The sequence below is a fragment of the Mobula hypostoma genome, chromosome 6 (assembly GCF_963921235.1).
Source record: "Mobula hypostoma chromosome 6, sMobHyp1.1, whole genome shotgun sequence".
NCBI classification, from domain to species: domain Eukaryota; kingdom Metazoa; phylum Chordata; class Chondrichthyes; order Myliobatiformes; family Myliobatidae; genus Mobula; species Mobula hypostoma.
Genome location: NC_086102.1, coordinates 141,978,031 through 142,048,242, shown reverse-complemented (window position 1 = coordinate 142,048,242; position 70,212 = coordinate 141,978,031). Strand labels below are relative to the sequence as shown.

Here is a 70,212-nt window from a genome sequence, read left to right as displayed (position 1 = left end):
AATCACGATGGAGCCATGCATCCCGGCCCGTCACCGCAAACTGCCAAGGCTCCTCCACTCCCACAAGAGGATGGCAGGGAGGGAGAGCATCACGCTAATACAACTATTGTCAGAAGTTTGTAGTCCAGGTCAGTCGAGCCATTCGTGCTCAAAGATCTGCCTCACTAAGGTATACCCTAAGGGAGCCAAAGGCAAGGCCATCAAACCCTAGGTAATTCTGGAGGACCAGAGCAACCGCTCACTAGTGAGACCAGAGTTCTTCGAGTTGTTCAGCGTAAAGGGTAATCCATTCCCATACTACCTCAGAACTTGCTCTTGCATCGCAGAAATATATGGCAGGAAGGCAGAAGGCTTCCAGCTCGAGTCGCTGGATGGCAAAGTCGTCATCAGTCTCCCTCCACTCTTAGTGTGCAATGAGATCTTGAACAACCGATCCGAGATTCCGACGCCAAGAGCAGTGCTACACCAGCCCCACCTCCACCACATTGCCAAGCACATCCCAGAACTGGATCCGGAAGCAGAAATACTCCTGCTACTCGGAAGAGACGTTCTTAGGGTGAACAAAGTCAGGCAGCAGGTCAATGTACCACACAACACCCCCTTCGTCCAACGTCTGGATCTGGGCTGGGTGGTGATAGAAGAAGTGTGCCCTGGCAACATACACAAACCGACAGTTAACACGCTCAAGACTAATGTGCTAGAAAGAGGCTGCCATTCAACTTCTCAGCCCTCCACAAGTGTTATGTGTATCAAGGAAGCACAACAAACACACGAGCATAGTACAGTAACTGAGAAGACACTGGGACAGTCAGTCTTTGCTCAAACTAAGCACGATAATAAACTTGCTCCATCGGTGGAAGATGTCATCTTCTTAAAAATAATGAACACAAAGGTCTTTAGAGACGAAGCAAACAACTGGGTCACCCCACTACCGTTCAGAGAACCATGCCAGCACTTGCCAAACACGAACGAGCAGGCAGTCAACCTGTTCACATCTTTGCAACGTACCCTGGAAAGGAAACCTGAGACCAGTTATAGAGGTTGTTCTACTTCTACCTAAAGACTGATCTGGAGACTAAAGTTCTATACCGTGTTTATAGTGACCTTACAAAGGTCAGGCGGGGAGTGTGCTGCCCTTAAGGCATTTATTTGACTTCGTTGGGTCTACGTTTTAAATGATTTGTTTGTAACTATTTTCTAGTTAAAGTTAAAAGTTGATAACTATGTTGCAGTTTAACAAAGGTAAATTCATTGTCTATGGTACATCACGGCATGTGATGACGTCACCTCTGGTTTCACCGCGTCTTGTGTGTAACTTCGCTTTGAAGAAGGTGTGAAGGTGGGTATCATGCGTGCAGCATGATCGTGAAGCGCTCCGTTTCTACCCACAAAGAAACATTATAGAAGCAACGCCGTAAGTTCAAAAGAATGTATTTGAAGTAAAAATATTAACGTGGTTTCTGTTAAGGAAGCAGCAGTTGGGGCAGTGCATGTGCCGGCTTTTCAATTTCAAACGCGGGGTCAGCTCGAGCTCGAGGGCAGTTTGACGCGACCCCCCTCGCCCGCTACTCGGGGCGGCTGAGACACTCGCTAAAAGAAGAGAGCGCGGGTGGTCTCCAGAATGAAACAGACGCTGTATATGTTTGTATTTTTTATCAACAGTTTTCACCATACGATGTTAATGTGGAAGAGTGAACAGTAAATGTTTAACCTTACTACGACTTTGTCATCATTGGATCCAGTTTAACTTGGTGTTTAGTCAGAGTTTCAACACACTGCACGAGAACACTACAGATATAGATTTGGAAAGGTAGGAAGAACAGTATTTAAAAATTTTCTAATCTGTAAATATCTAAAGAAATGTGATCTAGGCAAATTATATTTATTACTACTGCTGTTCGTCCATCGACGTCGATGGGGACCTCGACGCCATTATGATGGTGTGGAGACTAACGTGTGACTTGGATTTAAGTGAAGGAGAGTTGCGCAGCATCAGCCTCACTCTCTCTTCCCAATTCCCATCTGGATCCAGTGGCAAGACAGAGTCGAGACGGCTGGAAATGGGACTAGGCGCAGTGGATGACCAGGACGTCTTCTGTGTCTTGTCCTGCTCTACACGTTCCACGACGCTTGCAGAGACTGCCTTCTTGACCGTTGGACCTTCCATTGGTCTCGTCCGCTCAATCTACCGGAGTCTGTCTTCACATGCTGGGATAGACAACTCCCTATCGCACCGAGGGTTTGAGACCCGTCGGCTACCCTCACCTGGTTTAGCCGGCTTGTCGAAGCCGTTGCCCAGGGTGTGGCTGCTGTCGCATGCAAACAGCTACGGGGAGCCACAGGTGAGCTATATTTATTAGATAATTGTTCAATGGACATGAAACAGTTATCCAAAAGTAGATCACAAAATCGTAATTTACCTTTGGTTTTCTAAACCAAATAGGCTTGATCCGTAATAGAGGGTTGAAAAAAAATTAGATGTAATAAGACTTACTAAAATCAATTGATTCAACCCAAACATTTTTTGAAATTGAAACCATATTCGTAAAGTATATTTAACTATTGGATTATCCAGTTGTTTATGCAATTTAGAAAGAGCAAAGGGAAACAAAGTCCCTGAAATAGAACCCAGTGAGAACCTTTGTACGGATTTACATTCAAGTTTTACCCAATGTGGACTTGAAATTATGTCCAAGCAGAAGTGTTTACTGCTGTTGTTGTAGTTTTACTATTGAGCTCTGTCTGGCAAATTTTCTTCAGCTTTGAAGAAAATTCTGTTGCAAGTTTTCCCTTTATTGTACTATGATTTATTTGGTCTGCGGTTGATATCCCAAATACTTAAATGTTTCATATTCATCCTTTTGTTTCCTGCTGCTCTGTTTTGTATTCTATGACCTTTATTGCAGTTTTCTTTATATTTTGTGTTAATCCAGTCTGAAGTTCAAGTTCATATCATTCAAAAATACTTCTACTATTTGATTTAATTGCTTTAGCTTTACGGATGATGGAGCGTATAATTTCAAATCATCCATGAATAGAAGGTGTGTCAAGGTGTAATTCGTTTGGTTATTTCAGATTGGATACACTATTTTCATCCGAATCAGTAAATTAGAGAGCTAGACAAAACCAATGGGCTTAGGGAGTTGCCCTAATAAATGCATTGGTTTATTTTGATAATGATTGCTGTTCTTTTTTAATTGTCAATAGATAGAGTGCACCAATGCTTCATCTGATGTAGGAATTTCACAAGTATTGAGTGTAGTTTATATATACTGTATTAGAAAGTTCAGTTAACTATGAATGTGGGACAGAATCAAATGCTTTTTACTTGTCAATATAGCAACATGAAAGATTTCTGCTGTTGATCCAGGCTTGATTTGGAATTACAGCATCTATTATCAGTTGTTCTTTACATCCTTTCATGACCTTAAGGCATCCTTGCTGTTCTTCTGTAGGTATATAGTGGATATCTAAGTGAGTGGTGATTGGTTATGAGATGCATGAAGTTACAATTTTACTTATAGTTTGTAAACAAGTAATAGGACAATATTTTAATGAGTCATTTGTGATTTCTCTTTTTGGTAAGAGATATGTTTTACCTTCTGTCAAAAATTCGGGTACTCTTTCAAGGTTTTTGAAAAAATTATTGATATGTGTTAATAGGTACAAATGAAGGCAAGTAAATTTTTATACCAATAATTATGACTATTATCACTGTCGGTACTTTTCCAGTTGTTAGTTTTTTTTTATAACAGCTTTAAAAATATCCAATGTAACTTCAGCTGTTTTCATATCTTCAATTGTGTGAGTGTGGCTTGGAAGAAATTTCCAGGTGGAGATGTTTCCATGTGGTTGCTGACCTTATCCATGCTGACCGATTTGTTCACCTCTTCAGGACCAACTTGCCTGCATTGGTTCATATTTACTATCCATGTACCTGTCTAAATACCTTTTAAACAGTGAAATTGTACCCACCATTACAAGTTCCACCGGTAGCTTGTTCCATATACCCACCACACTCTGTGGGAAAAATGTGCCCTCAGGTCCCCTCTTTTCCCTCACATCCTAAATCTATGTCCTCTCATTTTAGTCTCCTCTACCCTGTGAAAAATACTTTATCTTCCACGGGCTTCTCATAATTTTAAAAACCTCTCTAATGTCATCCATCGGTTTCCTTCACTCTGGGGAAATCTTATTGTTAAGGAGGTTACATCTGAGATTATTATTTCAGGCAGTTCTATGAGATGACACATACACGACAGATAAATTAGCTGCAACTTTACTGGGTTGTTGGTTTGCCAGTTTGAGTGAGAATAAATTTCTCAATACCTCAACTTTAAATAATTGTAGCTATGACAACTTTTTCAAAGCCCATAGTGATGGAAAGATCTCAACATCAAACTGGATATGTGGTTTAGGCAGTCATTTGTTTCAATAAGATCATCTTTCATTCTACTCCAAAGAACACAGAAAAGTAACTTTAATGTAAAAAAGGTTCTTCTATCTTTACATTAGCATCCCTCAACAAGCCATGAGGAAAGCTTCTCAAAGTAATGGTAATCGCTGCTCATTGCCAAAGCAAAAAACCTTGCTCTAATATCTATTAACTCTACCTTCAGAATTAAAACCCTAAACAACACTCTGCTTTGATTTAATTCCATCTTAAGTGAAAACGGCCAAAAATGTGTGGATTTGATGAGCTTCAATTATAACTCAGATTGTGCATCTATGCTAAACTACTACACACTTTCCATATTTCTTTCAGACAAATATAGTCTTAATTTGTAAGAAGTTATTGCCACACCACCAGAATCTGCTGCTAAACTGGGCCATTTCCCTATATCTTGACTTTCTAAAAGTGCTTCCACTTCTCTTTCAATATCCCAAATGAGCCACCTCTTCAACATTCTGGGATAGACAATCTCAGAGATTCACCATCCTCTCCAAAACTTACTTTTTAGTCTTATTATATTCTTTTAATCTGTGTTTACTAAGGATTAAATAATGCTTGCTTATTTCTTTTTCAGTTAACTTTCCTTAGAAGATTCTACAGCTTCAAGTCATTCCACGTCAAATTCCATCCTTCACAATGCGGACTCACAGAGAATCATAGATATGTTCCAACTATCCAGCAGATTTCTGTCCATGTGTTCTTGTTGTTTACACTGGTCTCAACTTTGGTAGAATTCATCATGTTTTGTAAAACAAAAAGGTGACTTTTGGTGAAGTCATTTCACAAACCATCAGAATCATGAATTTCATAAAGATAGATATTTGTATTCATTAAATTCAGGGGAAATAAATTCAGAAATGGAGCTCAATACCACACAATGGATACAATAACACAAGAGGCAAAGAACAACTTTCTGTTCAGTGTACATTTTTCAGCCTCCTATGAGTCATCATAATGTTATCTGTTAACTGAAACCAACTGTGGTAAAACAAGTTAATGTGGTCCTCAGATTATGATTACTGTCCTACTGGGATTTCCAGTGGGATCAAGGTAAATGAACCAAGTGAGCTGATAGTGTCATCAAAGGTATTTTACTACCTCCATAAATATTACAACAAGATAAAATTAGCTTCTCAAGAGTAACTTTTAGAAGTCCCTCATGTGCCTGAAGGACCCGATCATTGAGTTGTAGCCACCCCAGTCACTGTATCTCCTGTATTCCCCAGGTGTCAGGAAGTACTGTCGGCCTCTGTAGTTAGGGTGTTCATAGAAGATCCAGTAACCATCCATCACCTGACAGGAGTGGATGTCACGGTAACGGAAACGATCGTAGACTGAGGGACAGTCTTCCATGAATTCCATCATCTGCCCTGCAAAGTCAGGCCTCTCGTAAATCCTAATCCTGTAGTTTCCACCTCGGTGCTGGAATAGGAAACACTGTTTTAGTTATGTTTTATAGACTATTCTCCGACTATACACTACATCTGAACACTAATTCACAGACTGGACATTGACATCAATGGGAAATAAAGTCAGATGCAATTTGATCATTTCACTAACTATCTGCCTCAGCAATGTCTCCAACTGGCATTACTACTGGTTCAAATATGTTAAAGAAAAACCCAGGAGAAAATATGAGAAATTCTGCATTTAGATCTTAAAACATATTCATGTCCTCTGGTATTATATTTTTTAACTGTGGGCCAAAGATACTGTCTGTCTACTCTATCGATACCTCTGATAAGCTTAGAAACTTCTCTCAGATCTCCCCCTCAACCTTCGCTGCTGCAGAGAAAACCACACAAGATTGTCCACCCTTTCGTTATAGCACGTCTTCTCATTCTGACAGCATTATTGACAATCCTCCTCTGCACCCTCTCCAAAGCCTCGACGACCAAAACTGTTGCGAAACTCCAAATAGCTAAAAAAGATCCAAAGATGTTGGTCAAGGTCCCAGCAATCTCAGTTCTTGCCTCTCTCAATAACCTGGGCTATATCCCATCAAGGACTGGGGATTTATCCAACTTAATTCTCTTTACGAGACCCAACACTACTGCCTCCTATGCCTTGAAATGCCCTTCATATTAATACACTCAGGCATATTTGATACCCAGTAGATGCTTGTGAGGCAAATTCTCCATCAGCAAAGCCAAACTGCAAAAGATCAAATTCCCTGAAAAAGAAATTGCTACTTACATATGGGTAACTGCGACAGGACCTGACACAGTCATTGAATCCCATCCAGCGCTGGTAGTCAGGATACTCTCCCCTGCTCAGGACATACTGGTATCCCATGTAGTTGGGTCTCTCGTACAACACCCACCAGTCACTGTCAACACGGATGGAGTTACAGCGGCTGAAGTAAGGGGAGAGGTCGGCACAGTCGGAGCTGCACTCATAGTGCCGACCCTGGAAGTTCCTGTCCTCGTAGAAGATGACCTGTGGGAAGAAACATATCTGTGTTAATAGTTTCTCAGGTGTTCATGAAGAATTCTCATTTAGTTCATTTACTGAGTAGCCCTTGCCTTTCCCATTTTGAACACAGTGAGTCTGGTAACCAGCTGAATGTTTCACAGTCTAACACGAGTTGGTATTTATATGCAGGGTAGAAAGGTCTCACTAGGCAGTTTCTTGTTGTTCTGATGACACAACATTAAACATCAGCAAAATGCAGCAAAATCCTCTTTTTCATTTATTGTCAAAAAGCAACAGAAAGCCATTTGTTGCATTGTAGATTCTTTCAGTTGTGCTTTCTTATCATTTTAATTGTTGTCTAAACCAAATAGTTTAGGAACATTCACAGCTACATATCACCCAGGTCCATTCACAAAGGTCAAAGTAGCATTTTGGTTCTTTTTCCCAAACTGCCTAAATTGAGGAGATACCTTATTCAACTGATAAACGTCTTGCAACAATCTATCTGTACAGTTTCTGCTGCACAACACTGATCAGCCACCTCTATTCTTTACCAGCAAGTTCAGCCAGATGAGTCAAACGTGATTTGTCTTCAATATGCTCTGCTCCCTCTCCCTTCATGAACCCCTTGACCCTCCAAGTGTGAGTTAATATTGTCTTTCACAGTGGTTCCTTGTAGTTTTCCCACCTCCCGCATTCATTATGTTTGCTCCACTTCTCTTGTTGAACACGTTGAACAGTCAAAGCCTTCCACTCTCCTGTCATTGAAGAACTGTACACATACACTCAGCATTTCAATCACCTCCACATTCTGGATTTCCTCAACATCCTTCTAATACTCCATTCCTTTTAATTCATTTTTCTGATATGAGAAAGGCCAATATCTCAATGAATTACTCAGATTACAATAACTAACCATAGTTTATACAAACAATCATCTACCAGTGGATGCTCTCACTCCATCCTCCCGCCACCCCACTAGGAATAGGGTTCCGCTTGTCCTCATCTACCACCCCACCAGCCTCCGGGTCCAACATATTATTCTCCGTAACTTCTGCTACCTCCAACGGGATCCTACCACTAAACACATCTTTCCCTCCCCCCCTCTACTTTCCGCAGGGATCGCACACTACGCGACTCCCTTGTCCATTCGTGTCCCCCCCCGCCATCCCTCCCCACCGATCTTCCTCCTGGCACTTATCCTTGTAAGCGGAACAAGTGCTACACATGCCCTTACACTTACTCCCTCACTACCATTCAGGGCCCCAGACAGTCCTTCCAGGTGAGGCGACACTTCACCTGTGGGTCGGCAGGAGTGATAAACTGCGTCCAGTGTTCCCAATGTGGCCTTCTATATATTGGCGAGACTTCACGCAGACTGGGAGATAGTTTCGCTGAATGCCTACGCTCTGTCCGCCAGAGAAAGCAGGATCTCCCAGTGGCCACACATTTTATTTCCACATTCCATTCCTATTCTGATAAGTCTATTCACGGCCTCCTCTACTGTAAAGATGAAGCCACACTCAGGTTGGAGGAACAACACCTTATATTCTGTCTGAGTAGCCTCCAACCTGATGGCATGAACATTGACTTCTCAAACTTCTGCTAATGCCCTACCTCCCAGTCGTACCCCATCCGATATTTATTTATATACACGCGTTCTTTTTCTCTATCTCCTTTTTCTCCCTCTGTCCCTCTGACTATACCCCTTGCCCATCCTCTGGTTTCCCCCCCTCCCCGTTTTCTTTCCCCCTAGGCCTCCTGTCCCATGATCCTCTCATATCCCTTTTGCCAATCAACTGTCCAGCTCTTGGCTCCATCCCTCCCCCTCCTGTCTTCTCCTATCATTTCAGATCTCCTCCTCCCCCTCCCACTTTCAAATCTCTTACTATCTCTGCTTTCAGTTAGTCCTGATGAAGGGTCTCGGCCCGAAACGTCAACTGTACCTCTTCCTAGAGATGCTGCCTGGCCTGCTGCGTTCACCAGCAACTTTGATGTGTGTTATCTACCAGTATATCCCCAGTGTCTTTCCCAAACAGGAGCCTGGATGAATCAAGAAATCCAACCATCTGCTGATGCCCAGATCAGAGGCATTCCAGTCTGGTGGCTAAGAGAGTTACCAGAGGTCCGGGTATGATCTCCGCAATGCATTTCATGAGTGAAGTGACGTTTCAGGGGTGGCCTTGAATCACTGAAGAATGATCATCAAGTTGTGGCAGAGCTTGAGTGCTACCACTTCTTACAAAGTAAGATGAGGCGACATAGGTGACAACAGGTTGTGAGGAATCAGCATGTTGAAATGAGACTGAAAATTCAGCTGAGTGGTGTCACAATGACAACCTCTTACTCCCTGTCAGCAAGACCAAGGAGCTGATTATTGATTTCAGGAGGAGGAAACTAAGGGCTATAAGCCAGTCCTCATTGGAGGATTAAGAGGTGGAGAGGATCAGCAATTTTAAGTTCCATCATGTGACAATTTCATAAGACTCGTACTCTGCCCAGCTGAGAATATTGAAGGTAAGTCACATCTGAATTTGCTGATGAAAGAATAGAGGTGGCGGCTCAGTGCTGTGCAATTATGAAGAAAGCGCTGCAGCGCCTTTACTTACTTAGAGTATTACAAAGATTCGGCTTGACGTCTAAATTATTGACAAACTTCTGTAAATGGGTAATGGAGAGTGTATTGCCCGGCTGCATCATGGCCAGGTATGGAAACACCAAAGCCCTTGAATGGAAAGCACTGCAAAACATAATGGATATTGCCCAGTCCATTATGGGTAAGGACCTCTCCACCATTCAGCACATCTACATGGAGCGTTATCGCAGAAAAGCAGCATCCGTCATCAGGAAACCCTCGACTCAGGTCACGCTCTCTCCTCACTGCTGCTCTCTACAGGAGCCTCAGGACTCACAGCACCAGGTTTGGGAACAGTATTACTCCTCCACCATCAAGCTCTTGAACCAGATGGAATCACTTCACTCAACTTCACTTGTCCCAAGACTGAACTCTTCTTATGAACTTTACACTCACCTTCAATGACTCTTCAGCTCATGTCTTGATATTTATTGCTTATTCATTAATTATTATTATTGGTATGTTTTTATCTCAGCATTAGCCGGTAAACCTGAGGGACAGGCATTGCCAAACACATTCATTTCTCAATTGCGAGGAACGTTTGGACTATTCAAGCAGTGTTTCGTATTGTAGCTTTCTGAAGATTTACATAAGTATTGCTGGGTAGGTCTAATTGCTTTATTCTATTGTGTCGTGACTTTGGGTTGAGATGATACCAGTTGTAAAGATTACTATTGGGACGATGTATAACCTGTTTATGTTTCATAATCTTGCAATTTTTTCTTTTAATTCTGCATATTTCTAGTGTTTTTTATTTTTTGATTTCTGTATTTTATGTGTGTTTTGAATGGCTCCATCTATTTGTAGCCATTTCACTGGGTTTGAATTCAACCTTGGCTCGTTAGCCCCTCTGCTAACAGTCACATTACTCAGTAGTTCGAAGGCCACCTTTCATAGACAATATACGTCTTGATTTGGAATAATATGGTAGTCAACTAAACAGGAAAGTTGGGATGTTTTGATTAACGGAACACCAATTAGAGCGAATGCTGTGTAAATACTGCCCATACACAATTAACAGTCAGCAAGAAATAACAGATCATACAACACATTCAATGATAAGGAAAGTGTATTTGCTAATTTTAGTTTTATCAAACAGTTATTAAAGGAAAGAAAAGAAAGAAAAGCAAAAATATGGCCTATTACAGTTTTACCAGTTGAAATCTCAATTTGACATTAGAGTTCATGTTATCCAAAAGCTGAGGATGACCATTACTCATGATGCTAAATTCTCATCACCAATCACCAGTAGAGCATCCCATCTTGGACTCCTTCAGCTCACAAAGCACTCCTTGCAATTGCATCTTCCCATCAGATTGAATCCTACGGCTGTCCCTCCCAATATTCTCTTCTCTGCCTCTCCCTCCAACAAGATCACGAACCCCACCAGTGTGCATCACAAATCTCTCTAGCACCTTCTCTCAATTTCACCATCCTGATTGGCTGACACGCCATTCGTAAGCTGAACATCATGGTCCCTTATCTTTAGCTGAAAGCAAACCGTTCTACCAGCAAAACACACTGCTTTTACAGAAGGCTCCCAAATGAAATACCCCACAGCATTAGCAGTAGAATTCTTAAACAGGGCATTACATGTTACAGACTAAACAAGGAACGACAACATATTTAACAGGGTATTACATATTAAATATGTTGTTCTTCCTTGTTTAGCCTGTAATATTATATCTGGACAGTTATTATAGATTGTCTTATCTGTAACAATAGATTGGATGTAACATAATTTCTAGAACTGACTCTAATAGTGGATTAGGCTACTATTTATAGTAAGGGTATGGTGTCATTTCTGAAGTTGTATTTTAAAACAAGATTTTGGTGAATGATATTTGCCACTGATTGTGCCTGTGTAAGTAATCAGAAGGAGTTAAACTCCTGCAGGATGTGCTGAACTGTTCTGGTTTCTCTTGGCATTTTCTGCATTTATCATCTTGAATTTTTTTGGTGTTTTATAATGTATTTTGATAATTTTTTTGTGTTAACAACCTGGTCCTGTATTGCCACATGGAGCCCGTCTGTGTCTGGGAAGAAGTCTCAAACTCTAGCCAGGGGTTCGACGTTTCCTTGCCAACACCTGATGTGTTCGAGTGTACATTGTGTTTTCTAAAATTTGACATTTCAGCTCGTAGTTTTCTTTGTAAATTCTCCAGATTGGGTTCAAATCAAAAACTTTTGCCAAAAGGGTATGTAAATATGGGGACAGTGAAAGTGTTTATTGTCTTTTTGTATTTTTACTATGGAGCTCTTTTTTGGCAAACCTTGAAGCAAATTCTGATGAACGTTTACCCTTTATCACACTATGATCTAATTTCTATGCTTCTTGATATCGGAAGTACATAATTACATTTCTGACTCATCTTCAGTTGTATTGTGTCGTGCTGCTCTGTTTTATATTCTACTAGCTCTATTGCACCTTCCTTTATGTTTAACACCTTGCAGTTATCTAATCCAAAGCTCATGTTTATATCTTTTGAAAATAGCTGTACTCTTTAAATTAATTGCTTTAGCTTTACTGATGAAGGAAGGAGCATATAATTTCAAATCATCTATGTATTGAAGGTGTGTCAATGTATAATTCATTTGGTTGTTTCCAGTTTGATACACTATTTTCTGCTCCTCAGTTCCTCTTTTTCCTCTTTCATCCAAAATCTAAGCTGTCTCATTTTAGACAACTCTACTCTCTTAAAAATTCTGCGGCCCTCAACCTTATACACAATTCATGTTTTTAAAAACCTCGATAATGTCACACATCAGTTTCTTCTGCTCTGGGGTATTTTTTATGTTTAAGGAAATTACATCTGAGATGTTTATTTCAGGCAGTTCATTCAGTTGATACATACTCTACAGTTAATTAGCTCCTACATTACCGGGTCACTGGTTTGCCAATTTCGGTGAGAAGGTATTTCTCAACACCTCAACTTTAAGTATTTGCCGCTTTATCTGATAGCTGTGACAACTGTCCAAGGCCTCTAGTGGTAGAAATATCTCAACGTCAACCCATTGGTGTGGTTCAGGATGTGTTCTTTTTCAATGAGATCATCCGTCACTCCAAATAACCACAGAAATATGTCTTTAATCTGGAAAAGTTCATCTGTCCTTACATTAGCATCCCTCAACAAGACATGAGGCAGTCTTCCCAAAGTAAAGGTATTACTGCTCCTCGTTACAGCAAAAAGCCTTGCTGTAATATCTACGGTGCCCACTTTCAAAATTAAATCCCTTCACAGTACCCTACTCTGACTTAATTTCAGGTGAACTGAAAGCCACCAAAAATATGTGGAAATATTAAGATTCAATTTCAACTCAGATTTTGCTCAATGTTAAACTGCTACACACTTTCCCGATTTCTGTCATACTGTTGTAGTGTTAAGTGGTACGAAGTTAAGAGGTTCCAGCAGAACCTGCTACTGTCCTTTTCTGGGCCATTTCCCCATATTCCAATTTCCTTAGACTGCTTCCACTTCCTCGTTCTGCCTCTACAATCTCCGGGTAGACAATTCCAGAGATTCCTCATCCTTTCAAACACATACATTTCAGTCTGATTACATTCTTTCGGATCTGTGTTTACTAAGGTTTAAATAATTCTTTCTGATTTGTTAAACTTCCTTAGAAGCTTCTGCAGCTTTAAATCATTCAACATCAATTTTGACTCAACTTCCATCCTTCACTATCTAGTTCCACACAGAATCACAAATATGTTTAAACTAGCCAGCAGATTTCTGTCCATTTCACCTTGTTGTTTATGCTGGTCTCAACTTTGGTAGAGTTTATCATGATTTGTAAAAGTGCCACTTCCTCTGCTGTTTAACTCCACATCTCTCTATACATTATTTCTACTTTTGTGAAGTCATTTCAAAAAACCATCAGAATTATGGAAATCATAAAAATATGTATTAGTACTCATTAAATTCACTGGAAATATATTCAGAAATGGAACTTAATGCCTCTCAATAGACACAATAACACAAGAGGCAAAGAACAACTTTCAATTTAGTTTACATTTTTCAGCTTCCTATGAATCATCATAATGTTATCTGTTAACTGGAACCAACTGTGGTAAAACAACTTAATGTTTAATAATAGGATTAAGGTCTTGTCTACCAATCTTAGAGAGCAGAAAAGGAAGAGGAGCTCCCAGTAAAGAAGCCAAGGAATACTCCTTCACCGAGTTTTTTTCTAAATCCACCCATAAAGGACAGTCATATATGTTTGAATAATGAATCCAAAAGGTAATATATTGTATATTAATTGCCCAGTAGTACATTCTAAGATTTGGCAAAGCGATACCACCATTCTTTTTTAATTTCTGCAATAAAGGTTTACTCAATCTAGGATTTTTATTGTTCCAGACACAGGATAAAATTTTAGAGTCTATTCTGTTAAAAACTGTTTAGGAACAAATGAAGGAACTGCTTGAAATATATATAAGAATTTCGGTAGAACTATCATTTTAATAGCAGTAATTCGATCAATTAATGACAGCATCATAGGAGACCATTTAGAAAGTATTTGTTAGGTATGATCAATTAATGGGAGAAAATTATATTTATACAGATCTTTAAAATATAATATATTAAACGTACATTAAGAATTTGGTTTCAGTTTCGCAGATTTTTTGAATTAAATAATTTTGTTCTTTCTAGTAAAATATATCATATTTATTTTTTTAAACCATCAATTTTAGATCAGGCCTTTTTAATTTGGAAAACCAAAGGAATAATAACTTTTTCAGATTTGGTTATAAGGAATTGTTTAATGTCTTTTACTCAGTTGGCGGATAAATTTGATTTATCCAATTTACACTTTTTTAGATATTTACAAATAAGGAATTTTTTAATACTTTGCTTCCAAATTATCCTTCCGCTTATCCATCTAATATAATAGATACCCTCTTCCAGGTTAAACCACTCCAAAAAGGATTAATAGCTACAATTTATAAATGGTTATTGAATTTACGAATGATATCTAACGATAAAATTAAAACTGCCTGGGAATTGGAATTTCAAGCATTACTTTCAGATAATCAAAGGAGTAAAATTATTCATCTGGTAAATACTTCATCTATTTGTGCTCGTCATTCCGTGATACAGTTCAGGATAGTGCATCGGGCACATATGTCAAAGGATAAATTAGCCCATATTTTTCCCAATATTAATGCTATTTGTGATAGATGAAATACTCAGGTGGCCACTTTAACTCACATGTTTTGGTCTTGCATAAAGTTGGAGAATTTTTGGAAAGATGTCTTTAAAACCTTATCAAAAGTGCTGGAATTGGATTTACAACCAAACTTATTTACAGCTATTTTTGGGATTATTCCATCGGAAGCAGGATATACTCCTGCTTCCGCTCAGCGGATGATAGCCTTTTCAACCTTATTGGCTAGGAAAGCCAGTTTACTTAAATGGAAGGACCCTAACCCTCCTACCGCCTTTTATTGGCTTTCCTCTATCATGTCCTGTTTAAGTTTAGAGAAAATAAGAAGTCGCACATTGGATACATTCTTTAAATTTGAAGAAACCTGGTGACCTTTTATCCAATATTTTCATATGATCTGATTTTTGAACTAACTCTCTTCCAGCTATTTTTTCAGAACCTTGGATTTGATCAGAGAGTCTCTCTTGTCTTGGTTTTCTGTCAGGATGGAATGCCCAGTCCTTTTTTTCTGTTTAGAACAGTGTTTTTTTTTCTTTTTTTATATAAAAATTTCTAATAGTCCTTCCATTCTTCATAAATTTATTAGAGGAGAATGAATTACATTTTCTTCTGTATTATACATTCTATATCAAATTTATACTTTGTAGATCAATACTAGTGTGATTCTGATATTGTTTATTTTACCTTCTGTATGTACTGTTATTGACATATATACCAGACATATTCTCCTCCTGTTTGTATACACACTTTTTAAAAAAAATCAATAAAAAGATTGAAAAAAGAAAGAAAGAACAATTTAATGTGGTATTCAGATTATGATTACTGTTCTAATGTGATTTCCGGTGGATCAGGGTAAATGAATCAAATAAACTGATCATGTCATCAAAGGTAAATTTTATTAACTCCATAAATATTTCAACAAGTTAAAATCAGATTTTCAAGAGCCACTTTTAGAAGTCTCTCATGCGCCTGAAGGACCCGGTCTTTGAGTTGTAGCCGCCCCAGTCACTGTATCTCCTGTATTCCCCGGGTCTCAGGAAGTACTGTCGGCCTCTGTAGTTGGGATGTTCATAGAAGATCCAGTAACCATCCATCACCTGACAGGAGTGGATGTCACGATAACGGAAACGATCGTAGACAGAGGGACAGTCATCCATGAATTCCATCATCTGCCCTGCAAAGTCAGGCCTCTCGTAAATACTCATCCTGTAGTTTCCACCTCGGTACTAGAATAGAAAACACAGAGTTTTAATAATGATGTTTTGTTTAGTATTCTCCTATTATACACGACGTCTGAACACTAATTCACAGACTGGACATTGACGTCAACGGGAAATAAAGTCAGGTGCAATTTGATCATTTCACTAACTACCTGCCTCAACAACGTCTCCAACTAGCATTGCTACTGGTTCAAGTATGTTGAAGAAAAACACAGGAGAAAATATGAGAAATTCTGCCTTTAAAACTTAGTACATAAAACAGCAACAGGCTCTTTGGACCACAATGATCTGCTGAACCAATTAAGTTAGTAAATTGTAATTTATTTGGTCATTATATTTAAATGGTGAAATAAACTATCCCTTCTGCTTAAATAATGTCCATTTCCTTCCACTTCCCTCACATTCATGTGCCTAATGAAACATCTTGCAGAAGTTCCCATCTCTCTCCTAATAACACACAGGCTGTGCATTCCAGGCTCCCACAACTCTCTGTAAGAAACATGCCTTTCACAACACCTTTGAACTTACACCCTCGCACTTCAAGTGCATGTGTTCTGGTTTTATATCTTTTAACTGTGGGAAAAAGACACTGTCTGTCTATTCTATTGATAACTGTCATAACCTATGAAACCTCTGTCAGATCTCTTCCTCAGCGTTAGCTGCTCCAGAGAAAACAACACAAAATTGTCCACCCTCTCGTTATACCGCATGCCTTCAAAATCTGGCAGAATTCTGACAAGCCTTCTCTGCACCCTCTCCAAAGCCTCGACGACCTTCCTATCATGGTGCGACCAAAACTGTTGCAAAATTCCAGATAGCTAGAAAAGATCTCAAGATGTTGGTTAAAGTCGCAGCAATCTCATCTGTTGCCTCTCTCTATAACATGGTGTATATCCCATCAGCCCCTGGGGACTTAGGCAATTTAATGCTCTTTATGAGACCCAACACTCACTCCTCTTTTGCGTCAAAATGTCCTTCCATATTAATACACTTGGGCATATTAAATACCCAGTGGCCACTTGTGAGGCAAGTTCTCCAGCAGCAAAGTCAAACTGCAAAAGATCAAATTCTGTGAAAAAGAAATTGCAACTTACATACGGGTAACTGCGACAGGACCTGATTGTGTCATTGAATCCCATCCAGCGCTGGTAGTCAGGATACTCTCCCCTGCTCAGGACATACTGGTATCCCATGTAGTTGGGTCTTTCGTACAACACCCACCAGTCACTCTCGACACGGATGGAGTTACAGCGGCTGAAGTAAGGGGAGAGGTCGGCACAGTCGGAGCTGCACTCATAGTGTCGACCCTGGAAGTTCCTGTCCTCGTAGAAGATGATCTGTGGAAAGGAGCATATCTGTGTTAATAGTTCCTCGAGTATTCATGAAGGCTACTAATTTACCTCATATACAGAAGAGTCCTTGCCTTTCCCATTTTAAATGCACTTAGTCTGGTAACCAGCTGAATGTTTCACTGCCTAACACAAGTTGGTATTTATATGCAGGGTAGAAAGGCCTCACTAGGCAGTTTCTTGTTGTTCTGATGACACAACATTAAACATCAGCAAAATGCAGCAAAATCCTTTTTTCATTTATTGTAGAAAAACAACAGAAAGACATTTGTTGCATCGTGGATTCTTTCAGTTGTGCTTTCTTATCATTTTGATTGTTGTTTCAACCAAACAGTTTAGGAACATTCACAGCTACATATCACCTAGGTCATGTAACAATCTGAATCACTTTCCCAAACAGCCTACATTGAGGAGACACCTTATTAAATTGACAGATGTTCTTTTAAAAATCCATCTGTACAGTTTCTGCTACACAACACTGATCAGCTACGTCTGTTTTTTCATCAGTGAGTTCAACCAGATGAGTCAAACTTGACTTGTGTCTTCAATAATATTTGCTACCTCCCTTCAGAACCCACTTGATCCTCCAAGTGAGAGTTAATATTGCCTTTCGCAGTGGTTCCTTGTAGTTTTCCCATTTCCCACATTCATGATGTTTGCTCCACTTGTTGAACGCATTGAATAGTCAAAGCCTTCCACTCTCCTGTCAGTGAAGAACTGTACACATACACTCAGCATTTCAATCGCCTCCACATTCTAGATTTCTTCACCAAACTTGTGATATCACATTCCTTTTAATTCATTTATTTGATATGAAAAAGGCCAATAACTCAATAATTTACTCTGATTACAATATGTGACAAGTTAAAGGATGATACACTAAAGATCTGTTAAGTCTAAAAAGGCAGTAAATTCAATGCTGTGATAAGGTTAAAAGGATCATACGGTCATGAGCAACAATTTATAAGGTCTTTAAAAACAGTAAAAACGTATGTTAAAAAGGGCTAAAATGCTAAAAGGGATTTAATGCATTTCTTTGTTTATTTCATTCTTTATTGTTAAAAGTTAAACTCTAATAGTATTATCAGTGATCTGCAGAGTAGCCTTGATCTACTAGCCTGAAGTCGATTGCTTTTGTCTCTACCCACATACCCAGGAGAAAGCGTGGCATTTTTCTCACTTTAGTAAATGCTCTCAATGAGGAAACATATCACTGTTGTGATTATTTCTCCCTGTTTTCAGGAGCTTAAGATGGCGGGAGGAGAAGATGGCGGCGTGATACCGCCGCGTGGCCTCTCCGGTGAAATGATATCGTATTTGTTAAATAGGGGGCCGTGCACAATTCTGATTTGATGGAGACAGATGTGAGAAGCACAGAGGAACATCTGGAGAAATTTCTGAAATGCCCAGCTCGCTGCTGATGCTACTGTGTGATCGAGAATCTCCGGAGGGTTGGCCACAAATCCTCGGCTTTGCCTGTTGCTGGCGGCCGGGGCTGGGGTCGAAGCGTTCGGCAGAGATGGTGCTCAGTGCTCGGTGTCAGAGGGCTGGTTGGAGGCTCGAAGTTTCCGGACGACTCAGAGTTGGACTGTGGTCGGGTGCTTCCAGGATGCTGCATCAGCAAGTTTGCGGCGCTGGAAGCATGGCAGGGAGAGTTTTCTTCCTTCTCCGGTCTGCGTGAGATCATGGGACTTTCGTGAGACTTTGAACTTTTTTTACTGTGCCCATGGCCTGTTCTTCATCAAGTTACAGTATTGCTTGCACTGTTGTAACTATCTGTTATAATTATGCGGTTTTTGTCAGTTTTTCAGTCTTGGTCTGTCTTGTGTTTCTGTGATATCACACTGGAGGAGCATTGTATCATTTCTTAATGCATGCATTACTAAATGACGATAAAAGAGGACTGCGTGTCTTCATAATCTAATCTAATCTAACTAATCCTGGTTTATGAAAACAATTATCGAACAAGGTGCCACTCAAAATCATTCAGTGTCTTTCCCAACCAGGAGCCTGGATGAACCATGTGATCTGAAATCTGTTGAGGACCAGAGCAGAGGCACTCCAGTCTAATGGCCAAGAATGTTACAGGAGGTCCAGGTACAATCTTTGGGTGCATTTCATGAATGAAGTGACAATTCAGGGAAAAATTTGCATCAATGAAGTCAGGTTGTGACAGAGGTTGAGTGCTACCACTTCTTACAAAATGAAATCAGGTGACATAGGTGACAACAGGTAGTGAGGAATCAGCATGTAGAAATGAGATTGAAAATTCAGCTGAGTGGTATCACAGGGGCAACCTCTTACTCCCTGTCACCAAGACCAAGGAGCTGATTATTGATTTCAGGAGGAGGAAACTGAGGGCCATAAGCCAGTCCTCCTTGGAGGATTAAGAGGTGGAGAGGATCAGCACTTTAAGTTCCTTCATGTGACAATTTCATAGGACCAGTACTCTGCCCAGCTGAGATTATTGAAGGTAAGTCACAGCTGAATTTGTTGCTGAAAGAACAAAAGTGGCTGATCAGTGCTGTGTAATTATGAAAAAAGCGGTGCAGTGCCTCTATTTTCTCAGAGGATTAGGAAGATTCAGCTTGACATCTAAAACATTGACAAATTTATGTAGATGTGTTATGGAGATTATATTACCTGGCTGCATCATGGCCAGGTATGGAAACACCAATGCCCTTGAATGGAAAGCACTGCAAAACATAATGGATATTGCCCAGTCCGTTCTGGGTAAAGACTTTTCTGCCAATCAGCACATCTACATGGAGCGTTATCGCAGAAAAGCAGCATCTGTCATTAAGAAACCCACGACTTAGGTCACACTCTCTTCTCACTGCTACTCTCTGCAAGTAGGTACAGGAGCCTCAGGAATCACAGCACCAGGTTTGGGAACAGTATTACTCCTCCACCATCAAGCTCTTGAACCAGATGGAATCACTTCACTCAACTTCACTTGTCCCAAGACTGAACTCTTCTTATAAACATTACACTCACTTTCAACGACTCTTCAGCTCATGTTCTCAATATTTATTGCTTATTTATTAATTATTGTTATTGGTATGTTTTTATCTCAGCTTTAGCTGTTAAAACCAAAGGGACGGACATAGCCAAGCACATTCATTTCTCAATTGTGAGGAACTATTCAACTGTTCAAGTTGTGTTAGTATTGTGGCTTTCTGAAGATTTACCTAAATATTGCTGGGTAGGCCTAATTGTTTCATTCTATTGTGTATTGACATTAGGTTGGGATGATGCCAGTTGTAGAGATTACTTTTGGGACAATGTATAACCTGTTCACATTTCATAATCTTGCAATTTCCTCTTTTAATTCTGCATACTTCTGGTGTTCTTTATTTTTTTGATTTCTGTATTTTATGTGTTTTGAATGGCTCTATTTATTTGCAGCCATTTCACTGGGTTTGAGGCTCTTCCCATCCCGCCACATGCAAAAATGCCATTCCCTATTCCCAGTTCCTCCGTCTCCGCCGCATCTGCTCTGAGGATGACGTTTTCCATTCCAGGACGCCTCAAATGTTCTCTTTCTTTAAGGATCGTGGTTTCCCTTCTGCTGTCATCAATGATGCCCTCACCCGCATCTCCTCCATTTCCCACACTTCGGCTCTCACCCCATCCTCCCGCCACCACAACAGGGACAGAGTTCCCCTTGTCCTCACCTACCACCCCACCAGCCTCCGGAACCAACATATTATCCTCTGCAACTTCCGCCACCTTCAACAGGACCCCACAACTAAGCACATCTTTCCCTCTCCACCCCTCTCCGCCTTCCGCAGGGATCGGTTCCTCTGCGACTCCCTGGTCGACACGTCCCTCCCCACGGATCTCCCACCTGGCACTTATCCCTGTAAGCGCAAGTGCTACACCTGTCCCTACACCTCCTCTCTCGTCACCATTCAGGGCCCCAAACAGTACTTCCAAGTGAGGCAACACTTTACTTGTGAGTCTGTCGGGGCCATCTATTGCATCCGGTGCTCCCGGTGCGGTCTCCTCTACATCGGTGAAACCTGACGCAGATTGGGGGACCGCTTCGTCGAGCACCTCTGCTCCGTCCGCCAAAACAGACAGGATCTCCCAGTAGCCACCCACTTCAACTTTGCTTCCCACTCCCATTCAGATATGTCCGTACATGGCCTCCTCTACTGCCATGATGAGGCTAAACTCAGGTTGGAGGAGCAACACCTCATATACCGTCTAGGTAGTCTCCAGCCCCTTGGTATGAATATAGAATTCTCCATCTTCCGGTATTTCCCTCCCCCTACCTTCCCCTATCCCTATGTCACTCTGCCCCCTCCCCCAGCTGCCTACCACCTCCCTCATGGTCCCGCCTCCTTCTACTACCCATTGCGTTTTCCCCTATTCTTTCTTCACCTTTCTTGCCTATCACCTCCCTGCCTCCCTTCCCCCACCCCTTTATCTTTCCCCTTACTGGTTTTTCACCTGGAACCTACTAGCCCTCTCCTTCCCACCCTCCCCCACCTTCTTTATAGGGCCTCTGCCCCTTCCCCCTTCAGTCCTGATGAGGGGTTCCGGCCAAAAACGTCGACTCATCGTTTCCACGGATGCTGCCCGACCTGCTGAGTTCCTCCAGCGTGTTGTGAGTGATTCTTTTCTCTGCCACTCCCTCCAACAAGATCACAAACCTCACCAGTGTGCATCATAAATCTCTCTAGCATCTTCTCCCAATTTCACCATCCTGATTGGCTGACACAACATTCATAAGCTGAAAATTATTGTCCCTTATCTTTAACTGAAACCAAAACATTCTACCAGCAGAACACTGCTTTTGCAGAAAGCTCCCAAATGAAATACCCCACAGCACTAAGAGTAGAATTCTTAAACAGGGTATTACATATTAAATATGTTGTTCTTTCTTATTTAGCCTGTAATATTGTATAAGGACAGTTATTATAGATTGTATTATCTGTAATAATAGATTGGATGTAACATATTTTCCAGAACTGACTCTAATAGTGGATTAGGCTACTATTTATAGTAAGGTATGGTGTCATTTCTGAGGTTGTATTTTAAAACAAGATTTTGGTGAATGATATTTGCCACTGATTGTGCCTGTGTAAGTAACCAGAAGGAGTTAAACTGCTACAGGATGTGCTGAATTGCTTTGGTTTCTCTTGGCATTTTCTGCATTTATCATCTTGAACTTGTTGGTGTTTTACAATGTATTTTGATAATTTTTTTTGTGTTAACAACCTGGTTCTGTATTGCCACATGGAGCCCCTCTGTGTCTGGGAAGAAGTCTCAAACTCTAGCCAGGGGTTCGATGTTTCCTTGCCAACACCTGATGTGTTCGAGTGTACGTTGTGTTTTCTAAAATTTGACATTTTAGCTCGTAGTTTTCTTTGTAAATTCTCCAGATCGGGTTCGGACTAAGAAATTATGACAAAAGGATATGATAATATGGGGACAATGAAAGTGTTTATTGTCTTTTGTATTTTACTATGGAGCTCTTTTGGCAAGACTTGAAGCAAATTCTGCCGAATGCTTTTTCTTTATCACACTATGATCTAATTCCTTTGCTTTTTGATATCAGAAATACATAATTACCTTTCCGACTCATCCATCCGTTGTATTGTATCGTGCTGCTCTGTTTTATATTCTACTAGCTCTATTGCACCTTTCTTTATGTTTAACGGTTTGCAGTTATCTAGGCCAAAGTTCATGTTTATATCTTTCAGAAATAGCTGTACTTTGCTTTAGCTTTACTGATGAAGGAAGGAGCATATAATTTCAAATCATCCATGTATCGAATGTGTATCAATGTATCATTTGTTTGGTTGTTTCCAGTTTGATACACTATTTTCTGCTCCTCCATTCCTCTCTTTCCTCTCTCATCCAAAATCTAAGCTGTCTCATTTTAGACAACTCTACTCTCTTAAAAATATTGCAATCCTCAACCTTATACACAATTCATGTTCTTAAAAACCTCGATAAGGTCACATATAGTTTCATTCACTCTGGGGTGTTTTTATGAAAGGCAAAATGATTATTTCAGGTAGTTCATTCAGTTCATACATACTCTACAGTTATTTAGCTCCTACATTACTGGGCTGTTGGTCTGCCAATTTCAGCGCGAGGATATTTCTCAACATCTCAACTTTAAGTATTTGCCCCTTTATCTGATAGCTGTGACAACTGTCCAAGGCCCCAGTGGTGGAAAGATCTCAACGTCAACCCATTGATGTGGTTCAGGATGTTTTTTTTTTCACTGAGATCATCCATCACTCCAAATAACCACAGAAATGTGACTTAAATCTGGAAAAGTTCATCTGTCCTTATATTAGCATCCCTCAGCAAGACATAAGGCAAACTTCCCAAAATAAAGGTATTACTGCTCTTTGCCACAGCAAAAAGCCTTGCTCTAATACTTATGATGCCCACATTCAAAATTAAAACCCTTCACAGTACTCTGCTCTGATTTAAATCTAGGGGAACTGAGAACCACCACAAATATGTGGATTTGTTAAGATTCAATTTCACCTCAGATTGTACGTCTATGTTAAACTGCTGTACACTTTCCCGATCTCTGTCATACTGTTATCGTGTTAAGTGGTAAGAATTTAAGAGGTTCCAACAGAACCTGCCATTGTCCCCTTCTGGGCCATTTCCCCATATCCCGATTTCCCTAGACTATTTCCACTTCCTTGATCGGCCTCTACAATCTCCACATAGGCAATTGCAGAGATTCCTCATCCTTTCAAACACATACATTTCAGTCTGATTACATTCTTTCAGATCTGTGTTTACTAAGGTTTAAATAATGCTTTCTGATTTGTTAAATTTCCTTAGAGGCGTCCACAGCTTTAAATTATTCTCTGTCAATTTTGACTCACTTTCATCCTTCACAATCTGGTCCCACAGAATCATAGATATGTTTAAACTAGCCAGTAGATTTCTGACAATTTCATTTTGTTGTTTATGCTGGTCTCAACTTTGGTAGAATTCATCATATTTTGTAGAAGTGCCACTTCATCTGCTCTTTAATTTCATGTCTCTATTTACACGGTTTATATTTTTGTGAAGTCATTTCAAAAAACCATCAGAATCATGGAAATCATAAAGATAGATATTAGTACTCAATAACTTCACTGGAAATAAATTCAGAAATGGAACTTAATGCCTCTCAATAGACACAATAACACAAAAGGCAAAGAACAACTTTCAATTCAGTTTATATTTTTCAGCCTCCTATGAATCATCATAATGTTACCTGTTAATTGGAACCAACTGTGGTAACACAATTTATTGTACTCTATTATGATTACTGTTCTGATGTGATTTTCGGTGGAATCAGGGTAAATGAATCAAATGAACTGATCATGTCAATTCAGATGTTTTATTACCTCCATAAATATTTCAATAGGTTAAAATCAGATTTTCAAGAACAACATTTAGAAGTCTCTCATGCGCCTGAAGGACCCGATCATTGAGTTGTAGCCGCCCCAGTCACTGTATCTCCTGTATTCCCCGGGTCTCAGGAAGTACTGTCGGCCTCTGTAGTTGGGATGTTCATAGAAGATCCAGTAGCCATCCATCACCTGACAGGAGTGGATGTCACGGTAACGGAAACGATCGTAGACAGAGGGACAGTCGTCCATGAATTCCATCATCTGTCCCGCAAAGTCAGGCCTCTCGTAAATACTCATCCTGTAGTTTCCAACTCGGTACTAGAATAGGAAACACAGAGTTTTAATAATGATGTTTTGTTTAGTATTCTCCTATTATACACGACGTCTGAACACTAATTCACAGACTGGACATTGACGTCAACGGGAAATAAAGTCAGGTGCAATTTGATCATTTCACTAACTACCTGCCTCAACAACGTCTCCAACTAGCATTGCTACTGGTTCAAGTATGTTGAAGAAAAACACAGGAGAAAATATGAGAAATTCTGCCTTTAAAACTTAGTACATAAAACAGCAACAGGCTCTTTGGACCACAATGATCTGCTGAACCAATTAAATTAGTAAATTGTAATTTATTTGGTCATTATATTTAAATGGTGAAATAAACTATCCCTTCTGCTTAAATAATGTCCATTTCCTTCCACTTCCCTCACATTCAAGTGCCTAACGAAACATCTTGCAGAAGTTCCCATCTCTCTCCTAATCACACACAGGCTGTGCATTCCAGGCTCCCACAACTCTCTGTAAGAAACATGCCTTTCACATCACCTTTGAACTTACACCCTCGCACTTCAAGTGCATGTCCTCTGGTTTTATATCTTTTAACTGTGGGAAAAAGACGCTGTCTGTCTACTCTATTGATAACTCTCATAATCTATGAAACTTCTGTCAGATCTCTCCCTCAGCATTAGCTGCTCCAGAGAAAATAACACAAGGTTGTCCACCCTTCTAATTCTAGCAGCATTCTAACAAGCCTCCCCTGAACCCTCTCCAAAGCTTCGACGTCCTTCCTATCATGGTGCAACAAAACTGTTGCAAAATTCCAGATAGCTAAAAAAGATCCGAAGAAGTTGGTCAAAGTCACAGCACTCTCAGCTCTTGCCTCATCCTCTACCATGGGGTATATCCCATCAGCCTCTGGGGTCTTATGCAAATCAATGCTCTAGATGAGACCCAACACTCCCTCCTCCTTGAAATATCCTTGCATATTATTACACGGGCATATTAGACACCCAGTGGGTACTTGTGAGGCAAATTCTCCATCAGCAAAGCCAAACTACAAAAGGTTAGATTCCCAGAAAAAGTAATTGCTACTGTGACGAGAGTACACATAGATTAAGATGTTAGCTGTCCTGTGCTGGCACCAGTGGGATCAGCAGTTGGTCTGCCACCTGTCTTCAGGAGAAAGAGAGATAAGGAAAACAATGGAGCAGCATTTGGAGATGTTAATGAAGGGACGGGAGAGTTTAACGGAAGGAGAGCTGTCAAGATCGGCTCCCCTTTGAACCCTGAACTGTTTGAAGTGATGGACAGGCGACACCCCAGCAAGGGGATAAAAAGGGACAGGTTCGCTAAGGCAGGACACACACGACACCACGAGGTAACGAGACCCTGGAAGCAGTGCGCCTCCCACAAGTCGGTGGGAGTCTTTGGAGGGCTAGTTGCGGGACCAAGCCAGAGACGCACAGGGTGGAAAGATACGATCGACGAGAACCTGGTGTGTGTCCACCCTTGCCTGGGTGCTGGGTTCACCGCTGAGGAAAGATCGTATCTGGAAACGGAGGGGTCACAGTCGGTGACCTCAGAAGACATCACAAAGGGCTCGCCCGAAAGCTGACTGCGAAGAATATCGAAGGTCTGTGTGGAAGCCGTTTGAATATTCATTCGTTTTTGCTCTCTCTCTCCTTCCCCCCACTGTCCATCGCCACGGCAGTGATTACTGTGAACTGAACTAAACTCAGTTGAACTGAACTTTGCGTCACTTTGAAACTGGTCATTTACCCCTGGACGACGATAGAGCTTGATTGATCCTATTATCCTAGATCTGTGTACATGTGTGTTTATTCATTGCTAACCTGTTGCATTTATATCCTTACTATTAGAGTACTGTGTTGCTTATTTCTTTAATAAAACTTTCTTAGTTCCAGTAATCCAGACTCCAACTGAGTGATCCATTTCTACTGGTTTGGCAACCCAGATACGGGGTACGTAACATAAGTGGGGTTCTCGTCCGCGACTTTGAACGCTAAATTTGGGACGGAGTAAATTGATTGGGTTAAAATTCCCGAAAGAAAGAAAAGACAAACAGCAGAAATGGAGGCTGAGGAATTTATAAAGGCGCTGACCTTGAAGGCATTAGAGGATGCCAGGAAAGCGGAATTGGCAGATGTGGCCAAACGGTTGAATCTTGTTAAGGGGAATTCGACAATGAGGAGAGAGGAGATACACAGAGCTATCGTAGAGCACTATGTATCTAAAGGTGTGTTTCCCCAAGGGGAGCTGGAGGTGGTGTCTATTGAAAAACCTGCTGGAGACGCGGTACAGGTGCAGCTTGAAAAACTGAGACTCGAGCACGAGTTCCAGGTACGGCAGTTAGAACACGAAGAGAAACAGTTAGAAAGGCAGGAGAGAGAGAGAGAGTTAGAAAGGCAGGAGAAAGAGAAACAGTTAGAAAGGCAGGAGAGAGAGAGAGACAGTTGGAGCGAGAAGAGAGGCAGTTGGAGAAACAGAGGGAAAGGGAATTTGAGCTGGAGAAGTTAAAGATAAGGGCAGAGCAGGGGCTCGTGCTGAACCAAGGTGGAGGGTTCCGGGCCACCCAGGAGGTTAGGCTGGTTCCCCCATTTGACGATACCGATGTGGATCGGTACTTTCTCCATTTCGAAAAAGTTGTTACAAGTCAGGACTGGCCGAGAGATAAGTGGGCTGTTTTGCTTCAGAGTGAGCAACATCCCTATAGAATGAGTAATTCTGTGTCGAAAGGGCTGATGAACACAGAGGTGTGTATTGGCGATGTAATACGGCTGTCAGAAGCCAGCTTGATAGTGAACCTTGAAAGAAATGAGTTCCGCCACACGAAGGTCACTTACCTGGGAATTGTGATAACACAGGGGCAGCTGGCAGCGATGCAAGCTAAAGTGCGGGCTATCTCTGACATCCCAACCCCGACAGACAAGAGGGCCCTCAGAAGGCTCTTGGAGATGGTGGGGTACTGTAGGAAGTTTTGCAATAACTCTGCGGTTACCACCCCTCCCCCTCCTACTAAGCCCTTGCGAGAGAAAACTAAGTCGGAATGGGACGACCCTTGTTATTGTGGTCCGGGACGAAGCCCAATGAGAGGTTACATTGATTGCAATTCATCAGTGTTTTCGGCCACTATGAAGTTTGCTAAGTTGGAGCCTGGTCTAAGGGATTATTAATAACACATATAAAAGGAACAGAAAATGTGATGGCTGACTGTCTGTCAGGTGTTGACAACTTCAAATTCACTGTATTAGCCAAATAGCTGATAAAGATATGTATTTGTGTGTATCAAATAATGTATTCATGTTTGTAATTGTTACCCCGGTAAAAATCCTTAAAGATGAGGGGTGTGACGAGAGTACACATAGATTAAGATGTTAGCTGGCCTGTGCTGGCACCAGTGGGATCAGCAGTTGGTCTGCCACCTGTCTTCAAGAGAAAGAGAGATAAGGAAAACAATGGAGCAGTATTTGGAGATGTTAATGAAGGGACGGGAGAGTTTAACGGAAGGAGAGCTGTCAAGGTCGGCTCCCCTTTGAACCCTGAACTGTTTGAAGTGATGGACAGGCGATACCCCAGCAGGGGGATAAAAAGGGACAGGTTCGCTAAGGCAGGACACACACGACACCACGAGGTAACGAGACCCTGGAAGCGATGCGCCTCCCACAAGTCGGTGGGAGTCTTTGGAGAGCTAGTCGCGGGACCAAGCCAGAGACGCACAGGGTGGAAAGATACAATCGGCGGGAACCTGGTGTGTGTCCGCCCTTGCCTGGGTGCCGGGTTCACTGCTGTGAAAAGATCGTATCTGGAAACGGAGGGGTCACAGTTGGTGACCTCAGAAGACATCACAAAGGGCTCGCCCGAAAGCTGACTGCGAAGAATATCGAAAGTCTGTGTGGAAGCCATTTGAATATTCATTCGTTTTTGCTCTCTCTCTCCTTCCCCCCACTGTCCATCGCCACGGCAGTGATTACTGTGAACTGAACTGAACTCAGTTGAACTGAACTTTGCGTCACTTTGAAACTGGTCATTTACCCCTAGACGACGATAGAGCTTGATTGATCCTATTATCCTAGATCTGTGTACATGTGTGTTTATTCATTGTAACCTGTTGCATTTATATCCTTACTATTAGAGTACTGTGTTGCTTATTTCTTTAATAAAACTTTCTTAGTTCCAGTACGGGGTACGTAACACTACTTACATATGGGTAACTGCGACAGGACTTGACACAGTCATTAAATCCTATCCAGCGCTGGTAGTCAAGATACTTTCCCCTGCTCAGGACATACTGGTATCCCATGTAGTTGGGTCTCTCGTACAACACCCACCAGTCACTCTCAACACGGATGGAGTTACAGCGGCTGAAGTAAGGGGAGAGGTCGGCACAGTCGGAGCTGCACTCATAGTGCCAACCCTGGAAGTTCCTGTCCTCGTAGAAGATGATCTGTGGGAAGAAACATATCTGTGTTAATAGTAGCTCAGGTGTTCATGAAGAATTCTCATTTAGTTCATTTACTGAGTAGGCCTTGCCTTTACCATTTTGAACACAGTGAGTCTGGGTAACCAGCTGAATGTTTCACTGCCTAACACAAGTTGGTATTTATATGCAGGGTAGAAAGGCTTCACTACACAGTTTCTTGTTATTCTGATGACACAGTATTAAACATCAGCAAAATGTATCAAAATCCTTTTTTCATTTATTGTAGAAGAACAACATTTGTTGCATCGTGGATTCTTTCAGTTGTGCTTTCTTATCATTTTATTTGTTCTTTCAACCAAATAGCTTAGGAACATTCACAGCTACATATCACCTAGGTCAAAGTAACATTCTTAATCCCTTTCCCAAACAGCCTACACTGAGGAGACACCTGACAAACGACTTTTAAAAATCCATCTGTACAGTTTCTGCTACACAACACTGATCAGCTACGTCTGTTTTTTCATCAGTGAATTCAGCCAGATGAGTCAAACTTGATTTGTCTTCAATAATATTTGTTGCCTCTCCCTTCAGAACCCACTTGATCCTCCAAGTGAGAGTTAATATTGCCTTCCGCAGTGGTTCCTTGTAGTTTTCCCACCATCTGCATTCATGATGTTTGCTCCACTTCTCTTGGTGAACACGTTGAACAGTCAAAGCCTTCCACTCTCCTGTCAGTGAAGAACTGTACACATACACTCAGCATTTCAATTACCTCCACATTCTGGATTTCCTCACTACTCTTGTGATATCGCATTTCTTTTAGTTCATTTATTTGATGTGAGAAAGGCCAATAACTCAATAATTTACTCTGGTTACAATAACTAACCCTGGTTTATGAAAACAATTATCAAACAAGGCTGCCACTCAAAATCATGCAGTGTCCTTCCCAACCAGGAGCCTGGATGAACCATGTGATCTGAAATCTGTTGAGGACCAGAGCAGAGGCACTCCAGTCTAATGGCCAAGAATGTTACAGGAGGTCCAGGTACAATCTTTGGATGCATTTCATGAATGAAGTGACAATTCAGGGAAAATTTTGCATCAATGAAGTCAGGTTGTGACAGAGGTTGAATGCTACCACTTCTTACAAAGTGAAATCAGGTGACATAGGTGACAACAGGTAGTGAGGAATCAGCATGTAGAAATGAGATTGAAAATTGGCTGACTGATGTCACAGGGGCAACCTCTTACTCCATGTCAGCAGGACCAAGGAGCTGATTATTGATTTCAGGAGGAGGAAACTGAGGGCCATAAACCAGTCCTCATTGGAGGATTAAGAGGTGGAGAGGATCAGCAACTTTAAGTTCCTTCATGTGACAATTTCATAGGATCAGTACTCTGCCCAGCTGAGAATATTGAAGGCAAGTCACAGCTGAATTTGTTTCTGAAAGAGTAGAGGTGGCTGATCAGTGCTGTGTAATTATGAAAAAAGCGCTGCAGTGCCTCTACTTTCTCAGAGGATTAGGAAGATTCAGCTTGACATCTAAAATATTGACAAATTTATGTAGATGTGTTATGAAGATTATATTACCCGGCTGCATCATGGCCAGGTATGGAAACACCAAAGCCCTTGAATGGAAAGCACTGCAAAACATAATGGATATTGCCCAGTCCATTATGGGTAAAGACCTCTCCACCATTCAATACATCTACGTGGAGCGATATTGCAGAAAAGCAGCATCTATCATCAGGAAACCCACGACTCAGGTCATGTTGCCTCCTCACTGCTGCTCTCTACAGGAGCATCAGGACTCACAGCACCAGGTTTGGGAACAGTAGTACTCCTCCACCATCAAGCTCTTGAACCAGATAGAATCACTTCACTCAACTTCACTTGTTCCAAAACTGAAATTTTCTTATGAACTTTACACTCACCTTCAATGACTCTTCAGCTCATGTTCTTGATATTTATTGCTTATTTATTAATTATTGTTATTGGTATGTTTTTATCTCAGCTTTAGCTGGTAAAACCAAAGGGACGGACATAGCCAAGCACATTCATTTCTCAATTGCAAGGAGCTATTCAACTATTCAACTGCTGTTAGTATTGTGGCTTTCTGAAGATTTACCTAAATATTGCTGTGTAGGCCTAATTGTTTTATTCTATTGTGTATTGACATTAGGTTGGGATGGTACCAGTTATGGAAATTACTATTGGGACAATATATAACCTGTTCATGTTTCATCATCTTGCAATTTCCTCTTTTAATTCTGCATACTTCTGGTGTTTTGTATTTTTTGGTTTCTGTATGTTATGTGTGTTTTGAATGGCTCTATCTATTTGCAGCCATTTCACTGGGCTTAAATTCAATCTGGGCTCCAATCTTAGCTCGTTAGCCCCTCTGCTAACAGTCACATTACTCAGCAGTTCAAAGGCCACCTTTCATAAACAATATACATCTTAGTTTGGTGTGATATGATATTCAACTAAACAACAAGGTTGGGATATTCCGATAAACGGAACACCAAATTGAGTGAATGTTGTGTAAATACTGACCACACAGAGTTATCAGTCAGCAAGAAATAACAGATCATACAACACATTTAATTATAAATAAAGTGCATTTACTAATTTTTGCTTTATCACACAGTTATTAAGAGAAAGAAAAGAAAGAAAAAAAATGGTCCATTACTGTTATACCAGTCAAAATGTCCATTTGGCGATAGAGCTCATATTATCCAAGAGCTGAGGATGACCATTATTCATGATGCTAAATTCTCATCACCAATCACCAGTAGAGCATCCCATCTTGGACTCCTTCAGCTCACAAAGCACTCCTTGCAATCGCGTCTTCCCATCAGATCGAATCCTATGGCTGTCCCTCCCAATATTCTCTTCTCTGCCTCTCCCTCCAACAAGATCACGAACCCCACCAGTGTGCATCACAAATCTCTCTAGCATCTAACATCTTCTCCCAATTTTACCATCCTGATTGGCTGATACAACATTCATAAGCTGAAACTCATGGTCCCTTATTTTTAACTGAAACCTAAACATTCTACCAGCAGAACACACTGCTTTTACAGAAAGCTCCCAAATGAAATACCCCACCCCAATTCTTAAACAGGGCATTACATGTTAAATATGTTGTTCTTTCTTGTTTAGCCTGTAACATTATATCTGGACAGTTATTATAGATTGTCTTATCTGTAATAATAGATTGGATGTAACATAATTTCTAGAACTGACTCTAGTAGTGGATTAGGCTACTATTTATAGTAAGGTATGGTGTCATTTCTGAAGTTGGATTTTAAAACAAGATGTTGGTGAATGATATTTGCCACTGATTGTGCCTGTGTAAGTAATCAGATTGAGTTAAACTGCTACAGGATGTGCTGAATTGCTTTGGTTTCTCTTGGCATTTTCTGCATTTGTCATCTTGAACTTGTTGGTCTTTTATAACGTATTTTGGTAATTTTTTTGTGTTAACCACCTGGTTCTGTATTGCCACATGGAGCCCCTCTGTGTCTGTGAAGAAGTCTCAAACTCTAGCCAGGGGTTCGACATTTCCTTGCCAACAACTGATGTGTTCGAGTGTACATAGTGTTTTCTAAAATTTGACATTTCAGCTCGTAGTTTTCTTTGTAAATTCTCCAGATCAGGTTCGGACTAAGAAATTTTGACAAAAGGATATGTTAATATGGGGACAGTGAAAGTGTTTATTGTCTTTTTGTATTTTACTATGGAGCTCTTTTTGGCAAGACTTGAAGCAAATTCTGTCGAATGCTTTTTCTTTATCGCACTATGATCTAATTTCTCCGCTTTTTGATATCGGAAATACATAACTACACTTCGGACTCATCCATCAGTTGTACTGTATCGAGCTGCTCTGTTTTATATTCTACTAGCTCTATTGCACCTTTCTTTTTGTTTAACGATTTGCAGTTACCTAGTCCAAAGTTCATGTTTATATCTTTCAGAAATAGCTGTACTCTTTAAATTAATTGCTTTAGCTTTACTGACGAAGGAAGGAGCATATGATTTCAAATCATCCATGTATCGAATGTGTATCAATGTATCATTTGTTTGGTTGTTTCCAGTTTGATACACTGTTTTCTGCTCCTCCGTTCCTCTCTTTCCTCTCTCATCCAAAATCTAAGCTGTCTCATTTTAGACAACTCTACTCTCTTAAAAATACTGCGATCCTCAACCTTATACACAATTCATGTTTTTAAAAATCTCGATAAGGTCACATATCAGTTTCTTTCACTCTGGGGTATTTTTATGAAAAACAAGTTACATCTGAGATGATTATTTCAGGCAGTTCATTCAGTTCAAACATACACTACAGTTACTTGGCTTGTACATTACTGGGTTGTTGGTTTGCCAATTTCAGTGAGAAGATATTTCTCAACACCTTAACTTTAAGTATTTGCCCCATTATCTGATAGCTGTGACAACTGTCCAAGGCCCCAGTGGTGGAAAGATCTCAACGTCAACCCATTGGTGTGGCTCAGGATGTGTTTTTTTTCAATGAGATCATCCGCCACTCCAAATAACCACAGAAATGTGACTTAAATCTGGAAAAGTTCATCTGTCCTTACATTAGCATTCCTCAACAAGACATGAGGCAAGCTTCACAAAGTAAAGGTATTGCTGCTCTTTGCTACAGCTAAAAGCCTTGCTCTAATACTTACGATGCCCACATTCAAAATTAAAACCTTTCACAGTACTCTGCTCTGATTTAAATCCAGGGGAACTGAAAACCACCAAAAATATGTGGATTTATTAAGATTCAATTTCAGCTCAGATTGTGCTTCTATGTTAAACTGCTGTACACTTTCCTGATCTCTGTCATACTGTTATAGTGTTAAGTGGTGAGAAGTTAAGAGGTTCCAACAGAACCTGCCATTGTCCCCTTCTGGGACATTTCCCTAGATGGCTTCCACATCCTCATTCTGCCCCTACGATCTCCGGGTAGACAATTCCAGAGATTCCTCATCCTTTGCAGGACTTACCTTTCAGTCTAATTACATTCTTTCGGATCTGTATTTACTAAGGTTTAAATCATTCCTTCTGATTTGTTAAACTTCCTTAGAAGCTTCTGCAGCTTTAAATCATTCCACAACAATTTTGACTCAACTTCCATCCTTCACAATCCGGTCCCACACAGAATCACAAATATGTTTAAACTAGCCAGCAGATTTCTGTCCACTTCACCTTGTTGTTTATGCTGGTCTCAACTTTGGTAGAACTTATCATGATTTGTAAAAGTGCCACTTCCTCTGCTATTTAACGCCACATCTCTATATACATTGTTTTGACTTTTGTGAAGTCATTTCAAAAAACCATCAGAATCATGGAAATCATAAAGATAGATATTAGTACTCTAACTTCACTGGAAATATATTCAGAAATGGAACTTAATGCCTCTCAATAGACAATAACACAAGAGGCAAAGGACAACTTTCAATTCAGTTTATATTTTTCAGTTCCTATGAATCATCATAATGTTATCTGTTAACTGGAACTAACAGTGGTAAAACAATTTAATGTGGTAGTCAATTATGATTACTGTTCTAATGTGATTTCCAGTGGAATCAGGGTAAATGAATCAAATGAACTGATCATGTCATCAAAGGTATTTTATTACTTCCATAAATATTTCAACAAAAGAAAATCAGATTTTCAAGAGCCACTTTTAGAAGTCTCTCATGCGCCTGAAGGACCCGATCATTGAGTTGTAGCTGCCCCAGTCACTGTATCTCCTGTATTCCCCGGGTCTCAGGAAGTACTGTCGGCCTCTGTAGTTGGGATGTTCATAGAAGATCCAGTAGCCATCCATCACCTGACAGGAGTGGATATCACGGTAACGCAATCGATCGTAGACAGAGGGACAGTCATCCATGAATTCCATCATCTGTCCTGCAAAGTCAGGCCTCTCGTAAATCCTCATCCTGTAATTTCCACCTCGGTACTGGAATAGGAAACACAGAGTTTTAGTAATGATGTTTTGTAGTGTATTCTCCTATTATACACATCTGAACACCAATTGTCAGGTTGGACATTGACTTCAATGGGAAAGAAATTCAGATGAAATTTGATCATTTCACTAACGATGTCTCCAACTGGCATTGCTACTGGTTCAAATACGTGGAAGAAAAACCCAGGAGAAAATATGAGAAATTCTGCCTTTAGAACTTAGATGTCAACGATGTCTCCAACTGGCATTGCTACTGGTTCAAATACGTGGAAGAAAAACCCAGGAGAAAATATGAGAAATTCTGCCTTTAGAACTTAGATGTCAACGATGTCTCCAACTGGCATTGCTACTGGTTCAAATACGTGGAAGAAAAACCCAGGAGAAAATATGAGAAATTCTGCCTTTAGAACTTAGATGTCAACGATGTCTCCAACTGGCATTGCTACTGGTTCAAATACGTGGAAGAAAAACCCAGGAGAAAATATGAGAAATTCTGCCTTTAGAACTTAGATGTCAACGATGTCTCCAACTGGCATTGCTACTGGTTCAAATACATTAAAGATTAAACCGTGGATAAAATATGAGAAATTCTGCATTTGGAACTTAGAACATAAAACAGTACAGCACAGCAACAGAATCTTTGGACCGCAATGTTCTGGTGAACCAATTAAATTAGTAAATTTAAATTTATTTGGTCATTATATTAAAATGTGAACTAAACTATCCCTACTGCTTAAATAATGTCCATTTCCTTCCACTTCCCTCACATTCATGTGCCTAACGAAACATCTTGCAGAAGTTCCCATCTGTCTCCTAAGTGCATTCCAGGCACCCACAACTCTCTGGAAGAAACAATGCTTTCACATCACCTTTGAACTTACATCCGCACACCTTAAGTGCATGTCCTATGGTTTTATATCTTTTAACTGTGGGAAAAAGATACTGTCTGTCTACTCTATTGATAACTCTCATAATCTATGAAACTTCTGTCAGATCTCTCCCTCAGTGTTAGCTGCACCAGAGAAAATAACACAAAGTTGTCCACCCTTCTAATTCTAGCAGCAATCTAACAAGCCTCCCCTGAACCCTCTCCAAAGCTTCAACGTCCTTCCTATCATGGTGCGACAAAACTGTTGCAAAACTCCAGATAGCTAAAAAAGATCCGAAGAAGTTGGTCAAAGTCGCAGTAATCTCTGCTCTTGCCTCATTCTCTACCATGGGGTATATCCCATCAGCCCCTGGGGACTTGCGCAATTTAATGCTCTTTATGAGACCCATCACTCCCTCCTCCTTGAAATATCCTTGCATATTACACTTGGGCATATTAGATACCCAGTCGGCACTTGTGAGGCAAATTCTCCATCAGCAAAGCCAAACTGCAAAAGGTTAGATTCCCCGAAAAAGAAATTGCTACTTACATATGGGTAACTGCGACAGGACCTGATTGTGTCATTGAATCCCATCCAGCGCTGGTAGTCAGGATACTCTCCCCTGCTCAGGACATACTGGTATCCCATGTAGTTGGGTCTCTCATACAACACCCACCAGTCACTGTCAACACGGATGGAGTTACAGCGGTTGAAGTAAGGGGAGAGGTCGGCACAGTCAGAGCTGCACTCATAGTGCCGACCCTGGAAGTTTCTGTCTTCGAAGAAGATGATCTGTGGGAAGAAACATATCTCTGTTAATAGTTGCTCAGGTGTTCATGAAGAATTCTCATTTAGTTCATTTACTGAGTAGCCCTTGCCTTTCCCATTTTGAACACTGTGAGTCTGGTATCTAGCTGAATGTTTCACAGTCTAACACAAGTTGGTATTTATATGCAGGGTAGAAAGGCCTCACTGGCAGTTTCTTGTTATTCTGATGACACAACATTGAACATCAGCAAAATGTGACAAAATCCTTTTTTAAAATTTATTGTCAAAAAACAACAGAAAGACATTTGTTGCATCATGGATTCTTTCAGTTGTGCTTTCTTATCATTTTAATTGTTTAAACCAAATAGTTCAGGAACATTCACAGCTACATATCATCCAGGTCCATTCACCTCGGTCAAAGAAACATTTTGGTTTTCTTTCCAAACTGCTTACGTTAACGACAGACCTTATTAACCTGACAAACGTCTTTTAAAAATCAGTGTTCCTGCTACACAACACTGATCAACTATGTCTATTTTTTCATCCAGATGAGTCAAACGTGATTTGTCTTCAATAATATTTGCTGCCTCTTCCTTTGCAACCCACTTGATCCTCCAAAAGAGAGTTAAAATTGCCTTTCATAATGGTTCCTTGTAGTTTTCCAGCCTCCAGCATTCATTATGTTTGCTCCACTTCTCTTGCTGAATACGTTGAACAGTTAAAGCTTCCACTCTCATGTCATTGAAGAACTGTACACATGCACTTAACATTTCAATTGCCACCACATTCTGGATTTCCTCAACATCCTTGTGATATCCCATTCCATCTAATTCTTTCTTTTTGATGTGAGAAAAGTCAGTAACTCAATTTACTCTGGTTACAATAACTAACCCTGGTTTATGAGAATAATCATCGATCAGGGTGCCACTCAAAATAATTCAGTGTTTTTCTCAACAGGAGCCTGGATGAGCCATGTGATCTGTAATCTGGTGAAGACCAGAGCAGAGGCACTCCAGTCTTTTGGCCAAGAAAGAGAGGGAAGTGACAATTCACAGCAAAACTTGAATCAATGAAGGATGCTCGTCAAGTTGTGGCACAGCTTGAATGCTAACACTCCTTACAAAGTAAAACGAGGCACCATAGATGACAACAGGTTGTGAGCATCAGCATGTAGAAATGAGATTGAAAATTCTGCAAAGTGGTGTCACAATGATAACCTCTTACTCCCTGTCAGCAAGACCAAGGAGCTGATTATTGATTTCAGGAGGAAGAAACTGAGGGCCATGATCCAGTCATTATTGGAGGATCAGAGGCTGAGAGGATCAGCAACCTTAAGTTCCTTCATGTTACAATTTCATAAGACCAGTACTCTGCCCGGCTGAGAATATTGAAGGTAAGTCACATCTGAATTTGCTGATGAAAGAATAGAGGTAGCTGCTCATTGCTGTGCAATTATGAAGAAAGTACTGCAGTGCCTCTATTTACTTAGAGTATTACAATGATTCGGCTTGACATCTAAAGTATTGACAAACTTCTGTAGATGTGTAATGGAGAGTGTATTGCCCGGCTGCATCATGGCCAGGTATGGAAACACCAATGCCCTTGAATGGAATACACTGCAAAAAGTAATGGATATTGCCCAGTCCATTATGGGTAAAGACCTCTCCACTATTCAGCACATCTACATGGAGCGTTATCGCAGAAAAGCAGCATCTGTCATCAGGAAACCCTCGACTCAGGTCACGCTCTCTCTTCACTGCTGCTCTCTACAGGAGCCTCAGGACTCACAGCACCAGGTTTGGGAACAGTAGTACTCCTCCACCATCAAGCTCTTGAACCAGATGGAATCACTTCGCTCAACTTCACTTGTCCTAAGACTGAACTCTTCTTATGAACTTTACACTCACTTCAACGACTCTTCAGCTCATGTTCTCAATATTTATTGCTTATTTATTTATTATTATTGGTATGTTTTTATCTCAGCTTTAGATGGTAAAAGCTGAGGGACGGGCATAGCCAAGCAGATTCATTTCTCAATTGCAAGGAACTATTCAACTATTCAAGTAGTGTTTCGAATTTTGGCTTTCCGAAGATTTACATAAATATTGCTGGGTAGACCTAATTGTTTAATGCTATTGTGTACTGATTTTGGGTTGGAATAATACCAGTTGTAGAGATTACTATTAGAACCATAGAACCATAGAAACTACAGCACAGAAACAGGCCTTTTGGCCCTTCTTGGCTGTGCCGAACCATTTTCTGCCTAGTCCCACTGACCTGCACATGGACCATATCCCTCCATACACCTCTCATCCATGTATCTGTCCAAATTATTCTTAAATGTTAAAAAAGAACCCGCATTTACCACCTCGTCTGGCAGCTCATTCCATACTCCCACCACTCTCTGTGTGAAGAAACCCCCCCTAATGTTCCCTTTAAACTTTTCCCCCCTCACCCTTAACCCATGTCCTCTGGTTTTTTTCTCCCCTTGCCTCAGTGGAAAAAGCCTGCTTGCATTCACTCTATCCTAACCTATTCAACCTTTCTCTGTAACTGAGTTTCTCAAGTCCCAGCAACATCCTTCTAAACCTTCTCTGCACTCTTTCAACCTTATTTATATCCTTCCTGTAATTTGGTGACCAAAACTGAACAGATTCGGCCTCACCAATGCCTTATACAACCTCATCATAACATTCCAGCTCTTATACTCAATACTTTGATTAATAAAGGCCAATGTACCAAAAGCTTTCTTTACAACCCTATCTACCTGTGACACCACTTTTAGGGAATTTTGTATCTGTATTCCCATATCCCTCTGTTCCACTGTGCTCCTCGGTGCCTTACCATTAACCCTGTATGTTCTACCTTGGTTTGTCCTTCCAACATGCAATACCTCACACTTGTCTGTATTAAACTCCATCTGCCATTTTTCAGCCCATTTTTCCAGCTGGTCCAAGTCCCTCTGCAGGCTCTGAAAACCTTCCTCACTGTCTACTACACCTCCAATCTTTGTATCATCAGCAAATTTGCTGATCCAATTTACCACATTATCATCCAGATCATTGATATAGATGACAAATAACAATGGACCCAGCACTGATCCCTGTGGCACACCACTAGTAACAGGCCTCTACGCGGAGAAGCAATTCTCTACTGCCACTCTTTGGCTTCTTCCATTGAGCCAATGTCTAATCCAATTTACCACCTCTCCATGTATACCTAGCAACTGAATTTTCCTAACTAACCTCCCATGCAGGACCTTGTCAAAGGCCTTACTGAAGTCCATGTAGACAATATCCACTGCCTTCCCTTCATCCACTTTCCTGGTAACCTCCTCGAAAAACTCCAATAGATTGGTCAAACATGACCTACCACACACAAAACCATGTTGACTCTCCCTAATAAGTCCCTGTCTATCCAAATGCTTGTAGATTCTGTTTCTTAGTACTCCCTCCAATAACTTACCTACTACCGACATTAAACTTACTGGTCTATAATTTCCCGGATTACTTTTCGATCCTTTTTTAAACAACGGAACAACATGAGCCACTCTCCAATCCTCCGGCACCTCACCTGTAGACAGCGACATTTTAAATATTTCTGCCAGGGCCCCCGCAATTTCAACACTAGTCTCCTTCAAGGTCCGAGGGAACACCCTGTCAGGTCCTGGGGATTTATCCACTTTAATTTTCCTCAAGACAGCAAGGACCTCCTTCTTTTCGATCTGTACAGTTTCCATAATCTCACTACTTGTTTCCCTTAATTCCATAGACTTCATGCCAGTTTCCTTAGTAAACACAGACGCAAAAAACTTATTTAGGATCTCCTCCATTTCCTTTGGTTCCGCACATATCCGACCACTCTGATCTTCAAGAGGACCAATTTTATCCCTTACAATCCTTTTGCTCTTAATATACCTGTAAAAGCTCTTTGGATTATCCTTCACTTTGACTGCCAAGGAAACCTCATGTCTTCTTTTAGCCCTCCTGATTTCTTTCATAAGTATTTTCTTGCACTTCTTATACTCCTCAAGCACCTTATTTACTCCCTGCTTCCTATACATGTTATACAACTCCCTCTTCTTCTTTATCAGAGTTGCAATATCCCTTGAGAACCAAGGTTCCTTATTCCTATTCACCTTGCCTTTAATCCTGACAGGAACATACAAATTCTGCACTCTCAAAATTTCTCCTTTGAAGGCTTCCCACCTACCGATCACATCCTTGCCAGAGAACAAGCTGTCCCAATCCACGCTTTTTAGATCCTTTCTCATTTCTTCAAATTTGGCCTTCTTCCAGTTAAGATCCTCAACCTTAGGACCAGATCTATCCTTGTCCAATATCAAGTTGAAACTAATAGTGTTATGATCACTGATTGAGACAATATATAACCTGTTCATGTTTTTTATAGTCTTTCAAATTCCTCTTCTAATTCTGCATATTTCTGGTCTTTCTTTTTAATTGTTGATTTCTGTATCTTATATCTGTTTTGAATGGCTCTATCTATTTGTCACTGCAATCTTGACTCATTAGCCCACTCTGCTAACAGCTACCTGACTGAGTAGTGAGAAGGCTACGTTTTATAAACAATATACAGCTTGGTTTGGTGTGATATGGGGTTCAACAAAAAGGAAAGTTGGGATGTTCTGATTAACGGAACACCAAGTTGAGTGAATACCATGTAAATACCGACAATACACAATTATCATTCATCAAGAAATAACAGGTCATATCCCACATACAATTATAATGAAAGTGTATTTACTAATTTCAGCTTTATCAAACAGTTATTAAGAGAAACAAAAGAAAGTAAAGACAGAAAGTGCCCATTACAGTTATACCAGTTTGAATATCCATATGGCGTTGGAGTTGGTATTATCCTAAAGCTGGAAATGACCATTACTCATGATGCTGAATTCCTATCACCAATCACTAGCAGAGCTTCGCATCTTGAACTCCATCTTCTCACGAAGCACTCCTTGCAATCGCGTCTTCCCGTCGGATCGAATTCCACGGCCATCCCTCCCAATATTCTCTTCTCTTCAACTGCCACCAATAAGATCACAAACCCCACCAGTGTCCATCACAAATATCTGTACGCCCAGCTCACTCTAGAACCTTCTCCCAATTCCACCATACTGATGGCTGACAAAACATTCAGAAACTGAACATCATACTCCTTTATCTTTTAGCTGAAACCAAAACATTCTACCAGCAGAACACGCTGTTTTTACAGAAAGCTCCTAAATGAAAAACCCCAAGGCATTAGCAGTAGAAATTTTAAACAGGGCATTACATATTAAATAAGTTGTTTTTTCTTGTTTAGCCTGTAATATTTTATCCGGATAGTTATTATAGATTGTCTTAAGGTAATAATAGATTGGTTGTAATATAATTTCTAGGACTGACTGTGATAGTGGGTTGGGGTTTATTTATCATAAAGTATGGTATCTTTTCTGAGGTTGCATTTTAAAGCAAAGTTTTGGTGAATGGTACTTTTTACTTGATTATGACCGTGCAAGTAATCAGTTTGTGTTAAACTGCTGCAGGATACCGTAATGTGCTGAATTGTTCTGGTTTCTCTTGACATTTTCTTCAATCATTTTAAATTTTTGGTCTTTTATTATGTATTTTGATACTTAATTACATTTCCGACTCATCCATCAACTGTATTGTGCTGCTCTGTTTTATATTCTACTCGCTCTATTGCACTTTTCTTTATATTTAACATTTTTCAGTTATCTAGTCCAAAGTTCATGTTTATATCCTTTGAAAATAGTTCCACTCTTTAAGTTAATTGTTTTAGCTTTCCTGATGAAGGAAGGAGCATATAATTTCAAATCGTCCATGTATCGAAGATGTGTCAATGAATCATTTGTTTGGTTGTTTCTAGTTTGATACACTATTTTCTGCTCCTCAGTTCCTCTCTTTCCTCTCTCATCCAAATCTAAGCTGTCTCATGTTAAACCTCTACTCTCAGAAAAATACTGTGACCCTCAACTTTATACACAATTCATTTTTTAAAAACCTCGATAATGTCACATATCAGTTTCTTTCACACTGGGGAAGTTTTTATGTTTAAGGAAGTTACATCTGAGATGTTTATTTCAGGCAGTTCATTCAGTTGATACATACACTACAGCTATTTAACTCCTCCATTACTGGGTTGTTGGTTTGCCAATTTCAGTGAGAAGATATTTCTCAACAACTCAACTTTAAATATTTGACCCATTATCTGACAGCTGTGACAACTGTCCAAGACCCCAGTGATGGAAAGATCTCAACATCAACCCCTTTGTGTGGTTTAGGCTGTGATTTCAGTCAATAAGATCATCCTTCACTCGACTCCAAAAAAGCACAGAAATGTGACTTAAATCTGGAAAAGTTCTTTTGTCCCTCAACAAGACATGAGGCAAGCTTTCCAAAGTAAGGTATTGCTGCTCTTTACTACAGCAAAAAGCCCTGTTCTAATATCTGTGGTGCCCACTTTCAGAATTAAAACCTTCTCAGCGCTCTGCTTTGATTTAATTCCAGGTGAACTGAAAACCACCAAAAATATGTGGATTTGTTAAGATTCAATTTCAGCTCAGATTGTGCTTCTATGTTAAACCACTATACACTTTCCCGATCTCTGTCATACTGTTATAGTATTAAGTGGTAAGAGGTTAAAAAGTTCCATCAGAACCTGTCATTGTCCTCTTCTGGGCCATTTCCCCATATCCCGATTTCCCTAGACTGTTTCCACTTCCTCGATCTGCCTCTACAATCTCCGGATAGACAATTGCAGAGATTCATCATCCTTTCAAAGACTTATATTTCAGTCTAATTACATTATTTCGGATCTGTGTTTACTAAGGTTTAAATAATGCTTTCCGATTTTGTTAAATTCCCTTAGAAGCTTCTGCAGCTTTAAATCATTCCACATCAATTTCGACTCAACTTCCCTCCTTCACAATCCGGTCCCACACAGAATCATAAATATGTTTAAACTAGCCAGCAGATTTCTGTCCATTTCACCTTGTTGTTCATGCTGGTCTCAACTTGAATTCATCATGTTTTGTAAAAGCATCGTTTTCTGTGCTGTTTAATTCCATGTCTCCATTTACGTAGCTTCGTCATTGTAAAATCATTTATTTTGTAAAGTCATTTCAAAGAACCATCAGAATTATGGAAATCATAAAGATAGATATTTATACTCATTCAATTCATTGGAAATATATTCAGAAATGGAGCGTAATGCCTCTCAATAGGCACAAAAACACGAGGCAAAGAACAACTTTCAATTCAATTTATATTCTTCAGCCTCCTATGAATCATCATAATGTTACCTGTATATTGGAACCAACTGTGGTAACACAATTTATTGTACTCTATTATGATTACTGTTCTGATGTGATTTTCGGTGGAATCAGGGTAAATGAATCGAATGAGCAAATAGTGTCATCAAATGTATTTTATTGTATTGGTAAATATTTCAACAAAATAAAATCAGATTTTCAAGAGCCACTTTTAGAAGTCCCTCATGCACCTGAAGGACCCAATGGTTGAGTTGTAGCCGCCCCAGTCACTGAATCTCCTGTATTCCCCGGGTCTCAGGAAGTACTGTCGGCCTCTGTAGTTGGGCTGCTCATAGAAGATCCAGTAACCATCCATCACCTGACAGGAGTGGATGTCACGGCAATGGAAATGATCGTAGACAGAGGGACAGTCGTCCATGAATTCCATCATCTGTCCTGCAAAGTCAGGCCTTTCGTAAATCCTCATCCTGTAGTTTCCACCTCGGTGCTGGAATAGGAAAAACACAGTTTTAGTCATGATATTTCGTAGGTCATTCACTCATTGTACACTACATCTGAACACTAATTCATAGTCTGGCCATTGACTTCAATGGGAAATAAAGTCAGGTGCAATTTGATCATTTCTCTAACCATTTGCCTCAACAATGTCTCCAACCGGCATTACTACTGGTTCAAATGGAAGCTAAAGGAAAATGTAGGAGAAAATATGAGAAGTTCTACATTTAGAACATAGATTATATGACAGTAGAGCACAGGAACAGGCCTTTTGGCCCACAATATTCTGCTGAACCAATTAAATTTGTAAATTAAATTTATGTGATCATTTAAATTAAATGGCAAACTAAACTGTCCCTTCTGCTTAAATAATGTCCATTTCCTTCCACTTTCCTCATATTCATGTGCCTAACGAAACATCTTGCAGAAGTACTCAACTGTCTGGCTCTAATAACACAGCAGGCAGCCTCTCACCTTAAGTGTATGTCCTCTGGTTTTATAGCTTTTAACTGTGGGGGAAAAAGATACTGTCTGACTACTCTATCATAATCTCATAATCTTATAAATCTTAAAAACCTCCCTCAGATCTCCCCCTCAGCCTTTGCCACTCCAGAGAAAAGAACACAATATAGCACGTGCCTTCTAATTCTGTCAGCATCCCGCCAAGTCTCCTCTGCACCCCCTACAAGGCCTTGACGTCCTTCCTATAATGATGTGAACAAAACTCTTGCTAAACTCCAGATAGCTAAAGAAGATCCAAAGACGTTGGTCAAGGTCCCAGCAATCTCATCTTCCCCTCTCAGTAACCTGGGGAATATCCCATCAGGCCCTGGTGACTTATCCAACTTAATTCTCTTTACAAGACCTAACACTACCACCTCCTATGCCTCAAAATTCCCTTCATAATAATACACTCAGGCATATTTGATACCCAGCAGGCACTTCCAAGGCAAATTCTCCATCAGCAAAGCCAAACTCCGAAGGATAAAATTCAGTTACCAACAGCAACTTACAGGTGGGTAACTGTGACAGGACTTGATACAGTCATTAAATCCCATCCAGCGCTGGTAGTCAGGATACTCTCCCCTGCTCAGGACATACTGGTATCCCATGTAGTTGGGTCTCTCGTACACCACCCACCAGTCACTCTCAACACGGATGGAGTTACAGCGGCTGAAGTAAGGGGAGAGGTCGTCACAGTCGGAGCTGCACTCATAGTGCCGACCCTGGAAGTTCCTGTCCTCGTAGAAGATGATCTGTGGGAAGAAACATATCTGTGTTAATAGTTGCTCAGGTGTTCATGAAGAATTCTCATTTAGTTCATTTACTGAGTAGCTCTTGCCTTTCCCATATTGAACACTGTGAGTCTGGTATCTAGCTGAATGTTTCACTGTCTAACACAAGTTGGTATTTATATGCAGGGCAGAAAGGCCTCACTAGGCAGTTTCTTGTTATTCTGATGACACAACATTAAACATCAGCAAAATGTGACAAAATCCTTTTTTTCATTTATTGTCAAAAAACAACAGAAAGACATTTGTTGCATCGTGGATTCTTTCAGTTGTGCTTTCTTATCATTTTAATTGTTGTTTCAACTAAACAGTTTAGGAACATTCACAGCTACGTATCACCTAGGTCCATTCACCTATGTCAAAGTAACATTCTGAATCACTTTGCCAAACTGCCTACGTTAAGGAGACACCTTATTAAACTGACAAACATCTTTTGACAATCGATCTGTATAGCTTCTGCTACACAACACTGATCCGCCACCTTTATTCTTTCATCAGCAAATTCAGCCAGATGAGTCACATATGATTTGCCTTCAATAACCTCTGCTGTCTCTCCCTTCATAACCCACTTGATCCTCCAAGTAAGAGTTAATATTGCCTTCCGCAGTGGTTCCTTGTAGTTTTCCCACTTCTGGCATTCATGATGTTTGCTCCATTTCTCTTGGTGAACACGTTGAACAATCAAAGCCTTCCACTCTCCTGTCATTGAAGAACTGTACACATACACTCAGCATTTCAATTACCTCTACATTCTGGATTTTCTCACCCTCCTTGTGCTATCTCATTCCTGTTAATTTTTTTTACTGATGTGAGAAAGGCCAATCAATTAGTAATTGCTTCTGATAAACTGGTGGATTATAAAAGCAGTCGCAGACGAGTGTGTCCCCACAAAATCATTCAGCGCCTTCCCCAACCAGGACCCCTAGATGAACCATGAGATACGTAATCTGCTTAGAGCCAGATGAGATGCACTCAGGTCTGGCGACCAGCAAAGATACAAGATGTCCAAATACGATCTCCGGAATGCATTTCATGGGCTAAACTGGAATTAATGATGGATGCTCAAGGCTGTGTGAGGGTGTGAATGATATGACCGCTTACAAAATGAAAGTAAGATTCAGAATCAGTTTCAATGTCACTGGCATATGTTGTGAAAGTTGTTAGCTTTAAAGCAGCAGCACAGTGAAGTACATGATAAATAAATATAGGGAAAAATGAAGTATATACGATTAAATAGTTAATTTTATATAAGTAGTGCAGAAAAGAAATAAAAAAGTGCCGAGGCAATGTTCCCTCTAACTTGTAATGACCAGTGTGCCCAAAAATCTTGTGCTGTGCAATTCTTTGCCCAGTGACATCAACGTGTGAACATTGAAAAATTTCTTCAATGAAAACAGTATAAATTAGCCAGTTCTAAAATCTGCAGACAAATCGTCCCAAACACCACATTGACAACAACATCTGTATCAAAAATTGGAAAAGGAAATATATATTTGTGTACAATAGTGAAATGTGCTTAATATGTCAACAGGGTGACAACAGGGTGACCTTTTATGCGTAGTTTAATTTCTTTTGTGCTATAGTAACAAAAGAACAAGCAGGGTGGACAAAGGAGAGGCAGTGGATGTTATTTACTTGGATTTTCAGAAGGCATTTGGTAAGGTGCCATGCATGAGGCTGCTTAACAAGATAAAATCCCATGGCATTATAGGAAAGATACTGACATGGATAGAGGAATGGCTGACAGGCAGGAGGCAGCGAGTGGGAATAAAGGTGGCTTTTTCTGGTTGGCTACCAGTGACTAGTGGTGTTCCTCATGGGTCAGTATTGGGACTACTACTTTTCGCATTGTTTGTCAATGATTTGGATAATGGAATTGATGGCTTTGCGGATGATACAAAGGTAGGTGGAGGGGTAGGTAGTGCTGAGGAAGCAATGTGATTGCATCAAGGCTTTGACAAATTGGAAGAATGGGCAAAAAAGTGGCAGTTGGAATATAGTGTTGGGAAATGTATGATAATGCATTTTAGTAAAAGGGACAATAGTGCAGACTATTACCTAAATGGGGAGAAGGTTCAAATATCAGAGGTGCAGAGGGGCTTAGGAATCCTTGTTCAAGTCTTCCAGAAGGTTAATTTACAGGTTGAGTCTGTGGTAAAGAAGGCAAATGCAATGTTGGCATTTATTTTAAGGGGAATAGAATATAAAAGCGAGGAGATAATGCTGAGGCTTGAGAAGACACTAGTCAGGCTGCACTTGCATTACTGTCAACAGTCCTAGAGCCAATATCCCAGTAAGGATGTGTTGTCATTGGAGAGAGTCCAGAGGAGGTTCACGAGGATGATTTGGAAATGAAGGGGCGACCTTTTAGAACAGAGGTAAGAAAGAATTTCTTTAACCAGAGAGTATTGAATCTGTGGAATACTCTGCCACAGACTGCAATAGAGGCCAAGTGAGTGAGTATATTTCAGGTGGAAGTTGATAGTTTCCTGATCGGTCAGATCATCAAAGGATATGGCAAGAGAGCAGGTATATGGGTTGAGTGGGATCCTGGATCAGCCATGATGGAATGGTGGAGCAGACCTAATGGGCTGAATGGCCTACTTCTGATCCTTTGTCTAGGGTCTTATGGTCTTACGTGCATAATGTCTCAATTATATATTTTTTGTAAACAAGGATGATATTTTGATGGGTCATTTGTGATTCTCCTTTTAGGTAAAAAATATGTTTTAACTTCTGTCAAAAATTCAGGCACTTATTCAGGATTTTTCAGAAAATTGTTAATATGTATTAATTGGTACAAATGAAGGCAAGTACATTTTTCTCACTGCTAATACTTTTCTAGTGGGTATTTTTTATAACCTCTTTCAGCATATCTATTGTGACTTCGGGTATTTTCATTCCTTCATGTGTGTGTGTGTGTTTCAATGGCCTGTGTAAATCTTTCTCATTGTTTCTTAACTGATAATTCTGTTTGCTTCCTCTCGCACATTTCATATACCTATTTAGTCTGGCTTTGTGTGCACAAGCTTTTGTTTTAGTGTACTGGTATCTATAAATTCTACATTGCTTTTGTTAGGCTGATCGTTTCTTGTATGGACTTTACATTTCCTTTTGTATTTCCTTAGCTTTTCCCTTATCATTCTTGCTCAGGTTATCCATTTTATATCTATTAGGTGGGCTATTTCTGCTCTTAGGTTTTCATTTTTTAAAATCACTTCTGCCATTATGGTATTTTGATTTCATTGCTCAATTTTGGGTCTCTATTAATGAGTCCCTCTGTTTTGTAGCCATTGTACTGTACTGCTGATAATGCTACACAGTATATTATGTGTAGTTCTTCAATTGTGGCAAGTTTTCCAAAATATTGTGGTATTATAATATTGTTGAGAGTATTAACAATTTTTGCAAATTTTGATGATGTATTTTACTTTGACATGTGGGGTCTCTTTGTTGGATCAATACCCATATATTCTGTCAGTGTGGTGTTAAATATTTGGATAATTTTGTCTGTAAGCTCAGCTTTATCATCGGCATTTTGCGAAGGCTCTACATATGTGTTGCTGCTGTTAACGTTGGATTGTGAAGCAGCTGAAATAATTCTATTTCCATCAGCACTTTGGTGGATTGTATCTTCATTATTCTCTTGCATAGCATTGTTATAGTTTTAGGTTGGCTTCTTTGAAGCTCTTGTGCAACTTCATGTTTTATTTGGTTTAACATGTCTATAGGAATTAAGTTATCTTTTACTCTCACTCCAAATTGATTTTCTATTCATTGTGCATTTACTTGCATGACAGGATATTGTGTTATAAACTGTTGATGAAGTTTGTCCTTGTATGCTGTCCTGACAGAATCAAGTTCCATTGCTCGATAATATGTATGCATTGTGAATGTGTTAACCTCTATTAGTTTTTTTTCTCAGCTCAAGCTGGTAAAAGCTGAGGTACAGGCATAGCCAAGCACACTCATTTCTCGAATACTAGGTACTTCCAGATTTTCTAGTGGTGTTTAACGTTATGGCTTTCTGAAGATTTATATAGATATTGCTGTGTAGACCAGATTGTTTAATTCTATTGTGTCATGCCTTTTGAATGATACCATCTGGACAATGTATACCCTGTTCATGTTCCAAAGTCTTTCAACTTCCTCTTTTAATTCAGCATATTTCTGGTGTTTTACACATTTTGATTTCTATAATTTCTGTGCGTTTGGAGTGGCTACCTGTATACCTATTAAGTAAGTTGTTTTGCTTGTTTATCCTGTATTATTATATGCAGACGGTTATTATGGATTATCCTTTCCGTGATAACGGATCGGTCATAATATAATTTGTGGTTTTCTGACTCTAAAACTGGATCAGGGTTGTACCTATAGTAAGATATGGTGTTTTTTTATTAGTTTGTAATTTAAAGCAAGATTTTGATGAATGATGTTTGCCACTTAATTGTGCCTGTGTTAAGTAATCAAATTGAGTTAAATTGCTACATGATCCTGTAATGTGTCGAATGTTTCTGTTTTTCCTTGGTATTTTCTACACTTATCATCTTGAATTTGTTGATCTTTTATTATGCATTTTTGATATATTCTTGTGTGTAAAGCACCTGGTCCTGTATTTCCACAAGGAACTGTTCTGTTTCTGGGAAGAGGTATCCAACTCTGAGCCAGGTGTTCGACACTTCCTTGGCGACATTCAGTCACTCAGATCGTGGAGATGGAGGGTCTTCCATGGAGGATCATACCATTCCATCGGTTGACTTTTTCCTCAATAGTGACAGTGTCTTTATTTCTCTGGGTTGTGATCCCATTTAAGGTAGTGGTATATACTTATCAGAATTGCATATGCTTCTGTGAAATGCTAAATCCTGTTTTCATTGATGAAAGTATATCTTTAGAAGGTTTATCTAACTGTTGTGTAAATCTTTAATGTCTTTAATTCCTCTTCCCACTTCTGTCCTGGGTAGTGTTAATCTAATACATCATGTTTTCTGAAATCTGTCATTTCAGTTCTTATTTTTCTTTATAAATTTTCCAGATTTGTTTTGGAGAAAGATATTATGCCAAAGGAATATGTAAATATGGTATAACAAAAGTGTTTATTGCCTTTTTTATAATTTTAATATTGAGCTCTGTTTGGCTGATTTTCTTAAACCTTGAAGTAAATTTTGTCAAAAGTATTTCCTGTATCACACTATGATCTATTTTCTTTCCTTGTTGATATCCCAAATACTTGTATGTTTCATATTCATCCATTGGTTGTATTGTATCCTGCTGCTCTGTTTTATATTCTACTAGCTCTGTTGCACCTTTCTTTATGTTTAATGTTCTGCGTCTATCCTGTCCAAAGTTCATGTTTATATCTTTCAAAAATAGTTCTACTATTTGAATTAATTCCTTTAGCTTTACTAATGAAGCAGCGTGTAATTTCAAATCATCCATGTATACTATTAATAATATATATATATATAACTTGTGAAACTCCTTCAACATAGCAATATAGCAACATGAAAGATTTCTGCTTTTCTGCAGGGCTTGATTTAGAATTATGGAATCCGTTATCAGTTGTTCCTCATATCCTTTTATACCCTTCCAACATCCTTTCTGCTCTTCTGTAAGTATATTGTGGTTATCCAAATTACTGGTGATTAGTTGTGAGACACGTGATGTTACTATTTGTTTGTAAACAAGTAATAGAATGATATTCCTCAGATTATGATTACTGTTCTATTGTGATTTCCAGTGGAATCAGGGTAAATGAATTAATGAGCTGATAGAGTCATCAAAGGGATTTTATTGCCTCCATAAATGTTTCAACAGGTCAAAATCAGATTTTTAAGATCCACTTTTAGAAGTCCCTCATGCGCCTGAAGGACCCGATCATTGAGTTGTAGGCGCCCCAGTCACTGTATCTCCTGTATTCCCCGGGTCTCAGGAAGTACTGTCGGCCTCTGTAGTTGGGATGTTCATAGAAGATCCAGTAACCTTCCATCACCTGACAGGAGTGGATGTCATGGTAACGGAAACGATCGTAGACAGAGGGACAGTCATCCATGAATTCCATCATCTGTCCTGCAAAGTCAGGCCTCTCGTAAATCCTCATCCTGTAGTTTCCTCCTCGATACTGGAATAGAGAAAAAAGACCGTTTTAGTAATAATCTTTTGACGATCGTTCACTCATTAAGCATTACATCAGAACACCAATTCACAGTCTTCAATGGGAAATAAAGTTAGATGCACTGTGAAAATTTCATTAATTATCTGTCTCCAACTGGCATTGCTGCTGATTCAAACATAAGTTAAAGGAAAACAAAGGAGAAAATATGAGAAATTCTGTATTTAGAACGTAGAACATAGAACAGTAGAGCACAGGAACAGGACTTTTGGCCCACAATTTTCTGCTGAACCAATTAAATTAGTAAACTTAAATTTAGTTGACTATTTAAATTAATTCTTCTCTGCGTAAGTAATGTCCTTATCCTTCAACATCCCTTATATGCATGTGCCTAAGACTCTCTTAAAAGCCCCTGGTGAGCCTGCCTCTAACATCACCCTGGGCAGCGTATTCCAGACACCCACCTCTCTCCATGTAAAAAAACTTGCCCTTCACATCTCCTTTGAGCATACACCCATTCACCTTAAATGCATGTTCTCTGGTATCTGATATTTTAACCGTGCGAGAAAGATACTGTCTATCTACTCTATCTATGCCTCTCTTGAAGTTAAAGACCTCTACGTGATGTCCACTCAACTTCTGCCACTCCAGAGAAAACAGCATAAGGTTGTCCAACATCTCATTATATCACATGCCCTCTAATCGAGAGCATCCTGATAAGCCCCTTCTACACCCTCTCCAACGTCTCGACATCATTCCAGTAATGGCGTCACCAAAATTGTAAGCAATATGCAAGATGACGAAAAAAGACAAGAAGTTGTTGCTCAAGGTCCCAGCAATCTTATCTCTTGCCTCTCTCAGTAACCTCGGTTATATTCCATCAGGCCCTGGGGACTTAGGTGCATTAATGCTCGTTAAGAGACCCAACACTACCTCCGTCTTTACATTGATGTCATGCTGAACCTTCGCAAACCAAAGCTCTGCTGTGTTTTCTTTGTAATTGCACAACACTGCATATAAATAAACAAGCATACTTAATACCCATTAGACAATTGCTGGCATCTTCAAAGACAAACTGCAACGGATCAAATGCCCTGGAAAAAAAATAGAAACGTACGTATGGGTAGCTGCGACAGGACTTGACACAGTCATTGAATCCCATCCAGCGCTGGTAGTCAGGATACTCTCCCCTGCTCAGGACATACTGGTATCCCATGTAGTTGGGTCTCTCGTACAACACCCACCAGTCACTGTCAACACGGATGGAGTTACAGCGGCTGAAGTAAGGGGAGAGGTCGGCACAGTCGGAGCTGCACTCATAGTGCCGACCCTGGAAGTTCCTGTCCTCGTAGAAGATGATCTGTGGGAAGAAACATATCTGTGTTAATAGTTGCTCAGGTGTTCATGAAGAATTCTCATTTAGTTCATTTACTGAGTAGCCCTTGCCTTTCCCATTTTGAACACAGTTAGTCTGGTAACCAGCTGAATGATTCAGTCTAACACAAGTTGGTATTTATATGCAGGGTAGAAAGACCTCACTAGGCAGTTCCTTGTTATTCTTATGACACAACATTATACATCAGCAAAATGCAACGAAATCCTTTCTTTCATTTATTGTAGAAAAGCAACAGAAAGACATTTGTTGCATAGATCCTTTCAGTTGTGCTTTCTTATCATTTTAATTGTTTCAACCAAACAGTTCGGGAAAATTCACAGCTACGTATCACCCAGGTCCATTCACCTAGGTCAATGTCACATTTTGGTTCTCTTTCCCAAAAGACCTAAATTGAATTTATACCTTATTAAACTGAGAAGAGTTTTTTTTGAAAATCCACCTATCTGTACAGCTTTTGCTCCACAGCACTAATCAGCCACCTCTATTCTTTCATCAGTAAATTCAGCCAAATGAGATAAACATGTTTTGCCTTCAATAATCTCTGCTGCCTCTCCCTTCATAACCCACTTGATCCTCCAAGTAAGAGTTAATATTGCCTTTCACTGTGGTTCCTTGTAGTATTCCCACCTCTCTTTCAATATTTTTGTTGATATTATAAATTGCATGAATAGAAATACAAAATTCATAAGGATACAAGTAATACGAATTACATTACATTTAAATCATAGTAATATGATCACAGTATCCCATATTCCAAATCAATCATGTAGAAAAAATATTGAATTGTGAAATGAAATAAAATAAAATAATTGTATTTTATTTTAGAAAAATCTACCCCCACTACCAAAATGAGCTGGTTGGTAAAAAAAAAGAAAAAAGAAAACTACTTTACCATATGATATTATAATAATAACGGCTCAGAGCCATACTTTGATAACAGTTCAAAGATTATGAAAATAATTCAGAAAGGGTCCCCATAACATTAAAAAATCATGTTTAGAATCAGAAATCAAACAACGAATCTTCTCTAGATCTAGGCACAACATAACATCAGATAGCCATTGAACATGAGTGAGCGGGGCAGCCTCCTTCCACTTGAGTAAGATCGCCCTCCTGGCCATAAGAGACATAATGGCCAATACCCACAAATTAGATGGCTTCAATTTTGTAGCACTATCCTCAACAATACCAAACATGGCAGTCAAAGGTTTGGGCTTAAAACTAACATTGAAAAGTACAGAAAAAGTTTGAAATACATCTTTCCAGAATTTTTCAAGGCTCGGACATGTCCAAAACATATGAATTAGTGTGGCCACCCCATTAGTACATCTATCACAGTAAGGGGAAATAACTGCGTAGAAATGGGAGAGCTTATCTTTAGAAATATGAACTCTATGTACCACTTTGAACTGTAATAAAGAATGATGAGCACATAATGATGTAGTTTTCCCACCTCTGACATTCATTATATTTGTCCCACTTCTCTTGTTGAACATGTTGAATAGTCAAAGCCTTCCACTCTCCTGTCATTGAAGAATTGTACACATACACTCAGCATTTCAATTACCTCCACATTCTGGATTTCCTCACCACCCTTGTGATACTCTATTCCTTTTAATTCAATTTTATGATGTGCGAAAGGGCAATAATCAATAATTCACTCTGATTACAGCAATTGACCCCAGTTTATAAAAACAGTAGTAGACGAGTGTGTCCCCACAAAATCATTCAGTGTCTTCCCCAACCAGAAGCTCCAGATGAACCATGAGATCTGCAGTCTGCTGAGGTCCAGATCAGAGGCATTCAAGTCTGGTGACCAAGGAAGTTCCAATAGTCCAGGTACTATTTCTGGCAAAACATTTCATGGGTGAAGTAGCAATTCTGGACTAAGCTTGAATCAATGAAGGATGCTCGTCAGCTGTGGTACTTCTTGTAAGATGGAAATCAAGTGACACAGGTGACAACAGAACATCACTTCCAGATGATGTCAGTATCTTCTATGCTCATTTTGACCATCAAAACATGGAGCAATCATCAGGAACTCCCACAACTGCTGATGACCTTGTGATTTCAGTCTCTGAGGCTGACATGAGAGCATCCGACAGGAGGGTGAACCCATGGAAATCATCAGCCCCAGATTGGGTACCTGAGTAAGACCTGTGCTGATCAACTGGCTGGACTGTTCACTGAAATCTTTAACCTCTCACTTCAGCAATCTGAGGGATACACTTGCTTCAAACAGGCTTCAATTATTCCTGTGTTTAAGAAGAACAGGGTAACTTGCCTCAATGACTATTGTCCTGTAGCACGTACATCCACAGTGATGAAGTGTTTTGAGAGGTTGATGATAAAAGATAACAACTCCTGCCTGAGAAGTGACTTGGATGGTCTTTACTGACTACAGCTCAGCATTCAATACCATCATCCCCTCAAAACAAGTCAGTAAGCTGGAGTACCTTAACCTCAGTACCTCTTTGTGTAATTGGATCCTCGATTTCCACACTTGCAGACCCCAGTCAGTTTGAATTGGCAACAAATTCTCTACCCTAATCTCCATCAGCACAGATGCACCACAGGACTGTGTGCCTAGCCCCGTGCTCTACTTGCTTTACACCGATGATTATGTGGCTAAGCACAACTCCAGTGCCATATTCAAGTTTACTGATGACACCCCTTTGATAAACCAAATCAAAAGTGGAGGTAAATCAGAATATGGGAAGGAGATTGGAAATCTGGCTGAGTGGAGACACAACAGCAACCTGTTATTCAGTGTCAGCGAGACCAAAGCGCTGATTACCGACTTCAGGATGAGAAATCCAGAGGGCCATGAGCTAGTCCGCATTGGGGGATCAGAGGTGGAGAGGTCAGCAAATTTAAACTCCTGGGTGTTAACATTTCAGAGGACCTGTCCTCTGCCCAGCAGAGATTATTGAAGGCAAATCACTTTGGACTCATCTGGCTGAATTTGCTGATGAAAGAATGGAGTTGGCTGATCAGTGTTGTACAATGACGAAAAACGCACAGCAGAGCCGCTACTTACTTAGAGCTTTGTAAAGATTCAGCATGACATCTAAATCTTTGACAAACTTATATGCTGTGGAGAGTATAGTGACTGGCTGCTTCATGGCCAGGTATTGAAAATCCAATGCCTTTGAACAGAAAATACTACAGAAGTGACAAGGTGCCACACATGAGGCTGCTAAACAAGCTACGAGCCCCTGGTATTACAGGAAAGACTCTGGCATGGGTAAAGCAGTGTCTGCTTGGCAGGTTGCAAAGAGTGGGAATAAAAGGAGCGTTTACTGGTTGGCTGCCAGTGACTAGTGGTGTTTCATAAGGGGTTTTGTTTGGACTGATGCTTTTTACGTTACTGGCCAACGATTTGGATGATGGAGTTGATGGCTTTGTTGCAAAGTTTACAGATGATATGAAGATATGTGAAGGGGCAGGTAGTTTTAAGGAAGTAGAGAGGCTACAAAAATAATTAGACAGATTAGAAGAATGGGCAAAGCAATGGCAGATGGAATACTGTGTCAGCAAGTGTATAGTCATGCACATTGGTAGAAGAAATGAAAGAGTAGACTATTTTCTAAAAGGAGAGAAAATACAAAAAATCTAAGGTGCAAAGGGACTTCGGAGTCCTGTGTAGGATTCCCTAAAGGTTAATTTGCAGATGGAGTCTGTGCCCAGGAAGCCAAATGCAATGTTAGCATTCATTTCAAGAGGACTAGAATATAAAAGCAAGGATGTAATGTTGAGACTTTATAAAGCCCAGGTGAGGCCTCACTTGGAGTATTGTGAGCAGTGCTGGGCCCCTTATCTTAGAAAGGATGTGCTGAAACTGGAGAGGGTTCACAGGAGGTTCACAAAAATGATTCCAGGATTGAATGGCTTGTCATATGAAGAACATCTGGTGGCTCTGGACCTGGATTCAATAGAATTCCGAAGAATGAGGGGTGACCTCATTGAAACCTATAGAATGGTGAAAGGCCTTGATGGAATGGATGTGGAGGGGATGTTTCCTATGGTGGAAGAGTCCAAGACCAGGGGACACAGACTCAGAATAGAGGAGTATCCTTTTAGAATGGAGATGAGGAGGAATATCTTCAGCCAGAGAGTGGAGAATCTGTGGAATTCTTTGCCACAGGCATCTGTGGAGGCCAAGTCTTTATGTTTATTTAAGGCAGTGGTAGATAGATTCTTGATTGGTCAGGGCATGAAGGGAAACAGGGAGCAGACAGGAGATTGGGGCCGAGGGAAAAATTGGATCAGCCATGATGAAATGGCAGAGCAGACTTGCTGGGCCAAATGAACTATTTCTGCTCCTATACCTAATGGTCTTATGGTCTTACAAAAGGTAGTGGATACAGCACAGTCTGTCATGAGGAAACCCTCCCCACCATCCAGCACATCTACATGGAATGTTCTCACAGGAAAGCAGCATCCATCGTCACGAACCGTCACCACCCAAGTCATGCTTTTTTCTCATTGCTGCTCACAGGAAGAATGGACACGAGCCTCAGGACTCACACCATCAGATTCCGGAACAGTTATTCCCCCTCCACCACCAGGCTCTTGAACCAGAAGGGATAACTTCACACAATCTCCTTTGTCCCATCTGTGAATTATTCCCACAATCTATGGGCTCAATTTCAAGGACTCTTCATTTCATTTTCTCGATATTTATCACTTATTTACTTATCATGATTGCTATTTTTTTTCTCAACTGAAGCTGGTAAAATCTGAGGTATGGACATAGTCAAGCACATTCATTTCTCAATTGCTAGGAACCTTCAAACTATTCTGGTGGTGTTTAGTATTGTTGTTTTCTGAAGATTTACATAAATCAACCTTAAGATTAAGGTTATTGTAGCCGGGGGTGGTAATGGGACAAGCTCCCACTACTTATTATATGCTCCCAATGGCGTGCACCCCAAAAAGCCTCTGACAACCAAATCCAGTTCCAAGACTTCACATGTGGCTTAGCTACTAAGCCCGGCGGAACCATTTCTACTGGCAAGAGAAAGGGCAAAGGTGAGTTACTGGTGACTTAAAACCAGTCACTTTGGGCAGATGGGGCTCATTAGCCATGGGTGGCAGCTCATCTAGGAGAAGGAAAACTGATCTCAAACTTCCACAGTCTTGCTGCTATACCCGCTCATGGGGGAGGCTTCAGGAGTAAACCCCGAGGGGAAAATTCCGGAGCTGGAGTCCCTAAGGCAGACCTACACTGAGTTCAATGCTGGCTGGCAATCCTGTGACACTGCTGGTACCAAACTGTATCGGTCTCTGACATGCCTTTGGGTTCATCATCTGGGTGGAGATGGGGAGCTTGCTACATGGGCAACAGCTTGCTCTCCATATCGTACTGCGCAGGCTGCATATCTAGACAGCTGGGATGCAACATCCATGGTCAACTCTAATTGACGGAGGCCTCAGGCTCAGACTCAGCTTGCATTTAAGCTCAATGGTGTAATTTTTTTCAGAATTGCATATGCTCACAAGGAGTGCTGACTCTTGTTTACATTGATGAAAATATATCCTTTGAAGTTTTATCTGATTGTTGTGTAAATTTTTTATGTCTGTTATTCTGCTTCCTCATTCTGTCCTCAGTAGTGTTAACCTAAGTGTGGGCGAGTGTATGGTACATAGTATTTTCTAAAATTTGTCATTTCAGTTCTTATTTTTCCTTGTAAATGTTACTGATCAGTTTTACATCAGGATATTATGCCAAAAGAATACATTAATATGGGTAAAGTGAAAGTGTTTATTGTCTTTGTTATATTTTTACTATTGAGCTCTGTTTGGCAGATTTTGTTAAGCAACAAAGTAAATTTTGTTGAAAGGTTTCCCTCTATCACACTATGATCTATTTTCTTTGCTTATTGATATCCCAAATACTTCATGTTTCACAGTTACCATCTGTTATATTGTAATCTACTGCACTGTTTTATGTTCTATCAGCTCTATTACACCTTCTTTTATGTTTAATGTTCTGCCATTATATATTCCAAACCTTGCTTATATCTTCTGAAAATAGTTCTACTATTTGAATTAATTGCTTTAGCTTTACTGATGATGGAAAATATGATTTCAAATCATCCATGAATAACTGTGTTAAAGTGCAAGTTGTTTGGTTGTTTCTGATTTGATACCCTATTTTCATTGAATTCAGTAAATTAGAAAGTGAGTTTAAAGCTGGACAAAACCAGAGTTGGGTTAGAGAGGTATCCTGGAGAATGCCGCCTTTTATTGTGATAACAATGGTTCTTTTTGGTTGTTGATAGATAGGACACTTCTAGTACACCAATGCTTCATCAGATGTAGGCATTTCACATGTAAGTGTTTAGTTTACAGTATATATATTAAGAACGTCTATGATACATGACCGTGGGACAGAATCAAATGCATTTTTACTGGTCAATAAAATAACATGAAAGATTTCTGCTTCTACAACATTCTGGGATAGACAATTCTAGAGAATCGCCATCTTCTCCAATACTGGCATTTCAGTCTTATTACGTTCTTTAAGATCTGTGTTGACTGAGGATTCAATAATTCATGCTTATTCCTTTTCTGTTAACTTTCAATAGAATATTTTACAGCTTCAAATCACTCCACATCAATTTCAACTCAACTTCCATCCTTCACATTGCGGACCCTCACAGAATCTTAGATATGTTCAAACTCTCCAGCAGATTTCTGTTCATGTCTTCTTGTTGTTTATGCTGGTCTCAACTTCGGTAGAATCTATCATGATTTGTAAAAGTAAAAACTAATACTTGTAAGATGTTTTGTAAATCTTCTTATCCAGATGGTGCCAGAGAACAATGATTCCTCGAACGATATCTTCCAGATAGCCTATCTCTTCAATTATTTCACCTTCTAGACATCTTCTGCTTGTACTTTTTGTCTTAATTGTTTTATAGAAACTGCTGGAGCCTGTGACATGCAGTTTGGATTTCAATTGAGCAGTCTAGCTCTTCGGAGTGTCCGGAGAGAATTGAGAGCATGAACTGCCTTGTCGAGAAAACCAGGGATGGAGTCCCAAAGAGGAACAAGAGCATAAGCGGCCTCGTGGAAAAGAACAAAATGTGATCACAAACAGCTCCATTTCGAAGCGTTGAGGAAAATTGAGGCATGGAGGCGAATGCAAAGGAGATCAGTGGTTGCTCTCAATGGAGGCCACAGGGCAACGGTAGTTGGTAGCCAGGTCGACGGTGTTTGGACCTAGCATTGTAATCGTTCTTCATGGAAGGAATGAGTTCATGTGACTGTTTCCTCAAATGCCTAAGTGAGGATGCTTTTGATATTCTGAGATTTATGCCATTATGGACTGTATTTTACATTGGTCACCTTCAGTTTATGGTGTTTCCTTTCTTGTTGCCGATTAGAGGGTGGGCGATATGTTACTATTTCTGAGAGGAAGCAGTTGGGGATTTGGGGACTGATGTTCATGTTTGTGTTCTTCTGTATTGGTGATTTATTATTTTTTTATGTGTGAGAAAGGGGGTTGAGGGTTTTGATGATATTGTCTCCAACTTTTTTGTGAGGGAGTGGGTTGGCAATTTGATGTTATTATCACTGCTTTTTTTCTGTGAGGGAGGGAGTTAGGGGTTTGATGTCATTGCCACTGTTTTATTGCGAAGGAGGGGAATTAGGCATTTGGGGTTTTTAATGTTCCAATTGCCATTTTCCATGTGGGCGATCTGTTAGTGTTCTGTGTAAGGGAGGGAGTGGAGGGCTGGGGGTTTACAAGTTTTGTTTCTTTTTCTTTTTCATGCTGGGTGGGGGAGTTCATTTCTTTTCTTTCAATGACCCCTGAGTTTTCTGTATTTCATGGTTATCTGGAGAAGATGAATATCAGAGTTGGGGTGTACATGCATACTTTAACAATGCAATGTCCCTTTGAATCTTTGAAAAGTGTTGCTTTCTGTGCTGTTTGACTTCCTGTCTCTATTTATGTTGTTCATACTTTTGTGAAGTCATTTCACAAAACCATCAGAATCATGAAAATCATGAAGATAGACTCATTAAATTCACTGGAAATAAATTCAGAATTGGAGCACAGTGCCTCTCAATAGACGCAATAACACGAGAGGCAACGAACAACTTTCTGTTCAGTTTATACTTTTCACCCTCCTATAAATCATCATAATGTTACCTGTTAACTGTAACCAACCATAGTAAATCAATTTAATATGGTCCTTAGATTATGATTTCTGTTCTATTGTGATGTCCAGTGGAGGCAGAGTAAATGAATCAGATGAGCTGATAGTGTTATCAAAGGTATTTTATTACCTCCATAAATATTTCAATAAGATAAAATTAGATATTCAAGAGCAACTTTTAGAAGTCCCTCATGCGTCTGAAGGACCCAACAGTCGAATTGTAGCCACCCCAATCACTGTATCTCCTGTATTCCCCGGGTCTCAGGAAGTACTGTCTGCCTCTGTAGTTGGGATGTTCATAGAAAATCCAGTAACCATCCATGACATGACAGGAGTGGATGTCATGGTAACGGAAACGATCGTAGACAGAGGGACAGTCGTCCATGAATTCCATCATCTGTCCTGCAAAGTCAGGCCTTTCATAAATCCTGATCCTGTAGTTTCCACCTTGGTACTGGAATAGGAAGCACAAAGATTTAGTAATTACATTTTGTAGAGTATTCACTCATTATACACTACATCTGAACAGCCAATTCATTGGCTTCAATGGGAAATAAAGTCAGGTGCAATTTGGTCATTTTATTTATTATCTGCCTCAGTGATGCCTCCAACCAGCATTGTTGCTGTTTCAAACATAAGTTAAAGAAAAACACAGGAAAAAATAAGAGATATTCTGCATTTAGAATATAGAACATCAGACATAAGAACACAGGAACAGGACCTTTGGCCCACAGTCTTCTGCCCAACCAATTACATTAGGAAATTTAAATTTAGTTAGCTATTTAAATTAAATGGCTAACTAAACTGATCGCTTCAGCTTAAACAATATCCATATCCTTCCACTTCCCTCACATCATGTGCTGACCTAAATATCTTTTAAAAGTCCCTAATGTATCTGCTTCTAACATCACCCCGAGCAGTGCATTCCAGGTCCCCGCAACTCTTTGTGTGAAAAAACTTGCCCCTCACATCTCATTTGAACTTGCACCCTCTCACCCTATTTGCATGCCCTGCGATAGGAGATATTTTAACATGGGAAAAGGTCACTGTCTGTCTACTCTATCTATGCATCCCATAAACCTCTATCAGATCTTCCTTCAACGTCCGCCACTCCAGGGAAAGCAAATCAAGTTTGCCCGCCCTCTCATTATAGCACAAACCCTCTAAACCAGGCAGCATCCTGATTAGCCTCTTCTGCACTCTCTCCAAAGTCTCGACATCATTCCTGTAATGGTGTGACCAAAATTGTATGCAAAACTCCAGATGTCTAGAAAAGACATGATGTTGTTGGTCATTGTCCCAGCAATCTCATCTCTTGCCTCTCTCTGTAACCTGGGATATATCCCATCAGGCCCTGGGGACTTATCCACCTTAATGGTCTTTATGAGACACAACACTACCGCCTCCTTCACCTTGAAATACCCGAGTATAATAATACACTCAGACATATTTAATACCCATTAGGCACTTGCTAGGCAAATTCTCCGCTTAAAGAGCCAATCCGCAAAAGATCAAATTCCCTGAAAAAAAAACTGAGACTTACATATAGGTAACTGCGACAGGACTTGACACAGTCATTGAATCCCATCCAGCGCTGGTAGTCAGGATACTCTCCCCTTCTCAGGACATACTGGCATCCCATGTAGTTGGGTCTCTCGTACAACACCCACCAGTCACTCTCGACACGGATGGAGTTACAGCGGCTGAAATAAGGGGAGAGGTCGGCACAGTCGGAGCTGCACTCATAGTGCCGACCCTGGAAGTTCCTGTCCTCGTAGAAGATGATCTGTGGGAAGAAGCATATCTGTGTTAATAGTTGCTCAGGTGTTCATGAAGAATTCTCATTTAGTTCATTTACTGAGTAGTCCTTGCCTTTCCCATTTTGAACACAGCGAGTCTAGTAACCAGCTGAATGTTTCTATGCCTAACACAAGTTGGTATTTATATGCGGCGTAAAAAGATCTCACTAAGCTGTTTCTTTTTATCTTGGTGACGCAACATTAAACATCAGCAAAATGTAACAAAATCCTTTTTTTGTTATTGTAGAAAAACAACAGAAAGACGTTTGTTGTATCATGGATTCTTTCAGTTGTGCTTTCTTATCACTTTAATTGTTTAAACCAAACAGTTCAGGAACATTCACAGCTACGTATCACCCAGGTCCATTCACCTAGGTCAAAGTAGCATTTTGATTCTCTTTGCCCAGAAGACCTTTTCGTGTCTTCCCCAACCAGTAGCCTTCCCCATACGGAGTACCTGGCTGAGTTCCTGAGACCTGTGTGGATCAACTGGCTGGAGAATTCACTGAGATCTTTAACCTCTCGCTTCAGCAGTCTGCGCTACCAACCTGCGTCAAGCAGGCTTCAGTTATACTGGTGTCTAAGAAGAACATGCTAACCTGCCACAATGACTATCGCCCAGTCACAATTAATCAGATTTACAGGAAGATGTTGTTTCCTGCTTGGGATGGCTGCCTGCCGCACATCCAACTGTGTCCTTAGGTCAGCTGTAGGATCATCAGCCGAGGACCACCACTCATTGATGTCTCGTTCCCTTAACCCTGGTGGCAAATCAGTGACAGGGGCATCTCTTTGCCACCCCCTGCAGCTTTCAATGGGATAAGTTGGTTCCCCCAATTTCTGTCCTTCCTCTTCAGCCACAGCCAAAAGTTGCCCTTTTCTGCCTCTTCAGCCAACTCTCTGGAGGCCCTCCTGAGCCTTGCTCTGGTCACTGTTATGTCACGGAGTAACCCTCTCGTCGATGCGCTGACAAAGCCCAGCATCCTACTTCCACCGGGTCGATGACGGTTCACCAGCCAGCTTCCTTACAGAGAGCTGCCAGGTCTGAGTACTTCAGGCTCTTATGCTCGTGGGCAGCCTCCACTCCTTCCTCCCATGGTTAACTCAGTGAGGAAGACTGTCTTGACGGCCATGGATCACGGTAGTATATCTGGGCAGAGAGATGTGGTGGTGATTTCCATGGGGAACTGAAACTGTCTGTTGAGATCTACCCTCATGTTCCACTCCATGCCTGTGGAAAGGAGTCTAGAAGGATATCTTGGGCAGATGCATTCAGCGTTCTTACCAGCCTTAACAAATAGGATGAGTTTTTGTCCCTCTGGGTTGACCACAATAATGAAGTGTTTCGAGAGATTGGTAATTAAGTTCAACAAGGACCTAGACCCACTGCAATTTGCCTCTTGTGAAAATAGGTGCACAGCAGACACAATCTCAATGGCTCTTCACATGGCCTTAGATGACCTGCACAACACAAGTACCTATAAGACCATAAGACGTAGGAGCAGAATTAGGCCATTCAGCCTATTGAGTCTGCTCTGCCATTCCATTCTTGCTGATCTCAGCTCCCACTCAACCCCTTGCACCTGCCTTCTTGCCATATCCTTGGATGTCCTGACCGATCAGGAGATGTTCAACTTCTGTCTTAAATATAAGCATGGACTTGGCTTCCACCACAGTCTGTGGCAGAGCATTCCACAGATTTACTACTCTCTGGTGAAAAAAAAAGTCCCCCTTACCTGTTTTAAGGGTCATCCCTCAATTTTGAGGCTGTGCCCTCCAGTTCTTGATACCCACACCATGGGAAACATCTTCTCCACTTTCACCCTGTCTAGTCCTTTCAACATTCGGTAGGTTTCAATGAAATCTGCATGCATTCTTCTAAATTCCAATGAGTACAGGCCCAAAGTTGCCAAATGCTCCTCATATGTTAACCCCTTCATTCCCAGAATCATTCTTGTGAACTTCCTCTGGACTGTCTCCAATGACAACACATCTTTTCTGAGATATGGGGCCCAAAACTATTGACAATACTCCAAGTGTGACCTGACTAGTGTCTTATAAATCCTCAGCATTATCTCTTTGCTTTTATATTCTATTCTACTAGAAATAAATGCCAACATTGCATTTGCCTTCTTTAGGACAGACTCAACCTGTAAACTAACCTCCTGGGAAGCTTGTATGAGGATTTCTAAGTCCTTCTCCACCTCTGATGTTTGAACTTTCTCCCCATTTAGATAATAGTCTGCACTATTGTTCCTTTTACCAAAATACATGATCATATATTTCCTAACACTGTATTCCATCTGCCACTTTTTTGCCCATTCTTCCAATTAGTCTCAGTCTTGCTGCAATCCATTGCTTCCTCAGCACTACCTATCCCTCCATCTACCTTTATATCATCCTCAAACTTTGGCACAAAGCCATCAATTCCATTATCTAAATCATTGACAAACAATGTGAGAAGCAGCAGTCCCAATACTGACCCCTGAGGAGCACCAGTAGTCACTGGCAGCCAACCAGAAAAGGTCCCTTTTATTCCTGCTTGCTTCTACTGCCTGTCAGCCATTCTGCTATACATGCCAGTTTCTTTTCTGTAATGGTATAGGATCTTATCTTGTTAAGCAGCTTCATGTGTGGCACCTTATCAAATGCCTTCTGAAAACCCGTGTAAATGACATCCACTGCCTCTCCTTTGTCCACCCTGCCTGTTACTTCCTCGAAGAAATCTTAACGGATTCGTCAGGCAAGATTTTCCCTCACAGAAACCATGCTGACTTTGACTTATTTTATCATTAGTCTCCAAGTACCTTAATAATAGACTCCAACACTTTCCCAATCACTGGTTAGGCTAACTGGCCTATAATTTCCTTTCTTTTGCTTCCCCCATTCCTAAAGAGTGCAGTGATATTTGCAGTCTTCCAGTCCTCTGGGACCATGCCAGAATCAAATGATTCTTGAAAGATCATGACCAATGCATCCATTCTCTCTTCAGCCACCTCTCTCAGGACTCTGGGATGTCGTCCATTTGGTCTAGGTGACTTATCCACCTCAAGACCTTTGAGTTTGCCTAGCACTTTTTCCTTTGTAATAGCAATGGCACTTACTTCTGCTTCCTGACACTCAGGGACCTCTGGCACACTGTTGTTGTCTTCCACAGTGAAGACAGATACAAAGTACCCATTAAGTTCATTTGCCATTTCTTTGTCCTCCGTTACTACCTCAATAGCATCATTTTCTAGTGGTTCAATATCAACTCTTACCTCCCTTTTACTCTTTGTATAACTGAAAAAACTTTTGGTGTTCTGCGTTATATTATTGGCTAGTCTGCCCTCATACTTCAGCTTTTCCCTTCTTTTAGCTTTTTTAGTCGTCTTTTGTTGTATTTTAAAAGCTTCCTAATCATCCAACTTCCCACTCACTTTTGCTACCTTATGTGCCCTTTCCTTGGCTTTTATGCAGTCCTTATCTTCCTTTGTCAGCCAAGGTTGCCTCCCCTGCCATTTGAAAACTTCTTCCTCTGTAGGACATATCTATCCTGCGCTTGTGAATTATTCTCAGAAACTTCAGCCATCTCTGCTCTGCCATCATCCCCACCAGTATCCTCCTCTGATCCACCTGGGCCAGCTCCGCTCTCATGCTTTTATAATTCCCTTTATTCCATTGTGATACTGATACATGTGAGTTACGCTTCTCCCTCTTAAATTGCAGTATGAATTCAATCATGTTATGCTCACTGCCTCCTAAAGGTTCCTTTACAATTCAGTTCCCTAATAAGATCTGGGTTATTACACACACCCAATCTAAAATAACCTTTCCCTAAGTAGGCTCAAGCACAAGCTGCTCTAAAAAGCCATCTCATAGGCTTTCAATAAATTCACTCTCTCTTGCAATCCAACACCAACCTTGCATGTTCCCAATCCCCTTGCATGTTGAAGTCCCCCATTAAAATTATGTCATTACCCTTATTACATGCCTTTCCAGTTCCCTTTGCAATCTCAACCCCACGTCTTGGCTACTACTTGGAGGCTTATATATGAACCACATAATTTTTTTTTTACCCTTGCAATTTGTTAACTCCACCCACAAAGATACAATATTCTCTGACCCTATGTCACCTCTTCCTAAAGATATAATTCCATCTCTTTCAAACAGAGCCACACCACCGCCTATGCCTTCCTGCCTGTCCTTTCAATATAAAGTATATCCTTTGATGCTAGGCTCCCCAACTATGGCCTTCTTTCAGCCACAACTCAATGATGGCCACAATGTCATGCCAACAATCTCTAATTGCCCCATGAGTTCTTTCACCTTATCCAAATGCTACGCGCATTTAAATACAGCACCTTCAGTCCTGCATTCTTTGCCCTTTTGAATTTTGGCTCTGTGGTACAATTTAACTCTTTGCCCTGTCTGCATTTGTATCCAATCATTTGCTTGACCTTCCTTACATTCATGTTACACCCATCATCTACTTGTAAACCTGTTGACTCATCCTCAGCTCTATCATTCTGGTTCCCATACTCCTGCCATGCCAGGATGTTGTTTGTTGACTATATCTCAGCATTTAACACCATCGGTCCAGAGTCCTGATCGATAAGTTGCAGAAACTGGACCTCTGCACCTCCTTCTGCGATTGGATGTGCAACTTCTTAACTAGAAGACCACATTCTGTTTGGATTGATAATAATATCTCCTCATCACTGATGATCCACACAGGTGCACCTCAGCGGTGTGTGCTTAGCCCACTGCTCTACTTCCTCTATACCCATGATTGTGTGACTAGGTATAGCTCAAAAGCCATCTAGAAATTTGCTGATGACACAGCCATTATTGGTAGAATCCCAGATCAAAATGGGCATACAGGAGTGAGATATACCAGCTAGTTGAGTGGTGTAACAGCAACAACCTTGCACTCAACCTCAGTAAGTTGAAAGAGCTGATTGTGGACTTCAGGAAGCGTAAGACAAGGGAACATGAACCAATCCTCACAGAGGGATCAGGAGTGGAGAGAGTGAGTAGTTTCATGTTCCTGGTTGTCAAGATCTCTGTGGTTCTAACCTGGTCCCAACACATCGATGCAGCTATAACGAAGGCAAGACAGCAGATATATTTCCTTAAGAGTCGGAAGAGATTTGGTGTGTGACCTTAAACACTCAAAAATATCTATAGATATACTGTGGAGAGCATTCTGACAGGCTGCATCACTGTCTGGTATGGGGGTGGGGTGGGTGGGGGCTACTACACAGGAGCAAAAGAAGCTGCAGAAAGTTGCAAAATTAGTCGGATCCATGTTGAGTGCTAACCTCCATCGTATCCAAGACATCTTTAAGTAGTGATGCCTCAGAAATACGGTGTCCATTATTAAGGACCACAATCACCCAGGACGTGCCCTCTTTTCATTGTTACCATCAGGCAGAAGGTACAGAAGCCTGAGGCGCACCCTCAGTGTGTTAGGAACAGCCTCTTCCCCTCTGTCATACAATTCCTAAATAGACATTGAACCTATGAACACTACCTCAATATTTTTTATATTAATTCTGTTTTGCACTATTTGTAATCTAACTATTGAATATACATATAAATATATACTTACTGTAGTTGATTTACTGATTTATTTCTTTCTTTCTATACTATCATGTATTGCATTGTACTGCTGCTGCTAGGTAAACATATCTCATGACACATCGGTGATAACAAGCCTGATCTGATTCTGATTCTGATTCCACTCCTGCCCAAGAAGTGACCTGGATCTGCTCCATTTTGCCAACTGGCACAAGAGGTCCACAGCAGGTTCCATTTCACTGGTTCTTCACTCCATTCTGGAAAGGTGCATACAACAGAATACTCTTTATGGACTACAGCTCAGCATTCAATATCATCATCCCCTCAAAACTAATCAGTAAGCTTCAATGCTTTGGTCTCAATGCCTCTTTGTGTAATTGGATCCTCAACTTCCTCACTTGCAGATCCCAGTCAGTTTGGATTGACAACAAATTCTCCTCCCTAAACTCCATCAGCTAGATACACCACAGGCAAGACCAAGAAGCTGATTACTGACTTCAGGAGGAGGAAACCGGAGTGCCATGAGACAGCCCTCATCGGGGGATCAGAGATGGAGAGGCTCAGCAACTTTAAATTCCTTTGTGTTATCATTTCAGAGGACCTGCACTCTGCCCAGCAGAGATTATTAAAGGTAAATCATGTTTGACTCATCTGGCTGAATACAGGTGGCTGATCAATGTCGTGCAATAATAAAGAAAGTAGGGCAGCTCCTCTACTTTAGAGGTTTGAGAAAGTTCAGCATGACATCTAAAACTTTGACAAACTTCTATAGATGTGTTGTGGAGAGCCTATTGATTGGATGCATCATGGCCAGGTAGTGAAAAACACAATACCTTTGGATGGAAAATACTCCAAAAAGTAATGGATACGGCCCAGTCCATTATGGGTAAAGCCCTCCCCACCATTCAGCACATCTACACAGAGCGTTGTCGCAGCAAAGCAGCATCCATCATCAGGAACCCTCATCATCAAGGATATGCTCTCTTCTCACCTTTGCCACCAGGAAGAAGGTATGGGAGCCTCAAGACTTACACCAGCATATCTAAGAACACTTGTTACCCCGCAAGCATCAGGCTCTTGAACCAGAGGGGATAACTTCACTTAACTTCACTAGC

General features: G+C 40.5%; 7 protein-coding genes across 8 annotated transcripts; all 7 read right to left on the bottom strand.

Annotated features, from left to right (window-relative positions):
* Positions 1-5,599: 5,599 nt before the first annotated feature.
* LOC134348782 (gamma-crystallin S-1-like) lies at positions 5,600-10,723 on the bottom strand. Its single transcript, XM_063052587.1, has 3 exons — positions 10,658-10,723; positions 6,650-6,892; positions 5,600-5,875 (listed from the first exon to the last, which is right to left on the bottom strand). Exons 1-3 carry the CDS (start codon positions 10,721-10,723, stop codon positions 5,600-5,602), a joined length of 585 nt encoding a protein of 194 aa, XP_062908657.1.
* Positions 10,724-15,625: 4,902 nt separating this feature from the next.
* LOC134348781 (gamma-crystallin S-1-like) lies at positions 15,626-17,922 on the bottom strand. The gene is made up of 3 exons (XM_063052586.1): positions 17,890-17,922; positions 16,990-17,232; positions 15,626-15,901 (listed from the first exon to the last, which is right to left on the bottom strand). The coding sequence occupies exons 1-3, from the start codon at positions 17,920-17,922 to the stop codon at positions 15,626-15,628; spliced, it is 552 nt and encodes a 183-aa protein (XP_062908656.1).
* Positions 17,923-24,671: 6,749 nt separating this feature from the next.
* Positions 24,672-31,028, bottom strand: LOC134348780 (gamma-crystallin S-1-like). Its single transcript, XM_063052585.1, has 4 exons — positions 30,944-31,028; positions 30,220-30,239; positions 29,134-29,376; positions 24,672-24,947 (listed from the first exon to the last, which is right to left on the bottom strand). Exons 1-4 carry the CDS (start codon positions 31,026-31,028, stop codon positions 24,672-24,674), a joined length of 624 nt encoding a protein of 207 aa, XP_062908655.1.
* Positions 31,029-35,054: 4,026 nt separating this feature from the next.
* LOC134348779 (gamma-crystallin S-1-like) lies at positions 35,055-44,091 on the bottom strand. Its single transcript, XM_063052584.1, has 4 exons — positions 44,079-44,091; positions 37,846-37,865; positions 36,755-36,997; positions 35,055-35,330 (listed from the first exon to the last, which is right to left on the bottom strand). The coding sequence occupies exons 1-4, from the start codon at positions 44,089-44,091 to the stop codon at positions 35,055-35,057; spliced, it is 552 nt and encodes a 183-aa protein (XP_062908654.1).
* Positions 44,092-44,481: 390 nt separating this feature from the next.
* Positions 44,482-49,924, bottom strand: LOC134348778 (gamma-crystallin S-1-like). The gene is made up of 3 exons (XM_063052582.1): positions 49,847-49,924; positions 45,779-46,021; positions 44,482-44,757 (listed from the first exon to the last, which is right to left on the bottom strand). The coding sequence occupies exons 1-3, from the start codon at positions 49,922-49,924 to the stop codon at positions 44,482-44,484; spliced, it is 597 nt and encodes a 198-aa protein (XP_062908652.1).
* A 1,978-nt stretch (positions 49,925-51,902) lies between these two features.
* LOC134348777 (gamma-crystallin S-1-like) lies at positions 51,903-53,624 on the bottom strand. The gene is made up of 3 exons (XM_063052581.1): positions 53,616-53,624; positions 53,287-53,529; positions 51,903-52,178 (listed from the first exon to the last, which is right to left on the bottom strand). The coding sequence occupies exons 1-3, from the start codon at positions 53,622-53,624 to the stop codon at positions 51,903-51,905; spliced, it is 528 nt and encodes a 175-aa protein (XP_062908651.1).
* Positions 53,625-61,914: 8,290 nt separating this feature from the next.
* Positions 61,915-67,478, bottom strand: LOC134348450 (gamma-crystallin S-1-like). 2 transcript variants are annotated; one of them, XM_063051861.1, is made up of 3 exons: positions 67,454-67,478; positions 63,276-63,524; positions 61,915-62,183 (listed from the first exon to the last, which is right to left on the bottom strand). In XM_063051861.1, exons 1-3 carry the CDS (start codon positions 67,476-67,478, stop codon positions 61,915-61,917), a joined length of 543 nt encoding a protein of 180 aa, XP_062907931.1. The 2 variants fall into 2 exon arrangements, with proteins under 2 accessions (XP_062907931.1, XP_062907933.1); XM_063051863.1 differs by lacking the exon at positions 67,454-67,478 and adding an exon at positions 64,654-64,668 and having other exon boundaries at positions 63,276-63,522.
* Positions 67,479-70,212: the final 2,734 nt, after the last annotated feature.

What these genes read in the sequence shown, in the direction of transcription:
- LOC134348782 (XM_063052587.1), bottom strand. Translation starts at nt 10,723, where the DNA reads ATGAGTAATGGTCATCCTCAGCTTTTGGATAACATGAACTCTAATGTC. An exon ending in TCAAATTGAGATTTCAACTG is followed by an intron (nt 6,893 to 10,657) that starts GTAAAACTGTAA and finishes TTCTTCCCACAG; the next exon opens with GTCATCTTCTACGAGGACAG. An exon ending in CCTGTCGCAGTTACCCATAT is followed by an intron (nt 5,876 to 6,649) that starts GTAAGTAGCAAT and finishes TTCCTATTCCAG; the next exon opens with CACCGAGGTGGAAACTACAG.
- LOC134348781 (XM_063052586.1), bottom strand. Translation starts at nt 17,922, where the DNA reads ATGCGTTCAACAAGTGGAGCAAACATCATGAAT. An exon ending in GTGGAGCAAACATCATGAAT is followed by an intron (nt 17,233 to 17,889) that starts GTGGGAAATGGG and finishes TCCTTTCCACAG; the next exon opens with ATCATCTTCTACGAGGACAG. An exon ending in CCTGTCGCAGTTACCCGTAT is followed by an intron (nt 15,902 to 16,989) that starts GTAAGTTGCAAT and finishes TTTCTATTCTAG; the next exon opens with TACCGAGGTGGAAACTACAG.
- LOC134348780 (XM_063052585.1), bottom strand. Translation starts at nt 31,028, where the DNA reads ATGGACTGGGCAATATCCATTATGTTTTGCAGTGCTTTCCATTCAAGG. An exon ending in CCTGGCCATGATGCAGCCGG is followed by an intron (nt 30,240 to 30,943) that starts GTAATATAATCT and finishes TTCATAAACCAG; the next exon opens with GGTTAGTTATTGTAACCAGA. An exon ending in CCTGTCGCAGTTACCCATAT is followed by an intron (nt 24,948 to 29,133) that starts GTAAGTAGTGTT and finishes TTCCTATTCTAG; the next exon opens with TACCGAGTTGGAAACTACAG.
- LOC134348779 (XM_063052584.1), bottom strand. An exon ending in GGTTAGTTATTGTAACCAGA is followed by an intron (nt 36,998 to 37,845) that starts GTAAATTGAGTT and finishes TTCTTCCCACAG; the next exon opens with ATCATCTTCTTCGAAGACAG. An exon ending in CCTGTCGCAGTTACCCATAT is followed by an intron (nt 35,331 to 36,754) that starts GTAAGTAGCAAT and finishes TTCCTATTCCAG; the next exon opens with TACCGAGGTGGAAATTACAG.
- LOC134348778 (XM_063052582.1), bottom strand. Translation starts at nt 49,924, where the DNA reads ATGGAACTTGATTCTGTCAGGACAGCATACAAGGACAAACTTCATCAA. An exon ending in CACAATATCCTGTCATGCAA is followed by an intron (nt 46,022 to 49,846) that starts GTAAATGCACAA and finishes TTCTTCCCACAG; the next exon opens with ATCATCTTCTACGAGGACAG. An exon ending in CCTGTCACAGTTACCCACCT is followed by an intron (nt 44,758 to 45,778) that starts GTAAGTTGCTGT and finishes TTCCTATTCCAG; the next exon opens with CACCGAGGTGGAAACTACAG.
- LOC134348777 (XM_063052581.1), bottom strand. An exon ending in CCTGTCGCAGCTACCCATAC is followed by an intron (nt 52,179 to 53,286) that starts GTACGTTTCTAT and finishes TCTCTATTCCAG; the next exon opens with TATCGAGGAGGAAACTACAG.
- LOC134348450 (XM_063051861.1), bottom strand. Translation starts at nt 67,478, where the DNA reads ATGGGGGACTTCAACATGCAAGGGG. An exon ending in GGACTTCAACATGCAAGGGG is followed by an intron (nt 63,525 to 67,453) that starts ATTGGGAACATG and finishes GCTTCTTCCCAC; the next exon opens with AGATCATCTTCTACGAGGAC. An exon ending in TCGCAGTTACCTATATGTAA is followed by an intron (nt 62,184 to 63,275) that starts GTCTCAGTTTTT and finishes TCCAGTACCAAG; the next exon opens with GTGGAAACTACAGGATCAGG.